This window comes from Pongo abelii, chromosome 10 (genome assembly GCF_028885655.2).
Source record: "Pongo abelii isolate AG06213 chromosome 10, NHGRI_mPonAbe1-v2.0_pri, whole genome shotgun sequence".
NCBI lineage: Eukaryota > Metazoa > Chordata > Mammalia > Primates > Hominidae > Pongo > Pongo abelii.
Window position 1 is genome coordinate 72,227,276 of NC_071995.2, and position 72,089 is coordinate 72,299,364.

Sequence of the window (72,089 nt, forward strand, 5' to 3'; positions counted from 1 at the left end):
TTTTGGTAACTTCTACTGATATTCACAATACACTTATTGACTACATATGGAAAAACCGCTAACTGAGAAAAATATCAGTAATTAATGGGCTAATTACATTCTTTCAATTAAATGTGTTCTCCTCCTTTAACATCATGATAAAGACAACCAACATACAGTTAGATACTCATACAGAATTGTGGGAGGTTTTCAGATTTGATCAAGTTTTTTTAATAATTTGGAGTGATAATTACAATGTTATTGGTAGGCTCATAGGATTCCCAGTAATACATGAATTACACCAATTAGCTCTAATAGGTATGGCAGAGGAAAAAGCATGGAGTAGCCCAGAAATAATTTATGTTGCATGAATAAACTGTTCTTTGGCTCATACTAACAAGTTTCTTGATTATATAAACAGTTACAAAATGAATTGAAAACAGGAATTATCACTTACAGAAACTTTCCTTTATGCAAAGTTTAAATATTAACAATTTTAACTTATGTTGCCTGACAAGCACCCTTATTGCTTAGATTTTGACTATGTATCAAAAGTTATCTAAAATAAATGTGGTACAGTAATTTACATTTTATATTTAAATAATTACTACTGATTATGTACATATGGAATAGATAAATTAATCTCATCGCTTGATGAATGTAAACATATTAAAACTTTTTGCTAATATTAAGGATCATCATTTCACAGTGCCTTATATTATGCTGAATGATCTAGTAGACAGAGAAACTTTCCAAATTTCCTAACATTTTGCATTTTTCTCTTGTTCGTCTTTTTTGTCAGAGTAGAATTATCTGAATTTAAGTAAAATGCTATGTCTTATTTTGCTCCTAGAGTGTCCTAGGCTATGTCTACATCAAGACTTGTTAGTGTCAAGAAAAAGATAAGCTCAGTTGGAAAGAAAATTCCCAATGTAAACCTCTTTTTCACTTTGCCATGATTCTAGCCAAGGTGCTTCTCACCTCAGCAGTGACTTCACCTGACATTATTATTTAACTTGCATTTTCCTATTCCTTACATAAGGGAAATCTTCTGGAAACATATTAGATCTCTACATTCCTTTATCTCTAATTCTAAAGGATTATGAGTTGGAAACACTACTTTATTTTCAGTAACTCTTTATGTTGATTTAGTTTTAATCTTTTTGGTACAGTTGTAAACTTCCAAAAAGTATAGGAATAATACAAGAAACTCCTATAGGCTCTTTACCTAGACTTATATTCTTTTTATTTTCCTCATTTGCTTTAATGTGAGATAAATTATTGTATACTTTTTCTTTTAACACTTTAAATATTCTATTCCACTAGTCTGATTCCTTACATGTCCACTGTAATTTTTATGTTATCCTTTATATTAAAAGTTCCTTCTTCTCTCTTCTGGTTTCATTTAAGATTTTATCTTTCTCTCTCTCTGTCTCTCTCTCTCTCTCTCTCTCTCTCTCTGTCTCTTGCTCTTTTGAACATGATAGGCTAACGTGTTTTTTTTGTGGGGGAGAAGTATTTTTTCTGGTTAGTGTTTTCTCAGCCTCCTTTTATGTATGGTCCGGTGTTTATCATTAACTTTGCAAAGTACTTAGTCATTATTTCTTCAAATATTTTTTCTGCTGTTTTCTTTTTTCTCTTCAGGTAATCCAATTACACATATGTTACGTAGCTTGGAACTGTCCCAATGTTCTTTGATACTCTGTTTTGTTTTTGTTTTTAATTCTGCTCATAAGCACATCATGAACATTTTTAATCTTGTTACATTGTTTTTTACTTCTAGTATTTTATTTTGATCTTACATTTTTTATCTCTCTGCTTACTTTACCTGTTTTTGTTTGTTGTTTAATTTTTTTATTAAAACTCAACATATTAATTATAGTTATTTTAAATTATCTAATAATTCCAAAATCTGTGTCATATCCAATTGTAATGATTGTTTTCTCTTCAGACGAGGGATTTTTGTTTCTTTGTTTTATGTGTGTCTCTGTTTTGGTTGGTATACCTTATAATTTTTGGTTGAAATGCAGGCATATGATCAGTTAATAAGAACTGAGATAAGTAGGCCTTTAGTGTTAGGATTTATGTTAACCTGCCTAGAAGTGGATTGTGTTAATATTTGCTATATCTATAGATTCCAGAGGCTTTAAATTACTCTATGGTCTGTTTTTATATTTCTCCTCTTGACTTTATCCTTAACTAAATACTGTTCATCGGAGAGAGTCCATGACATGCCACTTTTCTACCTGTAATCCACTGTTACTATCATGGGGCCCTGCTGGGGTGGAAAGGGGATTAAAAGGCATTTTATCATCTTCTGAATAAATATCCATCTTTTAGATATCTGTGTCTCTCAGATCTAACATTCACAATTGTTTGTATTTTTTCACGAGTATAAATTCTTTTTTCCTTGCCATCTACTTATTTCCCTGGCTGAAATATTTGTAGTCTATTTATGACAATCCTGACAGCTGTTTTTTGTTTTGTTTTTCTTTTTTTTCTAATTTCAATTTCTATTTTGGATTCAGGGGATACATATGCAAGTTTGTTACATGGGTATATTGTGTGATGCTGAGGTTTGGGATATGATTGATCCCATCACCCAGGTAGTGAGCATAGTACCAAAAGAGAGTTTTGCAACCCTTTCCACCCTCTCCCTCTCCCCTCTCTACTAGTCCCCAGTATCTCTTGTTCCCATCTTTATGTCCACACATACCTGAAATTTAGCTCCCACTTTTATAAGTGAGAACATGTGATATTTCACTTTCTGCTTCTTCATTAATTCACTTAGAATAATGGCTTCCAACTCCATCCATTTTTGCCACAAAGGCTATAATTTCATTCTTTTTTATCACTGTGTAGTATTTCATGGTATATATTTACTACATTTCTTAATGCAATCCACTATCGAAGGGCACTTAGGTTGATTCCATGGCCTTGCTATTTTGAATTGTGCTGTGATGAATATAGGAGTCCTGTGTTGTTTTAGTAGACTGATATATTTTCCTTTGGGTGGCTATGTACCCAGTAGTGGAATTACTGGGTTGAATGGTAGTAGTTCTGTTTTAAGTTATTTGAAAAATCTCCAAACTGCTTTCAACAGAGGCTGAACTAATTTACATGCCCACCGACAGTCTATGTGTTCCCTTTTGTTTGCAGCCTTGCCAGCATCTGTTGTTTTTTGGCTTTTTAATAAGAGCCATTCTGAGTGGTGTGAGAGGGTGTCTTATTATGGTTTTGATATGTATTTCTATGATGATTCATGATGTGGGAGCATTTTTACATATGTGGGAACATTTTTACATATGTCTGTTGGCTGTTTGTATGTTTTCTTTTGAGAAGTACCTGACAGTTGTTGACTGTTTTTTTTCTTCCTTAATGAAACATAAAGGCTGGTGGGAGAGACCTGGAGTGAAAGGAATTTCCATTCCTCAACTGGGATAATGCTCTGGCAAAAAAAAATTCTCTGCACATAGTAGTCCTTATTGTGAAGTCTCTGGCTTTATTTCAATGGTTACTCTTCTCTGCTTGCCACAACCAGAAGGGGAACTCTTCCTGGATCTCATTTGTAAGAAATTAGTGAAGTTTCTGTAGGAAAATCCCATGAAGGTGATGGGCTCCCCTCTAAAACTTTAGCCCTCAGGAATTTTACACTCTCATGTTTATTCACACTTAGCCTCCAGCAATTTATCAAAATTACCATTTCTACCAGTTTATGGCTTCTGAGTTCCTACTAGTTTATGGCTTCTACTGCAACTAAGCAGATCTCATCTGTATCTCTGTAGATTTAAATGTCCAGGTTTTGGAGTAGCAGTTTTTCCTTCTACAGCAGTTTTCTGATATTTCCTAGAAAAGTTTTTGACCAGTTCACCCAGCTTTGTCTTGATATAAAGATGAAAATGACAACTTTCAGGCTTTTTACATAGCAGAGATGAAACTGGAACTATCTTCAGCAAAATGTATCTAGTATTTTTATCATCTACCGATAATTTTCTAACACCTTCATTCCTTCCATATGACTTCACTTTGTCCTTGTTGTATAAGGAAGTGCTTTTCCATTGTTCGCATTTATTTATGTGTTTATTCATTTATTTATATCAGTGTAGGCTAAATGATTTCTTCTTCATTGAATAAGACATAATTTAGTAAATATTTTGATGCTCAAATTGTTCAGATTTGGCCAGTGTGAAGCCCAGAAAGCTGATCCCTGAGAACATCTGAGAAGTCTCCATGATTTTGATACTTTCTTTCTGACACATCACTATGTCTTTGGATCACTTTTTATTTTTCTTATAGGAATTAGTCATTTCTTCAAGGAACTTTAATTGCTTTTAGTGGAAATTGCCATTTAGAAACTGAGATTTGGACTCTTAATGCTTTCATTAAGCATTCTTTCCCTTTCTGTATTTATAATTCCCTTTCTCAATAGTAAAAATATCTGGCTCCTGTTGATCAGCCCTTATAATGTTTTCATATTCTAGCAAATATAAATAGAATTGCTATGAAAACCTTTTTCTGATTTTATAGTTTATTCATCTTAAATAAAGACTGTAGGTGGAATAGTAGGTCTTAGAATATATGTTTAAGTTCAGAAGAATGTGCCAAATAATGTGTCAGAGGTTCCATCGAAGAAGGTCCCACTAGTTAATATATGAGAGTTACTAATCCACATCCTTGCCAACATTTAATGTTGCCAGAATGTAAAGTTTTCCCATTTGAGTATGTCTCACATGATTTTCATTTGCATATGCCCAATGATTCATGATATTGAACACTTTTTATATGCACACTTGCCCTTTATTTTGCTTCCTTTGTGAATTGTTTGTTTAAATGTATTGCCAATCCTTTGTTATAAATTTATTCTTAGTTTTAATTTATATAGGATATTATATATTCTGAACACATGCTTTGTTCTAATATGTGTTTTATATTTTTTAACACTGTCATATAATAAAAATATGTTTCTAAATTTGATAAGGTCTAATTTATCATTGTTTCCTTCACTATTTATGTGTCCTCAGTAAGAAATATGCTTCTATTACAGATGTCAAAATAATCTGCTTTTGTCAGTTAAAAGCTTTTTATGCATCTTTTTCATGTAAGTCTATAATACATTTCTAATTATTTGTGTGTATGTGTGTGTATGTTGTGTGTGTATGTTGTTTCTGTTTCTGATGTGAGCCACAAAGATTCATTTTTGTCCCTATGCATATCTACTTTACCAGCCTCATATCAGAAAGTCATTCCTATCTCCACTGAATTCCTTTAGTGACTTCAAAAATAATCCATTTATCATAAAATGTGAATCAATTTTTGGACTTTCTATTATGTTTCACTGATCTATTTTTCTAAGTATTGTTTAGAGGATAACTTATAACTACAAATGCCTATGTTAAAAAAGAATGAAAGAATGATTTCAAATTAATAACCTAAACTTCCACCCCAACAAAATAGAAAGAATAAACTCTGAATGGCTAGGAAGAAGCAAACAAACAGACAAAATGTTAAGCGGAATAAATAAAATTTTGCATAGCAAAATAATAGAATGAATCAGAAAAATCCAGAGTTGGTTATTTGGAAAGATCACAAACAGTGACAAAACTTTATTTAGACTTGCAAAAGAATGTTCAAATTACTAAAATTAAAAATGAAGGAGAGGATATCATTTCAGAACTTAAAGAAATGAAAATAATTATAAGTAAAACTATGAGTAACTATATGCCAACATACTAGTTCACCTAGATAAGACTGACTCCTGTCTAGAAATTAAAATGCTATCAAAACCGAGTCAAAAGAAATAGGAAATATGGATAGAACTTTAAAATTAAAGAGATTAAGTTGGTGATTTTAAAACTTTTCACAAAGAAAATCCAAGGTCTAGTGGCTTCACTGGTGAATTTTAGAAATAAATTAAGGAATTAAATTCAATTCTATGTAAACTGTTTCAAAAAATAGAAAAGGAGACAACACCAACTCATTCTGAGATTAATATTAACTTGTTACCAATACCAGTCAAATGCATTACAAAAAAGACTACTGACCTATATATAATAGAAATGTAGGTTAAAAAAAAAAGGCAAAACAAAACAAATAAAAAATACTTCAAAAATATTAGTACACCTGCAGTCTTAGCTACTCAGGAGGCTGAGGTAAGAGAATTGCTTGGGCACAGAGGTCAAGGCTGCAGTGAACCATGATGGAACCACTGCACTCCAGCCTGGGTGACATTGTCAGACCATGTCTCAAAAGGAAAAGTATATATATTGTGTATCATATATATTAGGAAATCAAATATATATTTGATATTATATATATTGTATATGTAGTATATGATATGTAGTATATTTTTAATATATAAAATAATATATAATCTATATTAGTATATAGATTTACTAATATATATTTATATTATGTTAAATACAATGTATATATTTACTTATATATTGTATATATTTACTTATATATTATATATAAAAATCTATCATAGCATATATACTAACAATATATATTTATATAATTATATATTATATAATATATTAGTATATACACTATATTATTATATTATTAGTGTATATACTAATATATAAATACAGATAAAATACATTAGTATTATATTACAATATATATTAGTAAATCAAATTCAGCAAAATGTAAAAATTATTATGTATCATGACCAAGTGGGATCTATCCCAGGAATTTAAGATTAGGTTAATACCCAAAATCAAAAAATTCCAGTAGCTGGGATTACAGATATGTGCCATTGCTCCCGTATAATTATTTTATCTTTGTAGTGACAGGGTCTTGCCATGTTGCCCTGGGTGGTCTCCAGCTCTTGGGCTCAAGTGATCCACCATGGCTTCATGGCTTCCCAAAGTGCTGAGACTACAGACCTAAACAACCACACCCAGCCTTTATTTTATTATTAATATGGTTCAATTTAATTATTAATATGATTCAATTCAGGTCTTTTTTAAAAAAATGTATTTCTTTCTCATTTTTCTCTCATTTGCACCCTCTTTCTCTTAGATTTTTTTTTTAGTGTTACATCTGGAAATTATAATATGCATTTTAAGCTAATCATTGACTATTAGTGTTTATATTTTACCATATCACATAAAATGAAAAAAGACTGCAATCATATATTTTCATTTACCTCCATTCCTTTAACATTATGGATGTTAACCATGGGGAGGTTTGTCTAGTAGTATTTATACAATCATGGACAAAGTGGGGAAATTGCTTAAGCTATACTTGTTTTTCTCTTTGTATACAGAAATAAAAATATCTGGCTCAAAAAAGAGCTTTGCTCAGAGTAGAAGGAAAACCTGTTAAGATGGAAGATGGAGGTTGTAATGCAGATAATAAAAAAATTAGTGGTCCCTAAATTAATTTTGTTATTCCTTTATTATTTTATTTTTCATACATATATTTAATTTTAACAATTCAGTATTTTTAAAATTGCTTATTTCATTTAGAAACGCAGACTTCCTACTTCTGTTAAAAAATCTCCAGATCTTACATTAGTCCCTCATATGTACTGTTAACACTTAGTGGATCTTGAAATTCCAAGTTCTCTACAGTCATCTCCACTTTATCTTGCCTATTAATGAAATGCATTTTATATTGAGTAGGTCTCTGAAGCCATTGAGTTTGATACAACCATAATGAAAAATGATGCACAAAAATTAATCTTGATCTATATGGAAAAGTAGAAAGGATGACTGGACAGCTTTTTAGAAAATTATACGTACTTGTGTCCCCGTATTTACATCACTAGGAGGTTCCAGCTTGCAACTGCTCCTCAATCCATCACCTACTTGAACCAACACAATGTCTCTCACCACCTTCCACATCCTTCACACTCTTGCTTTCCTGAAATCTAAGTCCTCATTCATGGGCAATAAATTCAGCGGAGCTAAAATGTATATAATAAATCTTACATTTCTGGACACATTCTTACATAAAGCATGTTATATAAAGGCTGAGATTTTAGAGAAACATTAAGACAATATTTTATTTTTGGCATGTTATAGGCCAAGATAGTTTTGAGGCTGATTTTTAAAAAATAAAATGTAATTCTACTCTTATAAAGGTTAGTTTTAAATTAAAGAGAAAAACAATTTGCACATAGGCTTTTATAACATTTTAAAGTTTAGGGACACAATATATTCAATACATCAGTAGGAGGATAGGGATAGGTAGATGGTAGATGATAGCTAGCTAGATAAACTTGATTTATTCAAGTCATATTACCTTCTCTGGGAGAAAGTTAATAATTAATTTTCCTTACATTTTCTCTTATTCGACCACATGCTATCTCATATCTTTCTGACATCTTGATTTATATTATAATACTCTCAGTAACAATAAAAATGAAGCAGTGATATCTGAAATGGAGATTAAATATAATTATTTTCAGGAAACGTATAATTTATTTTCATTTTCTTATCTCTTCAACTTAATGTGATATGTTATTTATAAATAATTCTGCAAAATTTCAATAACCATTGAAATCCTATTTACTTTGACTGGAGGGTAGATTTTAGAGTCTACAAATTGGCCAGTATAATTATAAAATTTCATGAACTACCTTCCTTTATGGTGGTGTTTTGCAATTTATTTTCTGGTTAAATTCTTAGGTAATATGATTCACTTTTTTTAAGACAGAAATATTTCAACTGGTGATAATGTCACAACTAAAATTCAGTTGCTCATGGATTCAGAAAACAGGCTATCATTATAGTGTGACTGTCTGAATATTTCAAATAATAAAAAAATTTAGCATGGAACCCACCCACCAAAATATGTTTGAGTAGTACAATGTTTGACGTGTACAGAGATATTAATAAGATAAAATTTTATAGTATTAACTTAGGTATCTTGGCTCATTAGAAACCTACCTAAAATGAGAAAAAAACATTAAAATTCAACTGTAATTTAAAAAAATATATACAGCTTTACGGTTCTCACGCTGAATTTATCAATCCATTTTGACATTGGGTTGACACAGCCTTAGGCTGTTTTCCAATTTTTTTCTTATAAAATAAGCAATGCTGGAGTAGAAGAATATTGCTGGTCTTTTAGATCTATGTACAAAGATAAATTACTTCATACACTTGGATGCATTTTCTTCCTCCCCAACACATACACTTCTACAATCTACCCCATGATAACTGTATTGTGAGCTGAGAGGTTAAAATGTAATCGAGACCTGAGCCTTTATATAACATGCTCACAGCAACCTTCATGAAAATTTCATTTGTTAACAATGACTTACTTAGAGTAATAAAAGACAAAGATATTTTGAAACTATATCCTCTAACATCACCCCATCTTTCAGTGAACCCTTACTGCCAAAAAAAGACTGCAAGCTGTAAAATATAGAAAGTTATTTAATCTTAGAAATCTGGGGAGGCTGAGGCGGGCGGATCACGAGGTCAGGAGATAGAGACCATCCCGGCTAAGGTGAAACCCCATCTCTACTAAAAATACAAAAAAAATTAGCCGGGCATGGTGGCAGGTGCCTGTAGTCCCAGCTACGAGGGAGGCTGAGGCAGGAGAATGGCGTGCACCCGGGAGGTGGAGCTTGCAGTGAGCCGAGATCACGCTACTGCACTCTAGCCTGGGCAACAGAGTGAGACTCCGTCTCAAAAAAAAAAGAAATCTGGATTGTCTTCATTTGGTCTTTCAGAATCTTCATCTAAGCTCATTGCTAGAGTCATTTATTTCTCTAACAATAGCCTCACATGTATATGTCTGTAGTCCCGACCACAAACTTGCAACTTGCATATATAAAAGGCTTTGCCATTTCGAGGCTTGTCACCTCAAACTCGCTATTGCAAAATTCACCTCCTCCACATCATCCCCAAAGTGCATTTGCTTTCCAGCTAACCCAATTCTGTCAATGAATTTTTTTCCAGGTAACTTTCTAGATTCTCTATCTGGAAAACTTAGAATCATATATGATGCATCCTTCTTTAAAAAATACTTTATATTCTCTATATCACTGAATCCTGCTAATTATTTCTTTAAAATAAATTCCAGTTTGAACCTTCTTCATATTTACCAGAGGTTCCAGAAACATAATCACCATTGTTTCTACCCAGATAATTGCAACATCCTTACATTTACCTCCTTTCTTCTGTTTTAACTGTGTTTATAATTTATCCAATCTGCTACTATCACAGGCTATCAGAATTTTTTTAAAGTAGTTCACAAAGCTTTAAATAATTATTCCACTCCCCTGCACATTTTAGGAGGAAATCTAATATTTTTCCTGAAAACCTTAAATAATTGTAAATCATGTAATGCTTACCTCATTGTTATAGTCCTGTCTTAAAGCATGATTTAAATGTATCCAAAAATCAACATGCTATAACAATTTGATAATCATCAACTATTAAAATAACTTACAAATCTCATCATTAATTGTAGGAGATATTTCACCTGCTGTATTTCTAAAAAATTCATAGAAAATTTTTTTTCTGAGTGTTGTATGGTCTTAATAAATATCTCTGTCCAGTTTGACTAAATATAAAATATTAGCTTTTCTTTGCTTGAATATTCTAAATATATTATCTCATTGTCTTATGGTCTTAAGCATTGTCAAAAAGATTGATGACAAGCTGATTTTCCTTTCTTTGTACATTATGTAACCTGTCTGCCTAAATATCCAAAGATTATTTTTTTCTTTCCCTTTCTACTAAAACTTACTACTTTTCCTGTGATATGTCAATCTGTGCGTCACTTTGTGTTACTTTATGTATGAACTGTGACACTGCAAAATTTTGTTTACAGTAGATTTTTTTTCAGTTACATTTAAAAATTACATTTCTGTTGAATTGTTTTGCTTTGTGGGGGGAAAAATCCCATTTTAGTTTGTTCATTTATCATGTCTCATATGACATATCTAATACTTTAACTCAAATCCATTTGAATTTTTCATTTAAGAATATTAAAATTTCATATTGCCATATTTTATATATCTTATGAAATTATCTATGACTATTTAAAAAAAATTTTTAATTCTTTTTATATCTCTTTCTTTCAAATACTTTCTTGACCTCATTTCTTATTTTCTTTGACTTGTGATTTAAGTTGTTCTTTCAGAGCTTCAATTCTTTTAGCACTAATTTTTTTTTATTTTACTTTGAGTTCTGGGATACATGTGCAGGACTGCAGATTTGTTACATAGGTATACATGTGCCATGGTGGTTTGCAGTACCCATCAACCCGTCATCTAGGTTTTAAGCCCCACATGCATTAGGTATTTGTCCTAATGCTCTCCCTCCCCTTGCCCCACACCCTCCAACAAGCCCCGGTGTGTGATGTTCCCCTCCCTGTGTCCACGTGTTCTGTGTTCTCCTTGTTCAACTCCCACTTATGAGTGAGAACATGCAGTGTTTGGTTTTCTGTTCCTGTGTTAGTCTGCTGAGAATGAGGGCTTCTAGCTTCATCCATGTCCGTGCAAAGGACATGAACTCATTCTTTTTTTCTTTTTTTGGCACTAATTTTAGATTATTTTAAAATACCAGTATATATTTTTAAATTTGTGAGCAGGTCTTTCTATTATGCTTTTACTCTTTTATGAATGTTATCCTGCTTTTTATTCTCTTTTCTTTATAATTATTTTTTATGGAAGCATAATTATTTAAGTACTATTTATTTATTTATTTTTGAGACGAAGTCTCACTCTGTCGCCAGGCTGGAGTGCAGTGGGGCGATCTCGGCTCACTGCAACCTCTGACTCCTTGGTTCAAGCGATTCTCCTGCCTCAGCCTCCAGAGTAGCTGGGATTACAGGTGTGCACCACCATGCCGAGCTAATTTTGTATTTTCAGTAGAAACGGGGTTTAAACATGTTGGCCAGGCTGGTCTCGACCTCCTGACCTCATGATCCGCCCGCCTCGGCCTCCCAAAGTGCTGAGATTACAGGCAAGTATTCCCTTATTTATATATAACACATTTTAGATACTCATTTTTAAGTGAGATTAATGTTTTTATATTTTTCAAAATGTAATAATGAGCCAGCATAGTTTTGCTAACTCCACCATTCTAGAGCTTTTTTCTTCTGTTATTTTTTATAAAATTATCAAACATGTTCACATGCTTTCTGAGATATCATTCCCCTAAACTCTTCTCTTTTCCCCTGTGTCTCTGTCCTGCTCATTTCCATCATATTTCCAACACTTTCTTTGTAACGGAGGGTCTTATCCTGGATGAGAACTTCGGCTTTTTAGGTTCTAGATTTCAAAGGGCTCAGACTGTCCTTCAAACAGTCTCCTTAAAATCACCCATTTGTTTAGGCCTAAAATCCCCCTCTCAGTTTTGGATACTCTTCTCAGTTTAAACTGGGAAGATTATCTTGGGTGACTTGAGGGTTCATCAGATTCCAGGGCTGCAAGATCCTATTTACTTTTCTTCTGATTCTCCTCTTGCAGTTTCTTATTCCACATGGGTTTTGTAGGTTTGACTACACACACATATTTTAGAGTTTATGAAACCATTTTTTTCATGTGATTCTATGTAGATATTTCAATAGGACATTTTGTTTTGCTATATTAATTTATCCATCTTTTTTTAATTTAAGAGATTGGGGGAGATTCACAAGCTACCCTAACAATGCATCCATCTATCCAGAATCCCACCCTAGCTTATGTTTTACAATAAATTTTTAGAGATCATGAATTATATGTCTCTAGCCATTTTTTTGTTTTTGAAAGCAATAAACTCTTAAAATTTTATTTACAGTATAGGTTATACTAATTAACTTTGGCTGTTTTTCTCACTTTATAATGATACAGAATTTCAATATTCCTTATAAAAGTTGACAAAAATACTTGAAGGAGGATTCCTCTATATTGTGAATGTTAATCAATGTTTGACTTTCTGTCAACATTAATGTTTGACTTTCTGTAAATCTAACTTAACTGGTAAAGCCTAGAATGTGTATGTATACAAAAAACTGCTCAGTTTAACTCTGAAGCTAGCATAATAAAATTGTTATTAGGAATATATTATTCAGGATGCATTAACTAAGGACCAAGATAAATGTTACCACTCAGAAATACCATTAAGAGTCAAATGTGCAACCTCCTTCAAATGATGTTATCTCCAAAAATCTTTTCACACATATTTATCTCAGATTTGTGGTTACTTTCAATGACAATTAATATGCCTTCATTCATTAGATGTTTTTAAGTGTATACTCTGATTATCAACAGAACTGAAATATAATAATACATGAGATTTCCATAACTGGAAATTTACATTGAATATAATGTCAATCATCACTGTATATAATGCTCATTTTGGGAACTAGTTTTATTTTTATTTCTTATAATCAATTTACATGAAGCCACATAGTCCTCTTAATTTGAACTGGTCTTCTTAATATATGTTTATACTACCATATATACATTCATATTTACACATATAAGGTAGAGCTACTAGATTTACTGCAAAGACATCAGATTTCTTAAAAGTATTTTCATCCAACTCAATTATTAATTATTTATGCAACTTTTTCCTGCTTCTACCCTTGCCAATCTACATTTTAGTCTTAAAAGAGCAGCAGAAGAGGCCTTTTCAAAACTATAAGCAAAAACATGTCACTCTTTTGTTCAAAACCATTCAGTAGTTCCCCATTTCACTTAGAGTCAAAGCAGAAGTCCTCTCTATGGCTCATATTGTATTAACAAGATCTGGCCCCTCTTCATCTCTAATCTTACATCCCCAAGATGTAAGATTGTCACCAAGATTGTTTAGTCTACCACCAAGGCCAGCTTCATGGGCATGCAACCTATGTCCAGTGCTCAAGAGGACCCCAAATTTGTTTGATTCTTTCTTGTCACCATCTTTAAATATTTAACACTTTTAACATTTCAATTGTATGTAAATGACATAACCTGTTCTCTTGACCACTTTACTATGTCTTGACTATACCAGTCATTCCCCATTTTATCCTTTATAGCAGTTATTCCATTTCCTGGAATGCTGTATGCTCAGAAAATTGGATGACTACCTTTCTTACCTCTTTTCAATTTTTGTCCAAATGTCAGACCTAATCTGTACACCTGTAAAAAACTATAGTTATTCCACATCATAAGCCCCTTCAAATTTCAGATTTCCTCTTACCATGCTTCATATTTTATTTTTCTCTGTAATTCCTAATGCCTTACAATTTATGTCTATACTATGGGTTTCTTTTCCTTTGCTTCTTTTTTGTTTCCGTTCATTTGCTTGTCTGTGGACTATAAAAGATAGTGATCTTTGCTTTGTTCACTGACATATATCAATCACCTACACAAGTTCCTGTTATGAGCTCATAAATCTTAGTTGGATAATGATTCTATTCATTCCACTTAACTAGAATGTAGCAACTGTAGCTTCGCTCATATGTATCATGTATTCACAAATTCATAATTTACCATGGAAAAAAATTTGCTACCACTTGGTCACGGTTTCCTGATTGGCATTTTATTGATCAAAAGAATGATACCCATCTAGAAATTAAATCATTTCACTGGACTTGAGAAAAACACTGACCTAAGTTTTATTCAGAAATTTCAATATGCTCACTAGCACTAGGTTTTTTTTAATCTCTCATAAATTAAAATCAGAAGACAAGAACTCTAGAACAGACTCATTATAATAATGCTTATATAACAATGTAAAAAAATCACAATTTCATGATGCCCTACTCCTTATTTGTGATGTGAGAGGCAATAAATAAAGGTTATGATGAAATTCTATGAGGCCAGATTGCCTGGGTTGTATTCAGGCTCTACCACTCTAACTGTCGGATGTTGAAAAATTACTTACTTTCTATGACATGATTCTTTCATTACATGTAAATGGGGAAAATAATAGCGCTTCTTTTTTTGAGTTTTGTAAAACCTAAATAAGCTCATCAATATAGCACATTTGGAACAGGCAAATTCTCAACATTCACTAAACAGGACTATACTAAACACTTTGCAAATACTTGCTAACATTACATGTAAAATGGAAAAATTAATGTTTGTGTATTGTGTACCGCTTTGGTTCTCGTGACACTCAAATATAAAGTTAAAAAGTCAAATTGAGAATTATAAAGAACTATAAAAATATGTACTTCATGATTCAGCTTTCTGCCTATCATATAATAATATTTCTTTTTTTGTTTTTTAAGAAAGAGCTCAGTGACACAATTATAGCTCACTACAGCCTTGAACTCCTGGCCTCAAGCAAACCTCCCGCCTCAGCCTCCCGGGCAGCTGGGATTACAAGTGCCAGTCACCTCATTCGGCATGTTTTTTAAGAAGTGATTTTGACATATAAAAGAAAGTTTTTACTACATATTTTTTTTCCTTTCTCTACTCCACCATGTTTGTCTCTAAGATAATGAGTACATCTTGCATATTGCTATCCGGACATTAGAAAGATAAGAAATTATCAAGCCTGTAGGGTTCATGTGAACTACGTGGTAATGAATAAAGTCTTTCTGAGAAACATGAATGGAGGAAAAGAGACTATTGTTTCAGGACTGATATTTGAAAACCAACACAAACTTTACAGGTAAACAATGGTTCCAAGTTCACTGACAATTTCTATTTCCTAGAGTAAGCAGCAGTAAACAGGGCTAGCCTAAAGAAGGAACAGAGGAGTATTTGTTAGAATTGTTAATGAGAAGGGTCATTTAAATTATTGTTATGCAATGATTTTATTCATATAGACCATTTAATTTCAAGAAACTTTGCACTTTAATCTCTGAGTTCTTTCTGTGCACTTCCAATGTGCATCATCAAGCATTTAACTGCATTTCAGTCACATGCCTTCTGTGGATCTAGAGACTTTTTCTTTTAACCTGCTCAATCTTGTAATACATTGACTGATCATTGAGCATAGAATTTAAAAAAATATATTTTTTTCAACAAAGAACTCTTCTGTAACTCTGGAAGCCTGTGTAAACTGATAGCTTACAAGTAGCAGAGCAAAGACTCAAAATGAAATTTTATCAAGAGCTCATTCACATTTCCAAAATCAGGTTACTGACAGAAATATTCTCTCATTTCCTAGGGACCAAGAAATGTCTCAGTTTGCTAAACAACCATATGGTACGCATGAGGGTACTAAAGAAATCTGATTCCAACCCTAAGGCCGGCTTAATTCACAGCTGCTGAATAGTTGATATCGGATTGGCCCTAAGCAGAAAGCTACTTGAAAACTAAACTATGAAAATATTCTAATGTACCTGCATAGATCCAGATTTTACAATTGAAGAAGAAGTCAAGCAGAAATTCAAACTGTAAACAAAGCTAGAACAAATGGTTGTTTTTTTGGTGAAAAGAGGATTTGGCACCTCCCTAGAGAACAAGGGACATACATTTCCCTTCAGTATGTCTCCATTCAACTTCATGGCAAATATGCAAATTGGTTTTAATATAATTTGTTTTCACCATTAAGAAGGTATATATCAATGGGAAACATTTTATTTTTCCAGATTTAAATTATTTGATCTGTGAAAGAATGATGATGGATAATTTTTCTACTGTATGAAGTATACTAGAGATCTCATTCCAAATCTATCAAAAAGGAATCTTTATTGGAAAAAAAAATTCATTAAAAAAAAAAAGTTACAATTCTTCAGAAAAGTTATCAAGATTTATATTACTGGATTTTTAAAAAAATGTAATATATCCTTACAGGAAGAAAATGATGCAATTACCTGACAACAATAATCAATAAGTAAAGGAATAACATTACTAAATTTAAAAATGCTAAAAATTTTTGAGGGAAGCAAGGGGAAAAGTTAGAAGATACATATAGAGATAGGCAGAAAAACAGAGCATGGAGCAATTTTCATTATTGTTGAAGTCAAAGCTTTGGACCACAAGCATTAGAGGAATAACCCTGACTCAAAGGTCATTCTAACCAAGTCACAACTGTATGTTCCACATGGAAGTTTGAGGTCAAAGCTTTGTGCTAAATGCCTGCACTATACCATCTGTATATCTATTATGTGAACTTTGGCTAGGGAAAAAACTGGTAAAGGATTCAGGATTCTACTAGTTCTTCAAAGATGCATATAAAGTATAGCATAGTATGATTTCATCTGATTTACAGTCATAGAAAGGGAGAAAAAAGTCATTGTAGGGCTCTGTGCTTTAGTGTATGTAATCTACTTTTACGGGAAGTTGTTTCATTCCAGAACAATCTTGTTTATCATAAATACCGAATCTTGGAAATATCACCTATTAATTCTATAATTAATGAGTCACAAGGAATATCAGGCTGAATTTCAACAAATAATTTCAGAATTATATCCATTATAATTTACTCCTGAACGTTTTAGTATAAAAGGAAGCCATAATCATTGAATTAATAATCCAACAAAATAATCACTCAATAGGAAGGTTAGAATGGTATTGATGAAAAAGAATCAATGTACTATTAACTATAGTGAAGTTTCATAGCACTTTTAACCTCCTTTATCTTTTTTTTTTTTTTAGATTTTAGATTTTACTTAAACCCAAGTACCTAAATACTATTAACAGTATGTGGATTATGACAATTCAGAGGCTAATGAAATCGCTGAATAGCTTATATGGCTACTCAGAAGGGATTTGGAGGCAAGATGTACTTTAGGTTGACATTCTATGTAGTAATTTGCATTATAGTGAAATGAGTCTACAAAGTATCTCATTTCAAGGAAAAAACAGTGATTTTTTTTTTTTAAGAATAACATCCTTTTATCTCTTCTTATGCTCTTACCCTCTTAGGTTACTTAGCTTGTCACCACAATAAATAGCTTCTATCTCCTGCTAAGCCATGCTCAGTGGGGGCTTTGTAAGGTCAGAAAACTAAGCAAACAGGAAGAGAGGATGAAAGGAAAATAGTTTTATAAAAAGGCAGAAATGTTAGGAAAAGATAGAAAAATATATACGGTTAGTCTACAGTAGTATTTTGCAAAGCATGCTGTATGTAACATGAAATCCATAAGATATTTTTATCGTGAGACAATCCATTAAAAAGTGCCATATTCAAAAACTGTGGAAAATCTGCATATGCCAACAGATTCAAAGGTATGTTTGCACATCTAATGCTCTAACTCATGAAGAGAAGAAACTTATTTAACCTTGCTTAGCTATGTGATTCCAAATGTGTTTGATTGTTGAAGTCTTTCTACCACTTAATTCCTATCAAACAGCTGCTTAAATCAGGGTTCTGCAAATCACACTTTGGGAAAACGTGGTTTGGGTTAAATAGTCAAGTGTTGATTGTTCCCTTCCAAAATGAAAATTAAAAGAGCTAAATATATTCAAAAGATAAACATTTTATATTTGCTTTTCTCATGCATATATTCATTCATTTAAAATTTTAAAAATAAAACAACTATCTGTGAGATCATGTCAGTCAAACTGGAGTTCCTGCCACTCTGTTGATTAGATAGTGCTTTAATCCCTTGGATTGAAATTCTTTAAAAAATTAGAAGACACCATTTCTTTTTCTCTCCCAAATATACTGCCAAGGAGGGTACAGCTATAACAACCCATTGCTCTCACCTTCTTCAAGTATCCTACTGGTTTTGTAGCCAAGAGAAGGAAGCATGGCACACTTACAGAATGAGGCAGACAGACGGATTTTCCACTGTTAAAGCCAAATATCTGAATTCTACCCTTTAACTCTACCAACAGTGTGAGAAAGCGTTTTGACACCCTTATGATTTCTTCAGAGCAGAAATTTTGGACCTAGTGTGATCTCCAGCCATAAATGTCAGATCTCATTTGGAATAAAAAGAGAAGAATTTCCTTCAGTTCCTTTTATAGGAAAAAGAAAAGCAACCTAGCATGATCTAAGCAAATAAAAGCCTTAACTTTTGTAGATATATATTCTTCTCTTTTAATTCAGATATTCAGTCTGTTTTCAGAAAAGAGTCCATAAATATTGGTGTATAATACATAGGAGTAAATGTCTGTTTATATCATTGCCTTCATATGAGAAGGCTGCATGTGTGGGATAGTCTTAATGGCAAGGCACTAGATGCAGTTACCTTCCAATAGAAAATATAGCAATATTATATACAAGATTATAATATAATTAGATAACTAGAAATAGACATATGCACAGAATTAAAGATAGAGTATTAATTAGAGTCATTGAGCTATTTCTAAAGAAAAGGTTAAAATAGGAATAATAAGAGGGACAAAAAACAACAGCATGTTATGCATAGGATATTATATGCATATAATCAAAGATACAAAGAGACTGAAAGTGGTGAAGTATGACACAACGTTCTTCTCTGGGTGACTGGCCTGTGATACTGCAATATGATTTTGAGAATACATAAATAGATTGCAAGGAGGGGATGATGAGCTTATTATAGTGCATTTCATTGTGGAAGTATCCACTAAATATTTAGATAGCAAAGGGGATGGGAGAGGTGGAGGGAGGTCTGGCCTAAAGCTACAAAACTGGTAATTTTCAGCACATCGGAGATAACTGAAAGCCTGAGAGAGAATTAGAGAAGCCGGATAAGCGATAGGTTGGGAGAGATTTAGTGAGAATACCTTAATTTGAAGGGATCCATAGGGAATATTATATCCAATTACATATTATTTTAATATTATATATTATATTAATGTCTTATTTCTCTTTATGTGCTATTTACCTTTTTAAATACGTTTACACTTAAAAAGCAGTCTTGCAATATATCCAAATAATTTAAGTCTTTGTAGAAAAAGAAAACTCCTACCTTTCAAATAGTTTGTCAGTATTACTATTGAACCCACACACCATGAGTGTAACCAAAGTCCTACTCTTTTATTTGTCCTTTAATATAAATAGGGAAATTCCAATTTTAAACATAAATAAATCTTCACTTGAAGTGATATTTTATGCAGAATTGTTGATGAATTATGTTGAATTGTTCCTATATTAATATGATGTCATCAGTATTATTATTCAGGACACATTCTCTTCCATGTTTCAGGGTAACTGAACTTTAGAATTAGATATAGATTGTATTATTCATTTTAGGAGAGCAATATGGCATAACGGAGATCGCATGGACTTTGGAATTCGAAAAACTCAACCTCAAACTGTAATTTTTTTTTTTTTTGAAACAGGGTCTGGCTCTGTCACCCAGACTGGAGTGCAGTGGTGCAATCTTGGCTTTCTGTAGCCTCAACCCAGGTTCAAGCAACCCTCCCACTTCAGCTTCCCCAGTAACTGGGACTACTGGCACACACCACCATGCAGAGCTAATTTTTTGGATTTTTTTGGAAAGGACCTCAAATAATTTAGTGTTAGAAAACACACTTCAGCCAGTTGTAGTCCACCTGTCCACACACACACACAAATGTGTAGAGCTTGAAGATAGTTTTTGTACAACCCAAAATCAGATATACAAAATTTTTCAAGACTGCAGAAGATTCCCTCACTCATTTTTCTGTTCATTTCTCACCCTCAGTTTTCTAATTATTCTGGCTTTTTTAACCATCATTTAGTCAATTCTTGAAATTCACATAAATGGATTTATATAATATATCCTCTTTTGTGTCCCGCTTCTTTTGCTCAACATAATGTTGATAAAATTAATCTACATTATTCTGCATATTAAGATTTTATTATTTTATAGATAAGTAGTATTGATTTTTAATAGGTGGGTAGCATTTATTTTTTATAGGTAGGTAGTATTTATTTTTTATAAGTAAGTAGTTTTTTTTATAGGTTGGTAGTATTTCATTGTTTGAGTGTATTACCACTCATCAGTTTTCTTATAGGTAGATTTATGGGTTGTTTCCAGTTTGGAAATATGAATAAACCTGTTGTAAATATCATTTTGGATATGATTCTTGAGAATCTATGCACTCATGTCTTTCAGGTATGTAGTAGCAATGGATTTTCTGAGTCAGGATGTAGGCATATGTTTAGCTTTAGTAGATACAAGCAGTTTTCCAAAGTCTTTTAACCAATTTATACAATCACCAAAAGTGAATACAAGTTCCGGTTCCTCTACATCCTTGCCAATAATTAATACTGTAAATCTATTTAATTTTAGCTATTCCATAGGTGAAAAAGTGGTATATCATGGAGGAATCAATTTGTTTCTCCAATGGTAAATAATGTTAAATATTGTTCCATATACTTATTGGAGGTTTGAATATTCTCCTTTATAAAGTTCCAGTTAATGTTAATTTCTTTCATTGGAGAATATCTTGATTTCCTCTTTATTCCTAAAGGATATTTTCATTAGATATAGAATCTTGGTTGATAGTTCTCTTCTTTCTGGCCTTTATGGTTTCTGATGAGAAATCTGTTGCCTATTAGAATTCTTTTTGCCTTATTGGTAATGTGTCATTTCTCATTTATAGCTTTCAATGTGTTTTCTTTGTCTTTAGTTTTCAAAAGTTTGACTGTCATGTCTCTTGGTGTACTATTTTTTGTTTTATCCTATTGGGAGTTTGCTCAATGTATTATTCAGTGTTCTCTAGAGAATCATAACTAATAAGATAGATGATAGATAGACAGGTAAGAGGGGATTAGTAAGGGAATTGGCTTAATTGATTATGGAGGCCAAGGAGTCCTGTGAACAGTCATCTGCAAGCTGAAGACCCTGAAATGCTGGTATTATGTATGGCTCAGTCCAAGTCTGAAAGGCTCAGAACCAAGGAAGCTAATCATGTAACTCTCGAAGGCAAAAGCCCAAGAACCCGAGGGGCTACTGGTGTAAGTTTTGGAATCTAAAGCCTGGACAGCCTGGATGTACCAGGTTAGCAGAAGAAGGGTATTCCAGCTGCAGAATAGAAAGAGAAAGAATTTGCCTTTCCTTGGCCTTTCTATTCTATCAGGACCCTCAGATAATTGGATAGTGCTCATCCACATTGAGGGAAGACCTTTCCTAGCCAGTCCACCAACTCACATACCAACCTCTTCTGGAAATACCCTCTCAGACCTACCCAGAAATAAGGCTTTTCCAGCTCTCTAAGTATTTCTTAATCCAGTCAGGTTGACAGCTGACACTATCACACTTAGCTTCTTTAGACTAATGTGTTTCTGTTTTTGCCAGACTTGAGACATTTTTAGCCATTATTTTTTAAGTACTGTTACAGCCTCACCTTTTTTGTTTCCTTCCTGGACTCTAATTACACGAATGTTAGGTTTTTTGTTTTTTGTTTGTTTTTTTTTTTTTTCATTATAACCCCACTGTTCCTGCCTAGTTCTGTCCACTTTTTATTCAGTCTATTTTCTTTCTATTCTCATTAAGTAATTGTGTTGTTGTATCTTCAAGGTCTTTGTCTCCTTTGTTTCATCCATTATGCTGTTGAAACTATCCATTGAGTTACTAATTTCAATTATTTTATTTCTCAGTTCTATAATTTTTACTTAGTTCTTCTTTATATCTTTAATTTCTTTACCGAGACTTTCTACTTCCTTGCCATAGCTTCCTATTTTTATGTTTCAAGCTATTTTTTATGGCTTATTTAAGTATTTTATTATGGCTGCATTAAAACCTTTGCCAGATAATTCTAACATCTCTGTTATCTCAGTGTCAACATCTATTGATTATCTTTTTAATTCAGTTTGAGATCTTTTTGGTTCTTGGTATGATGTATAATTTTATACGAATACCTAGACATTTTGGGTATTATAATATGCTGCATCTTACTTAAGCCTGTTTTAGCTCTCTTTCTCTGACATCACTCTGGCAGGGGAAGAGTGGGGCACCCCCTTGTTACTGCCAGAAGGGGACAGAAATTCGGTTCTACACTTGGCCGACATCTATACTCAAGGAGGGAAGGTACTAACTATTGTGAGATAGTAGGAGTTCTGGCTCCTGCTAGATTTCTACTAATATCTCCCTATCTAGTAGGAGAAGGGGTGCCTTGTTTCTGTATCTCACATGGCCCGTACTTACACTAAGATAGCTGGGGGTGGGAAGCCTTATTGCTACTGTGATGGCGAAAGCCTTGACTCTCCGAGAGACATCTTTTAATACCTTCCCAGTGAGGAAAAGAAAGGGTAACAGTTCATTACTGCAAGGTAGAAGTGAAAATGGAGGCTTACCATTTGGTCTTCGTTAATACCATGTGAGGGTCCTTGTTACCACCTGGAGAGAATGAATGTCTTTGTACCCAACTTAGCCTTCTCTGACACCAGCCCTGTAGGGTAGAGAAGGGAGGTTTATAAACTTTACTACAACCTAGAGACAATGAAAATCTAGGCTCTGAACTCTGCATTTGCTGGCTGGATGAGGGTGGTACCATGGTCTTTCTTAAGGTGTTTTTCTTCAATAAAGAGTTTATTGTATAAAAGTTTCTGTCTTGCTAGATTGCCATTTTTCTGTTCTTTCAGTTAGGAACAGCAAGCATCTGTTAGGACTTTTTAAAAATATGTTTCTGTTGGCATTACCAGGTTACTATCTTAGCCAGCTCGCAGTTTGGAATATGTGAATCAAAAAGAAAATCCAGGAAACTCATCACTACACCATTTCTCCGGTACTGAGGGTCCCTAAACTGCCTGATTCTCTCTCTCCACCTTTCAGAATACTTTTTATATATGTCTCAGTTTTTAATTGTACATAGCCAGAGGAATAGGGAAAAATGTGTCTAATCCCAGGCAAAAGTATATATATATATATATATATATATATATATATATACTTTTTTGTGTGTATATATATATATATATAAAACTTTTCATTATTGGCTCTATAACCACACAACACAATCAAATTTTAAAATTCTAGTGAAATAAATTTCTAAATAAAATACTCACAAATACTTATTTGATACTAAATCAAATAAATATCTTCTTATCAGATATAACCACTCTCTTTTAAGGCTAAGAATGAGGAGCATCTCCTTGGTTATAGCTTAATAATTGCCTTGGCAAAATGTGCATACTTACAAGAGAAATGCAATATATATACATATATATAATATATAAATTATATATGTACATATATAGATTTATATATATACACATATATACACACATAGTTGTGTAATAAATTAAATAATAATTATCTTTGAAAAAAGTGGGACTTGGGATCAAACATAAGATTTGAAGAATACAATAAAAATATTAATAATTTCTGATATGAGATGGTGAGTATGTACCAAGGCATATGATGAAAGATCTATAGAGTTTAACGTATTTTTATCATTTCACAAAATAAAAATAATTTGCATATGTAGAACGACATATACAACACTGAACCATTACATCTGAAAATCCAAGTAAAACAGGTAATTTACAAATAAAATTTTATTTACTGAAGTTGGCTGAATAAGTAATAAAAATTTGAAGGAAAAAACAATTGGAAATTATGAAAACAGTAAATATATTTTGTCCTAAATTAGAATACACTGAGATTATTTTATTCTGAGTTCTGAAATGCCTTCAGAAAGTAGTTTCCATTATTTACACTATTTGAGAGCACATGAAAAGTTGTGAAACTTTTTAACTTTTCATTATTGGCTCTATAACCACATAACACAACCAAATTTTAAAATTCTAGTGAAATAAATTTCTAAATAAAATATTCACAAATATAATTCACCAGTGTTTTGAAAATAAAATATATCATGACAAAAGTAATATTCAACCCTGAGAAGACAACACATATTAAATTCCCTAAGAATTAAATTTTTGGTAGTCATTCTAAGTTGTCAAAATATTGTAATAAATTAAAGCATAAATGTATAAAAGAAAATATCAAACTCTTAATATGACAGGACTAATTTATCCACCATGGAAGATAACTGTTCTTAGTGGAGAGTTAAGAAATAATATATTAAGGACAGAAAAATGTGTGAATAGTTGCATCTAGGTGAACTGTAGCCTAAGTCCACAATATAGGGTAAACAATTTAGTAAAATGTGGTATACAACCCATATTCTAAGAAAATAAACATTTTATTGACAGGAGCACTGGGCAGAAAATTTGACTTGATGTCTTAAACTTGAGTTATTGTTCTTAATTTCTTAATTCAATGATATTAGAACCTAGACATTTTTAAATCAGCTACATCTCATTTTTATCCTCTATACATCCTATTGAATGTATTATCCTACTAAAAACAGTTGACCTGGAAACACAAAATTCATGAATACTGAAAGAAAATTGTGATTTTTTTCACTATTTTTAGTTTTGTTTTAAAGAATTTCTTATTGTTTATTGTGTTTGTAAACACATGTACTCATGCATATACACAGAGTGTTGCATTTCTCTTGTAAGAATGCACATTTTGCCACGGCAAGTATCAAGCTATAACCAAAGAGTTGCCCCTCGTTCTTAGCTTTAAAAGAGAATGGTTATATCTGATAAGATGATACTTATTTGATTTCTTACTTGATCTGTTGGCCGGAACACCTAAAATCAGCTCCTCAGTCCTTCTGTTGCATGGTCCTCTCTCTAGTTGAGGCAACCTCCAAGACTCTAGACACCAATCTCTGATTCTCCTATTTTCTTGAATTATTCAACTTTATGGTCATCTCCATCCTGACTTTCTAACTATTTGAGCCATATTCGTATCATATGTTAGGATCAATCAAGAACTGCCTAGCCAGAGGGCATTTTGAATAGCAGCATTCTATATCTGAAAGTTCTATAAAACAGAGACTCAGTATAAAACTGAAGGAAACCTAGACAAGGAAAAATCTTTAAGTTGGTTTACTCCAGCAGTTTCTGATGTCCTTCCTCGGTGACACTCCAGAGGATCAAAGCCAGGTCTAGGATTGTAATTCAGAGTTCAGAGGTGGCAGGAATAGGAGTGAAGTGGAGTCAACCTCTAAGCAGAGAGACTTGCCTCACATATAGGAAAATAACAACAAAACTTCTCTAAAAAGTATATTTTTGGTGAGCTGTCATGAATTTTCTTTTAGGAAAAAAAAAATACAGCTTATTTTGTTGAATTTTTTGGTGTTATTTAAAAAATTCTAGCCTCAAGTTCTCTGATTAAAACACCTCCCAACTTGACTCAGGTCAAAACCATTAATTAAGACAAGCATAATCTCTCCTACAATGTGAGCTGAAATTTCCCCAATTATCTTTTAGTAACTCAGCTTCTGGTGACAAATTATTCCATATTAATCAAAACACTTGTATGAACTCTGTAGGTAGAAGGCCACACTGCTTTGCCTCTAAGGAACTTAGATTCCACCTTCAAGACCTCATATCAGAGAATGATTCATGACTGACAAGAATCCATGCTGAAGGCTAACCTTAGGGCTTCTGAGACCTGCAGCCCCACCCTTTCTCTTAATGAACGGCGAACAGTCTTCCATCTCTAAGTCTTGTAGAGCCTAATTCTTCCATCAGTTGTTCTGCTCTTTGTTGTAGTATTAAAATAATGTCAATGACTTCCAGGATATATTTGCCATAGAAATTGCTTCTAATAAAGTTGCTCACCTGTTGCCAATGTTGAATTTGCCTGGTCAAGTCAAGTTGATCATTAGTCCCAGCAAGTGCTACACATGTAGTTCTTGGGACATAGTTAAATTGACCTAAATTCCCATGAAATCGTATACAGTTGATCTCTTATCTTTTACCCAAATTATTTTTAAAAGAAAATTCCACCTGTATCACTTCACTGATAGAATTACCATTTAAAGCTGGGTGGCTTATGCCTGTAATCCCAGCATTTTGGTAGTGCTGGGCGGATCATCTGGAGTCCAGAGTTTGAGACCAGCCTAGCCAACATGGCGAAATCCCATCTCTACTGAAATTTAAAAAAATTAAAGGGACATGGTGGCATGTGCCTGTAATCCCAGCTACTCGGGAAGCTGAGGCAGGAGAATCACTGGAACCAGGAGGCAGAGGTTGCAGTGAGCCAAGATCGTGGCACAGCACTCCATCCTGGGTGACAGAGCAAGACTCCATCTCAAAAAAATAAAAAGAAAGAAAAGAAATACAAAAAAAAAAAAAATTTAGGAACTGCCTATATTTAAATACTGTGATTTCTTATTTAAAACAAATTAACGAGGGCTTGGCCTGGTGGCTCACGCCTGTAATCCTAACACTTTGGTTGGCTGAGGCGGGTGGATCATTTGAGGTCAGGAGTTCAAGACCAGCTTGGTCAACATGGTGAGACCCCTGTCTCTACTAAAAATACAAAAATTAGCCAGGAGTGGTGGCACACGCCTGTAATCCCAGCTACTCAGGAGGCTGAGGTAGGAGAATCGCTTGAACCCAGGAGGCAGAGGTTGCAGTGACCCAAGATTGCACCAGCCTGGGTGACAAGTGAAATTCCGTCTCAAAAAAATAAATTAATTAATTAATTAATTAACGAGAATATAGCAGTAGTTTTTAGATAAAGGGTAAATGATATTTTTCTGTAGATGGTTAAGCTTTTCTTGGCAGATACTAAATGATCAAGGGTCACACTGAAGGTGTTCTGATTGAAAAATAACTGCACCTTATAATGTTTATATAGAGGAGACTTGCTTCTGGGTTTCTGAAAGTTCTACATCTCACCTTTCTCCTTTTTCAGGAATGTGTTACGGAGGGACAGGAAAATCTCCACAGTTTTGTTACTGATTATCTGAATATATATACACAGCAGAAGCTAGTTTTCAACTACCATTTCCCCCACCCGCCCCTTCTCCCCTGAGAAGTGTCTCTTGAAGTTGTTTAGTTGAAAGTTTAAATGGCAACGAGACTGGAAATGATATTTAGGATTCTGTACGGGGATAAGGAATTGAAAGAGGGCAGACTCTTGAGATTAGTCTATGGTGATATATGAACACAATTATGGCCTCAGGCTGACCATTGAGAATCCATGAACCAAGGAGTTAGCAATAAAAAGATTTGGTGCCCTTTTGCTGAGAGAATCTTTGTTCCTCTCCTAAATTTCACAGACAGCACAAATAGAACAAAGAAAGACAAACATGCACATGGAATGTGTAACCAGTTCAGGGGAAGAAAGGTTAATTAGTAGCAGAAATGGTTAAGGTTACACTGTAAAAGAAAGATCTTCTTAAGGACACCACTGAAAAGCAGGGCATCAAAGGATCATAAAAGAGCAAGGGGTGCACATAGTAGAAATATGGATTTTGTTATGTCAGAGCCTAGATTTTTAAAGAACTACTATGATGGGGCTACAAAAGTGTACACAGATACTTTGAACTCCAGAGTTCATATCTTCCCTACAGAGTTGTATTAGTCAGTTGGAAACTTTAAAACTTTGTTAAAACTTTAATTTTATCAACTCTTTTATATTCAGCTGTTTTGAATATATATGTTACCTAATATTTATGTTATCTAATGTTATCATAATTGTTCTCTTTCCTGTATTGTGAATTGTCAGTTCATAGTATATTTATCTATTATTATATTAGTATTTTCTTATCTATTTGTCTGAGGCATTTAAACTTTAATGATAGAAACAGTCTAATTTATTTTAATAATTTGATTCATAGTATTTGTCTTTTAATTGCAGTTTCCTCAAGGTTGTAGTATTTTATGCTGAGAATTTACTGACATTCTTATTTGGAAGTTCCTCCACTGCTTTTAAATTCAGATAACTTGCCCTGCTGAATTTTTTTTCCCACAATACTTTTATAATATACAACACAACTAGTATTATTTAGAGCCTCATTATGACATCATTAGGACATCATCTTTAATATGTTTATTTGTGTTTGTTTCTGCTTCTGTATTAATTTGAAAACAAATTTTATTTATAAAGTAGTTATTAGTTCCCTCATATTTTCTTATCAAACTAAAGCAAAGGGGTGGAGAAAAATAATATTGCATATTTTAGCAGGAATGTATGATAAGCAGCTGTTGAGGAACATACTAATAGTATAGTAAAATTCTGGAAGGTAATAATTTCTTAAAGCCATTACAAGCGCTGTGTCTTTTAAAATTATGCATGTGATAAAAACAATGAAAGAAATGATAGCATCTGCACTGCTAAGCAACAACCTGAGAAAAGCAAACTGTCAAAATATAATTTTTCCTTCCACATAGCATATGTAGTAACACGCTACAGGGACATAAAATGCCAAGGGAATCTATAAGATCTCTTTTAGAATTATTAGATACCTATTAATTAATTTTGTAATTGAAAACTATGCTTTGTTTGTAAATGTGTATGCAATGTGTACAAATATTCTGAAATATCTTTAATTTATAAACTATAAATATTATCTATGGAAACAATTTTAGGATAATAAGGCACTTCATTCCAATTTCCTCACAAAAAGAAAGTGGTAACCAGGAGGTTTGAATAGCTTGTAAATTATTAAAATTTGGGGAAGGTCATAAGATGATCAGCACAAGCATGTTTCACTTCATGTAGATACTGGAGTAGGATGTAGTGTGATTGAGAAGGATTAGATTCAGTTCTGTCACAGTCGTTCAGTGATTCTGCTTATTTTGACAGCCCAAGTATCATGAGGGTATTGACAAATGTTGATATAGAATTATATGCTTCAAATTATCTTCTTAACCCATTTATTCCTAAGATTGCAATTTCTTGAATTTTTGCAATCAGACTTTGGCGAAGATCTTGATCAGTAGGATATAAATAACCCCCACATGCTCAGTGTTCCAATAATAAAACACAAGGCATACATGGAATCATTGAAGAAAAAATTCATTAAAATGTTAATATGTGTAACCAAAAAAATTTTACTAAGAACTAAGACAAAGCTTTCAATTAAACTATGTTGATTCACTCATTACTAAATTATAATCAACAATTATACATACACAGTAACATATGATAATGATAATAATAGTAGTAATACTGCTACTAATACTAATACTAATGATTTTTTTAAAATCTAGGAAGCACCAGGCATTGCATTGTGCATTTTATATGCTGTATCTGTTTAATCTTCACAAAAACTCTACATAGAAGTTACATTCTATAACAACGGCTCTCACACTTTTTTATTTATTTTTTTAATTCAGACTGAAAATGTCCAAAGACAGGGATAACATGGCAAAATCAGAGTGTAAATCTAAGTGTTTAACTTAACTGTGTAATACTGGTAGTTGTCAATTCTAAAAAGCATTTTAACCTTTTTCATTTTATCTGGTAAAAATTATATGTTTAAAAGACAAAGGAGTAATTTCAACATTTAGGATGATGGTTAATTATGGAAGGGAGGAGGACAGGATAGGAAAGTAAGGAGCAAAGAGATAGAGTTAATATTTGCAATGTTCTGCTTTTTTATTTTTTATTTTTTTTGAAACGGAGTCTTGCTCTGTTGCCAGGCTGGAGTGCAGTGGCACGATCTTGGCTCACTGCAACCTCCACCTCCCAGGTTCAAGTGATCCTCCTGCCTCAGCCTCCCAAGTAGCTGGGATTACAGGTGTGTGCCACCATGCCCAGATAATTTTTGTGTTTTTAATAGGGACGGGGTTTCACCATGTTGGCCAAGATGGTCTCGATCTCTTGACCTCATGATCCACCTGCCTTGGCCTCCCAAAGTGCTGGAATTACAGGCATGAGCCACTGCGCCTGGCCTGTTCTGCTTCTTAATTGAGGTGGTAGATCCATAGGTGTTTGTTCTATATTTATTACCTATATGTGATATATATTTTATATATATATAAAAAATACATATATAATCAATTAAACAATTTTAAAGTTTCTCAAATTTCTGGTAATTTAATATCCATTCAGATAATATAAAGTACATTTTTGAACTGATTAGGCCCATCTAGAACTTTGCTTAAAAATGCTGTGCCAATCAGAAACGAAAAAGGTTACATTACAATCGATTCCACAGAAATATAAAATCCTCAGAGACTGTTACAAACATCTCTATGAATACAAAACTAGAAAATCTAGAGGAAATGGATAAATTCCTAGAAACACACAATCTCCCAAGATTGAATCAGGAAGTAATTGAAACATGGAAAAGACCAATATTGAGTTCTGAAATTGAATCAGAAACAAAAAACCTCCAACCAAAAGAAGCTCCAGACCAGATGGATTCACAGCTGCGTTCCACCACACATTCAAAGAAGAATGGATAGCAATTTTACTGAAACTATTCCAACAAATAAGGAGGAAGGGATCCTCTGTAACTCATTCTATGAAAGCAGCGTCACTCTGATATCAAATCCTGGCAAAGACACAACAAAGAAAACTACAGGCCAATATCCCTGATGAACATAGATGGAAAAACTCTCAACAAAATACAAGCAAACCAAATGCAGCAGCACATAAAAAGTAAATTCACCATAATCAAGTAGATGTCCTTGCTAGGATGCAAGGTTGGTTCAACATACACAAATAAATAATGTGATTCACCACATAAACAGAACTGAAAACCAAAACTATATGATCTCTGAAAAACACGGAAAAAGGCTTTGATAAAATCAAACATTCCTTCATCATAAAAACACTTAGGAAACTAGACATTGAAGAAACGTACCTCAAAATAATAGGAGACATCTATGATAAACCCACAGCCCACATTATGCTGAATGGGCAAAAGCTGGAAACATTTCCCTGGAGAACTGGAACAAGACAGGGATATCTACTCTCACTATTCCTTTCAACATAGTACTGAAAGCCCTAGCCAGGGCAATCAAGCAAGAGAAAGAAATAGGCATCCAAATAAGAAAAGAAGAAGTGAGATTTTCTCTCTTCACTGACAACATGATTCTACATCTATAAAAACCCTAAAGACATGAGCAAAAGGCTCCTGGAACTAATAAACAACTTCAGGAAAATTTCAGGATACAAAATTCATGTACAAAAATCAGTAGCATTGCTATACCCCAATAACGTTCAAGCTGAGAGTCCAATTAGGAATGAAATCCCATTTACAATAGCTACAATAGAAAAAAATATATATCTAGGAATACACCTAACGAAGAAGGTGAAAGACCTTACAAGGAGAACTACAAAATACTGATTAAATAAATCATATATAGGATGAACAAGTGGAAAAACATTTAATGCTCATGGACGGAAAGGAGCAATATAATTAAAATAATCATACTGCCCAAAGCAATCTACAATTCAGTATAATACCTATCAAATTGCCAATGTAATTTTTCAAAGAATTATAGAAAAACCATCCTAAAATTCATTTGGAACTAAAAAAGAGCCGGAATAGCCAAGGCAATCCTAAGCAAAAAGAACAAACCTGGAGGCATCAAATTACCCAACTTCAAGCTACACTAAAAAGCTACAGTAACCAAAACATCCTGGTCTTGGTCCAAAAACAGACACATAGACCAATGGAACAGAATACAGAGCAAAGAAATAAAGCTGCACACCTACAAACATCTGATCTTTGACAAAGTTGACAAAAACAAGCAATGGGGAAAGGACTCCTTATTCAATAAATGGTGCTGTGATAGCTGGCTAGCAATAAGTAGAAACTGGACCCATACCTTTCACTACATATAAAAATTAACTCAAGATGGATTAAAGACTTACATATAAGACCGCACACTCTAAAAATCCTGGAAGAAAATCTAGGAAACACCATTCTGGACATTGGCTTCAGGAAAGAATTTGTGGGTAAGTCCTAAAAAGCAAATGCAACAAAAACAAAACTTGACAAGTGGGTCCTAATTAAACTAAGGAGCTTCTGCACAGCAAGATAAAATATCAACAGAGTAAACAGACAGCCAACAGGATGGGATAAAATATTTGCAAACTATGCAGCTGGTAAAGATCTAATATCTAGAATCTTTAAGGAATTTAAACAAATCAACAAGCTAAAAACAAATAACCCACTTAAAAATGGGCAAATGACATAAAGAGACACTTCTCAAAGGGAGACATACAAGCAGCCAATAAATATATTTTAAAAATGCTACACATCACTAATTATCAGAGAAATGCAAATCCAAACCACAATGTGGAGACTCAGGGGAAAGGGTGAGAGGGAGGTTAGAGAGAAAAGACTACCCATTGGGTACAGCATACACTGCTCGGGTGTTGGGTTTACCAAAATCTCAGAAATCACCACTAAATAACTTAATCATGTAACAAAACACTATCTGTTCCCCAAAAGCCTACTGAAATTTTAAAAATTCATAAAAAAAAATAACTTGAAAAAAAAAATCTGAATGAGATACCATCTTACACCAGTCAAAATGGCTATTATTAAAAAGTCAAAAAAAAGAAAAACCAGATGATGTTAAGGCTGTAGTGAAAAAGAAATACTTACACACTGTTAGTGGAAATGTAAATTAGTTCAGACACTGTGAAAAACAGTGCGGACATTTTTCAAAGAACTTAGAACTACCATTTGACCCAGCAATCCCATTACTGGATATATCCAAAAGAAAATAAAATCTTTCTACCAAAGAAATACGTGCACATATATGTTTACTGCAACACTATTCACAATAGCGAAGACATCATCAGTGATAGGTGATCATCAATGGCGGATTGGATAAAGTAAGTGTAATATATGTATAACATGGAATACTACTCAGCCATAAGAAAGAATAAAATCATGTTCTTCTGTAGCAACATGGATACACCTGGAGGCCATTATCCTAAGCAAATTAATGCAGCAACAGAAAACCAAACCGGTTTTCCTCTAATTCTGCATTTTCCTAATTATAAATGAGAACCTAACACTGCGTACTCATGGACATAAAGACGGAAACAATAGACACTGGGGACTACTAGAGAGGGTAGGGCAGGAGGGGAGCAGGTATTGAAAAACTACCTATTGGGTACTATGCTCAGTACCTGGGTGAGATCCACTGTACATCAAACTTCAGCATCACACAATATACCCAGGTAACAACCCTGCACATGTACTCTCTGAATCTAAGCTAAGAGTTGAAATAAAAAAAACATAAAATAAAAATAAAAGGAAAAGTAAAAATGCTGTACCTATGGAGGGCAAATGAGACAAGCAGTATTCTTTTAAGAATTCTTTTTAGCCTAGTCAGGCTTATTTCTGACCTTATTGGGATATATTATATCATGGTCAGTCAACTTAATAGAGAGGATATGATTTAACACAGGATTTAATTTTTATTCTTATGATACATAATGAAAAAAGACATTACCTGCAACGTCTTGAATTGCTTTCTCTGTAAATGCTTAGTTTTGAAATTTTCATTGAATTAGCACAACAGAAAAGTCAACTACTATTGTCTTCACTAGTCTCCCATATGGATTTGTTTTCCTGCAAGCACATACACAGACATACATAGACACACACACACACACACACACACACACGGCAGCACTGTCCAAACACAAGATGAAAGGAGATACTGGTACACCAAGAAAAGTAATTGGTACATTATGTCATAGTGAGCTTACTCCATAACTCTTGCTAACTAGTGGGAGACAAATACAGTCTGCAGTGAAATACTCAAAATTTATCTAAAGAAAAATCCCTTCCAAAATGGAATACTTACATCAATATTAAAGTATGATAAAATATTTTGCATTTACTCTGAATATTTTTAGTAAACCTTCAAAGAATATAACTAGAGAATTTATTGACATATTTAATGTAAATGTACAGTGGTAGAGGATAATTTCTAGAAGAGATAAAAATCTTAGATTTTACTATTAGCTAAATTCATCTCAGATATTTATATCCATAATGCTTAATGTGAAATACCCTGATTTTTTTAGAAATCTTAAAGCAAACTCATGTGTAATTGCATGTGAAATAAAGCTAAATTAAATTATAAATGTATTATTATATTAAAAAGGTTAAACTCCTCTGCAAATTACATAGGAATTTTTCAAGTTGTTTTCTATAGATATATAAGTATAATTTAGAAATTTTGTATCAGCTTAATTTTTCAGAAAGTTTTCAAGAAAACAGGGTAATTCAACAGCTATATCATGATTTTATTACCTAAAAATTTTGCTAAATGTATGATGCTGAAGAAAAGCAAAAATGCAATCTCAAAAAAAGTATTGAGCCCTAAATATTAATCTCAGATTTATGTGCTAACTGAAAAACTCTATTCCCCTTTCCATGACTTGCACTTTTCTGTCCAACTTGTATAGTAATTGGGAAAATATTGAAAGAAAATAAAATCTTTCTACCAAAAAGACACATACACTTGTATGTTCACTGAAGCATGTAGATGATTAGTGATTGAACAATATAAGTATTTTTAGAGATGCTGTAAAACATTATGAAATAAAATAAAGACCTTATTTATATTCCTTGTTTCAGGAAACTTTGTATCCCACTGTTACTAAGTAATCAATGTATGTTTTTAGCATTTCTAAATAACCAATGTATGTTTTTAGTATTTAATTTTGGGCTTACCCACTGCCATCTTCCCAATTCTTATTTGTTCTTATTAAGTTATAATCCAAAGCATGGGTTTCTACATCTCTTTAACTGCCTTGAAAATATGTTTTTATAATTTTTTTTACAGTAACATTTTATAAAATAAAATGAATTTCTTCCCATAGAACTGCACTGTAGTGGCCGGGAGCAGTGGCTCACGCCTGTAATCCCAGCACTTTGGGAAGCCAAGGCAGGAGGATCGCCTGAGGTCGGGAGTTCGAGATCCACCTGGCCAGAACTGTGAAACCCCGTCTCTACTAAAAATACAAAAAAAAAAAAAAAAAAAAAAAAATTGGCCGGGCGTGGTGGTGGGCGCCTGTAATCCCAGCTCAAAGTTTCACCCTCAGAGGGAACCGAGACTCCGAAAGTAATAGAGAAATTGGCCTGCTTTGTGGCAGAAGAAGGCCCCGAGATAGAAAAAGTGGCTATGGAGAACTAGAAGGAAAACCCGGCATTTGCATTTTTGCAGGATAAGAATAGCAGGGAATTTCTCTACTACAGAAAGAAGGTGGCTGAGATAAGAAAGGAAGCGCAGAAGTCGCAGGCAGCCTCTCAGAAAGTTTCACTCCCAGAGGATGAAGAGGTCAAGAACCTTGCAGAAAAGTTGGCCAGGTCCGTAGTGGACTGGCATCCGGAGGTGGAAACCATCGCCCTCCAGAACAACCGTGAGAACCAGGCATTCAGCTTTCTGTACGAGACTAACAGCCAAGGATACAAGTACGACCGAAAGAAGCGGGAGGAGTTCCGGAAAGCCAAGGCCGGCTCCACAGGAGCCTCAGGGCACCCGACCCCGGCCTGAAGCCCAAGTCCCCTCCTAAGGCCCTGTCAGGGTCCTCGCCTCCGGCCACCACCTGCCCCCGTCTCGTCCCCTCCTGCGCCTCCCGCCCCCGCCCCGTTCCGCGTCATCCCTGCTCCAGCCGCCCCAGGGAAGCCAGCCTCCGCAGCCACCGTGAAGGAAGCGGAAGAGCCGGTGGACGCCAGAAGAGGATAAGGTAGAACTCCCACCTGCTGAGCCGGTGCAGAGGGACGTGGACGCCTCTCCCTCGCCTCTGTCAGTTCAGGACCTCAAGGGGCTCGGCCATGAGAAGGGGAAGCCCGTGGGTCTAGTGAGCGTCACGGAGCTGTCGGACGCCCAGAAGAAGCAGCTGAAGGAGCAGCAGGAGATGCAGCAGATGTACGACATGATCATGCAGCGCAAGCGGGCCATGCAGGACATGCATCACCAGCACGCCTACCACAGCGACGAGGAGGTGGACAGCGAGCTGGGCACCTGGAAGCACCAGCTGCGCGCATGGAGATGGACAAGACCAGGAAATGGGCCAAGCAGCTGACCAAGGTGGGCCAGGGCAAGCATTTCATCGGAGACTTCCTGCCTCCGGACGAGCTGGAGAAGTTCTGGAAATCTTCAAGGCCCTGAAGGAGAGCCGTGAGCCTGACTACTCGGAGTACAAGGAGTTCAGGCTGACTGTGGAGAACACTGGCTATCAGATGCTGATGAAGATGGGCTGGAAGGAAGGCGAGGGGCTGGGATCGGAGGGCCAGGGCATCAAGAACCCGGTCAACAAGGCCACCACCACAGTGGAAGGTGCCGGCTTCAGCATTGACCGGCTGGCCGAGTTCTCCAAGGAGGACGACGAGTACGAGGCCTTCCGCGAGAAGATGATGCTGGCCTACCGCTTCCGGCCCAACCCCCTGAACAATCCCAAACGGCCTTACTACTGAGCGTTCTGGAAACAGGTACGAGGACCGTGCCGTGTAATAAAGTCCCCGTGCTCATTGAAAAAAAAAAAAATTGGAATGTGTGGAGGAAGACATTAAGGATTTAACTTTTTTAATACTTATTATTTGCATATTCTGCATGACAACTTCTCCATTGCTCACAAACTCCCAAAAATCTCTCTTCTCCCTCCTTACCCAGGAAATAAAAGAATCCCAGAACTCAAGGACACAAACTCAATGCTACCCTGACGCAAATGGAGAGTGAAAGAAAATAATACTCTATCCATTTTCTGGTGCTATGGCAAAATAAAAACTAGACAGTTATTAAATTTCTCAATACGTTATTCTGCCACATTTAATTCATAGTAAATCAGCCTGCCACATCATGCACAGAAATAGATTTTGCTTTAACTCTCTATTGAATGCATGGAAGGTTTGTGCTTGGTGGAAGGCAGGGAAAATGGAAAGCAAAGAGTGTCTTGTTCAGTAAAATATATATTAATAGACATTCCCTTGTGTACTATAGAATAAGTGAGTGAAGTACTTATAAAGGCTGTTTCTGATACCTCTAGAGCAGTGAGTTTTTATTCTGAGCTAATATAATGACCATCAAAGCCTAGCATTTATCTGCACACTCACACAAAATTGATCCCCAATTTTATATTTATTTTAACACATGACTCTGGATTACACCTTCATAGAACAGAATGTTTTTATACATGAGAGGAATGGTCTCTTTTCTGCAATTTTGTAATGTTTGCTCTCCGCAACTCCCACCCCCTCCCTTTTATATATTATAGAGAAATTTCGGTTATATGAATGAAATATCTGGGCTGATTACACAAAATGGGTCTTTCCCATGGTGTTTGTTTTTTTTTTTTGAAAATTTGAGAACAATAGACAACGAGACTTTTCACATTATAAAACAAATATGTAACTTCCAGAGTCCTCCCACCCCAGACTCCACCTCATTTTTTAGAGGGAAGATAAGCCAAACTAGTGTTTCAATCTTCACTCCTACCAATCCAGCCATATAAGCAGAAAATGGAGAGCTCTGGAGGAAGAAACTGAGTCTCTGTTCATGCTCAGCTCACTAGGATAATTGAAAGGAGCTCCATCTCAGAGAGATTAGAGATGTTTACTAAAGAGAAATTGACATTAATCACTTCTGGTTGGATGTTTCAAAAGCTGTAGAAACCCTTAGGCCCATCCCAGAACTGCCACTGGATGGGAATATGGTAAAAATATTTTTGAGAAACTGACATTGGTCTTTAGTTGTTTGAATATATATATGAATATATATATATACACTCATATATATGAGTGTATATATGAGTATATATATATACTCATATATATGAGTGTATATATATACTCATATATATGAGTGTATATATATACTCATATATATGAGTGTATATATATACTCATATATATGAGTGTATATATATACTCATATATATGAGTGTATATATATACTCATATATATGAGTGTATATATATACTCATATATATGAGTGTATATATATACTCATATATATGAGTGTATATATATACTCATATATATAAATATATACTCTTATATATGAATATATATTCATTCATATATATGAATATATATACACACTATATATATGTGTGTATATATATGTATACTCAGTGTTTAGAGCCTGTTTTCCTTCTGAGGAATTTTGAGGACTGTTAGTCTCCTGGGTGAGCCATGATTGGGAAGCAGAGACAAAGGCCCAGCTGCATTAATTTATAGGTTAAGAAATGCCATAAAAGTAGCTCTGCCAAGTCAGGATACACACTGTACAGTATGTATACCCTGAGGAAGGCAGCTTCAAAAGAGTCCACCAGTACACCCCATGAAAAGACAACATTCTGATGCCAGCCAATAGAATGGGAATGCCAGTGGACACATACTAGTATTCTCTGTTTGCCAAGACCAAAAGGATCTCATCAGAGTGGCTACGCCTGCCATGGAATAGTTGGAGAATACAGTGTGAATTCTAAGAAACAATCAAACAATAGCAAGAATCTAGAATATTCCAAACACTTTTGAAAAACTAAGCAGATTTTTTAAAATCAATGTATTTGGTGTAGAACAGCTAGAACACTGGTTTTTAAAAAATATTTGTTTCTATTAAAATAATGTTGATAGCATTTTTTGTAAAAGCATGTAAAGTGGTAAATTAGTGATTTTTGAAGACTATTATTTTACATATTTACTGGAAAAATCATGCATTTGTTCCAATGGTCAGCCAAAAATATTTATCATTTAAAACGCTTAGAAACTGCAAAATAAGAATGAAGGTTTGTTGTTTGACCTTTTGTTTCAGTTGCCTAGATTATTGGCTATGTTTTCAAATTATCCTTTTAATGTTTAAAGTATAGCTCTAGTTTTAAGTGTATTAAATTTTGTATTTTTCTGATTAGAAATTCTAATAAATGTGTAAATTGTATCTTTTTAACATTTATATTAGTATTTTTGTAGTTTTGTATTTTAGTGAATTTTTATTACCATCAAACTGAACACTTTATTTTACAATATAATTAATTTTTAGTAAATACTTAAGATCCATGCTTAAACACCTTGAAACATGTGAAAACATTTTTTTAAGTTGTTCAATACCTACACATTTCAGTGACCTGTTTTCATGTGCAGTAAATAAACTTGAATTAACACAATTTACAGTGGTTATTTAAGATTATTACAAATAGGTGGAAGGAGAAAACAGAATATTAGCTTGTTAGAAGATAAAGTTTTTCAAAAGCAGAAATGGCAATTCAACTCAAAATATTTTTACAAGTGTAGATTTTGCATAGCATGGAGTCTGTGACAGTTCAGTATATTTCCAGATTCAGTAGGGCTTCCTGGTGTAACCAATAATACCATGGCTATGATGGGTCTCTGACATCTGTAGAGAATCACTCCTCCATTCAGATTTATGTGAAGTCTGTTGAATTCTAAAATATTATTTAGGAGTGGCTTAATCTCTATCTACTATTTCTTAAGTTTTTGTAGAGCTTATAAAGTATAGAAGGGTAATGGATGATATTTCCTAGTAGAAAATCTTAAATTGGGCACCAATGTTAAATGGTTCAAAGTAAACGGTGTTCTACTGGCGGAACTCACTCCCAATATTTCAACATAGTTTCTTTCTATTTTCCATAAGTGTCGGCCAGCTGAGAAATAAAGAGAGACAGTACAAAGAGAGGAATTTCACAGCTGGGCCACCAGGGGTGACATCACATATTGGTAGGACCATGATGCCCGCCTGAGTCTCAAACCAGCAAGTTTTTATTAAGGGTTTCAAAAGGGGAGGGGGTGTAAGAACAGAGAGTAGGTACAAAGATCACATGCTTCAAAGAGCAAAAAGCAGAACCACTGATAAGGGTCTAACAAAGATCACATGCTTCTGAGGGAACAAGGCAAAGGGCAAAAGCAGAACTACTGATAAGGGTCCAACAAAGATCACAGGGCAAAGGGCAAAAGCAGAACCACTGATATGGGTCCAACAAAGATCACAGGGCAAAGGGCAAAAGCAGAATCACTGATAAGGGTCTATGTTCAGCAGTGCAGGTATTGTCTTGATAAACATCTTAAACAACAGAAAACAGGGTTCAAGAGCAGAGAACTGGTCTGACCACAAATTTACCAGGGTTGAGTTTTCCCAACCCTAGTAAGCCTGAGGGTTCTGCAGGAGACCAGGGCTTATTGCAGTCCTTATCTCAACTGCACAAGACAGACATTCCCAGAGCGGCCGTTTATAGACCTCCCTGCAGGAACGCATTATTTTCCCAGGATATTAATATTAATATTCCTTGCTAGGAAAAGAATTTTGCGATATATTTCCTACTTGCACATCCGTTTATAGGCTCTCTGCAAGAAGAAAAATATGGCTCTTTTTGCCCAACCCCGCAGGCAGTCAGATCTTGTGGTTGTTTTCCCTTGTTCCATAAAAATTGCTATTATTCTGTTCTTTTTCAAGGTGCCTTGATTTCATATTGTTCCAACACACATGTTTTACAATCAATTTGTACAGTTAACACAATTATCATAGTAGTCCTGAGGTGATGTACATCCTCAGCTTAGGAAGATAACAGGATTAAGAGATTACAGACAGGCATAAGAAATTATAAAAGTGTTATTTAAGAACTGATAAATGTCCATATCAAGATGAAATCTTCACAATTTATGTTCCTCTGCCATGGCTCCAGCTGGTCCCTCTGTTCGGGGTCCCTGACTTCCCTTAACAGTGTTCTTGAAAAGCAAATAGATCAAAGTATTATTTAATCCAAACAAGTAAAAATTCTTATCCTAGACTGGGCTTTTAGCTGTAAGTATTTAGGAAAACCATATTAAGTATATATACCTCGGGGGTAAACATCTTTTCCTGATACATGGCATGAAAAAAATATTTGGTGACAAAATTTAAGCAAGTTGGACATATGTAGAATTTTTATTGAAGAAACTTTAAAAATCTGACTTACTGATATGTCGCCCAAACAAGATGGGTGTTATACAATTTATTTTGAAGATATTGCCCTTAAACTGCCCTCAATTAAAATAAAAGTGAAAATCTATTATCTTTGAATTATTTTCTATAAAAATTGACCAAATCAAATCACTTTCTTATTTCATGCCTAAGCTTTTTTCTATTCAGTTTCCATAGTTAATTTAGGTCTTTTATTGTTTTGGTTACTTCTGTCCTTTTTTTCCTTCATGCTTTATTCCATTTTGTTGATTGGGAAAATACCACTTTTATAAGCCACTATTTCTGTGTGCCTAGTACATGCTGGCAGATAATACTAATTTTATAAGTAGATGCTAAACCCTAGGACTAACTTAGTTTCAAAATCTGTAACATTTTACTTGGAATCCTTTGAAACATTTTTTACTAATTAATTAAGATACATTTAAGCATATTAAAAAAGGAAAGGAAAATTGTTTCTAGAATAAATGAATAGCTCATGACAATCTGCTGGAAATTTATTAGGTATTGTCTGAAAACATGGTTGAGCTTAAAAGAGAGTGTATTCATAAGCATTTTAAGAACAATTTCATATGGACTGTAAGTGTTACATTTGAACAAGTATAACACTTATAATCTATATCTAAAAATTCATGACCTAGATTGAAAAGTAGGTATCTGTTATGAACTGAAAGTTTGTGTCACCTCCTCCATTCACATCAACAAATTCATGGGTTGAAGCCCTAGCCCCACTCCCTGCACTGTGAGGCTGTATTTGGAGATGACAACTCTAAGAAAGTAATTAAGATTAAATGAGGCCATAGGTTGGGGAGTAATGGTAATATGTGACAAGAGTAATGCCCTTATAAAAAGGAATCCCAGAGCTCACTCACTTCTGTTCTCTCTCTCTCTGTTTTTATTTTCTCTCTCTCTCTACCACTCCTTCTCATGCATATACCAAGGAAAGCCCATGTGTGGACATAGGAAGAAAGTATCAATCTTCAAGTGAAGAGGAGAGCTCTCACAAGAAACTAAATCAGCTGGAACCTTGATCTTGGACTTCCAGCCATCAGAACTGAGAGAAAATTAATTCTGTTGTTTAAGCAGTCTATATTTTTTATGGTACCCCAAGCAGGCTAACACAATATTCAAAGAAGGCATTCAATTCTGTTCAATGCAATTCAATTCAAATATTTATTTTGAGGCTGCTATATGCCAGATACTGTTCTACTTTTCTAGTTATTAGGAAAGTTTAATCAGGGTGGGGACAGACAGAAGTCAGTGGCTTCACAGTGGTTATATTCTAATTAGATAAAGCAGAGTAAAACTAAAATAAAGTATGTGTGTTATGGCGAAAACTAAAGCAGGAAAGGGAAATAAGGAGTGCTGCAAGTTAAAATAACATAGTCATGATGGGGCATCCATATTTAGAAACTTATATTTGAGCAAAGACTTTAAGTGGATGGAGATGCTAGCTTGTACATATGTGGAAGAGAAGCACCATAGGCAGAGAGAAGAGCAAGTGCAAGGGCCATGGGGTAGGAATCTAACTGGCAAGCTCAAAATTTAGGCAAGGAAGCCAGTATGGCAAACATGCTATGTAAGAGAAGTTAACAGGAGTAAACATCAAAGAAGTAAGGAACATATATGTGAGAATTTTCCAAATTTCATAAATAAATTAAAGGGAATGATATGAGATGGCATTGTAAATTTTTTTAGAAAAGAAGAAACATAGTCCAAATATGTTTTACAAGTGATCATTCTGGCTACAGTATTAAGCATATATTCCAGAGGAAGAGATAAAAACTTGAGGTGCTGTTTTAAAGGCTTTTGCTATTAGAAACCTTGGACCAGAGAGGAAGTAGTGGATGGGTAAGTAAATGTCTGATTTTCTGTATATATATTTGAAGGGCAGCCAGCATGTGAATTTAATGTGGTATATGAGACAGAGACGGTAAAAAGAGACACCTGGGCCTGTGCAACTAGAGGAGTTGTGGAAGATTGTATTAGACAAAATGGGGTGGGAAAATTGAGTGGAGGAGATCAAGTTTGAGATGTCTGTTAACTATCCAAATGGATTTGGTAGGTACGTGTATTAGTCCATTCTCACGCTGCTATAGGACATACCCAGGACTGGGTATTTATAAAGGAAAGAGGATTAACTGATGCAGAGTTCTGCAGGGCTGGGAAGGCCTCAGGAAACTTACAGTCACGGCAGAAGGAGAAGCAAATATGTCCTTTTTTACATGGTGGCAGGAAAAAGAAGGATTAGTGCCCAGTGAAGGGGGATGCCCCTTGTAAAACCATCAGATCTTGTGAGAACTAACTCACTATAATGAGAACACGATGGGGGAAATTACTCCATGATTCAATTATCTCCACCTGGTCCCTCCCACAACATGTGGGGATTATGGGAACTACAATTCAAAATGAGATTTGGGTGGGGATACAGTCAAACCATATCATTCTACCCCTGTCCCCTTCCAAATCTCAGGTCCTCACACTTCAAAACACAATTATGCCCTTCCAACAGTTCCCAAAGTCTTAACTCATTCCAGCATTAACTCAAAAGTCTAAGTCCAAAGTCTCACCTGAGACAAGGAAAGTCTCTTCTGCTTATGAGCCTGTATAATTAAAAGCAAGTTAACTACTTGCTAAATACAATGAGGGTACAGGCACTGGGTAAATACACCCATTCCAAATGGGAGAAATTGGCCAAAACAAAGGGGCTACAGGCCCTATGCAAGTCCAAAATCCAATAGGGCAGTCATTAAAATTTAAAGTTCCAAAATGATCTCCTTTGACTCCGTGTCTTACATCCAAGGCATGCTGATGCAAGAGGTGGGCTCCCACAGCCTTGGGGAGCTCCACCCCTGTGGCTTTGCAAGTTATAGCTCCCCTCTAGGCTGCTTTCACGGCTGTGTCTGTGGCTTTTCCAGGTGCATGTTGCAAGCTGTTGGTGAATCTACCATTCTGGTGTATGGAGGATGATGGGCCTCTTCTCCAGCTCCACTAGGCAATGCCCTAGTGGAGACTCTGTGCAGAGGCTCCAACCCCACATTTCCCTTCTGCACTGCCCTAGCAGAGGTTCTCTATGAGGGCTCTGCTCCTTCACTCCTGCTTTGACATCCAGGCATTTCCATATAACCTCTGAAATCTAGGCAGAAGTCCCCAAACCTCAATTCTTGTCTTCTGTCCACCTGCAGGCCCAACACCACGTGGAATCTGCCAAGGCTTAGGGCTTGCACCCTGTGAAGCAATGTCCTGGGCTGTACTTAGTCCTTTTAGCCATGGCTGGAGCTGAAGCAGCTGGGGTGCAGGGCACCAAGTCCTGAGGTTGCACACAACAGGGGCACCCTGGGCCTGACCCATAGAGCCATTTTTCCTTTGTAGGCCTCCAGGCTTGTGATGGGAGGGGCTGCAGTGAAGGTCTCTGACATACCCTTGAGATATTTTCCCCATTGTCTTGGTTATTAACATTTGATGCCTCATTACATATGCAAATTTCAGCAGCAGACTTGAATTTCTCCCCCAGAAAATGGGGTTTTCTCTTCTATTGCTTCATCAGGCTGCAAATTTTCCAAACTTTTATGATCTGCTTCCTCTTCAACACTTTGCTGCTTAAAAATTTCTTCCACCAGGTACCCTAAATCACCTCTCTCAAATTCAAAGTTCCACATGTCTCTAGGGCAGGGGCAAAATGCCTCCAATCTACTTTACTCCAGTTCCCAAGAAGTTCCTCATCTCCATCTGAGACGACATCAGCCTGAACTTCATTGCCCATATCACTGTAAGCATTTTGGTCAAAGCCATTCAACAAGTCTCTAGGAAGTTCCAAACTTTCCCACATTTTCCTGTCTTCTTCTGAGCCCTCCAAATTGTTCCAGCCTCGGTCTACTACTCAATTCCAAAGTCACTTCTACATTTTTGGGTATCTTTACAGCAGCACCCCATCACCCGGCACCAATTTACTGTATTAGTCTGTTCTCACGCTTCTATAAGGGTATACCTGAGACTGGGTAATTTATAAAGGAAAGAGGTTTAATTGACTCACAGTTCGGCAGGGCTGGGAAGGCCTTAGGAAACTTACAGTCATGGCAGAAGGGAAAGCAAACACATCCTTCTTCACATGGTGGCAGAGAGGAGAATGGGTGCCCAGCAAAGGGGGAAGCCCCTTATGAAACCATCAGATCTCATGAGAACTAGCTCAATATCATAAGAGCAGGATAGGGGAAACTGCCCCTGTGATTCAATTATCTCCACCTGGAGGTGTCTTCCACGATGTGGAGATTATGGCAACTACAATTCAAGATGATGTTTGGGCTGAGACACAGCCAAACCATATCAGTAGGCAATTGGATCTACAAGTATTGTATTCATAGTAGATGTAAATGTGGGAGTCTTCTGCATGAAGCCTTCATGAGATTATCACAGAGTAAGTATAGACAAAGGAGAAAGGCCAGTGGTCCTCGACACTCTCCATATTAAAGAGTTGAAGATATAAGGAGAAACCAGCAAGTGTGGATGAAGAGGTGTGGTCAGTAATTGAAGAAGGAAAACATCAGTGGTGGTGTGTGGCCTTGAAAGCTAGACAGTAAAAAGTTCTTGTAGGGAGGGAGTAATCAATTGTGTCAAACAGAGCTGCAATTTGATGAGAACTGATAAATAACATTGAATTTAGCCATAGTGGTAGTTGATGGCCTTGTCAAGAAGATTTTCAGTGTTTGGGGGAAAATCTGACTGGAGTAGATTTAAGGGAAAAAATCGGAGGATAAAGATTGAAGAGTTAAAGGATTTATAGAACAACATGGGAATATGATACTAGAATAGGTAATAATTCTTAGCTCTTTATGCATTATATCGCAGTTCATTAAAGTCTTATGGAAATTCCTAAGGCAGAGACACTTACTTCTCTTAAAATAGAATAGTGACTTGATAGGTGAAATATCATGCCACAGTGAAAAGTTAGAACTGCAAGGATTACACACAAATGACATTTGTCTGATACCTGACTCTCACATTCCAGGAGAACAGAAAATAAAAATATTACTTACAAAATGCCATTTGAGTTCATTTTCAAAGAATGAAAAGTGGGGAGAGAATATGCTAAGTATAGATAGTGATGAGATAGGAAAAAGTGATGAAAATGGTTCTGAATATGTCTTGGGTTTTTTCCAGATTAACTTTCTTTTTTGCTTGATTTTCTTTAGATCTGTTTTAATTTCCTGTAGATTTCTGACTATGAGCTTACAATAATTTACATAGTCTATGCAATTATTCTAAGAAAAAAAAAAGCTCAGAAAAGAGAATTTGATTACACTGGGAGATAAAAGACTTGTAGGAACAAGCTAAAAATAAAATTTAAAATTTAATATCAATTGAAACAGATAATTTTAACTCTTCTCCATTAAATACTTATTGAATTATGTTCTTGTTTTGTGTATTTAGCAATTTAATATTAACATTGGTATAAGCATGAACCTGAAATAATGTAACAGGTTTATAAATTTATATATATGCTAAGATATGTTCATATGTAGCATACATCATTCTGCAAATACGTGGAACAAATTTGTTTATTAATTACTAATAAAAATTTATTTTGAGAAATAATGCTTTTTAAAGTTTATATGTTCATTAAAACTACACTCTATTGACCAAACTGGAGCACCTTAAATATTTTTTTATATCTTCTGAGTATGTGTACATTTTAAGAATTTCTCTCAATTACATACAGTTTCTTTACAGTTAATTGGAGTTGATTTGCAATCGCTCTTATAATCATATTTTTAAATGACCATTCTCATTATTTGAAGCAAAGTACATTTTAAAGTATTTGGTTTACTTAATGACTTGTTAATTTTCCTACCTGTCTGAATCTTTTCTTACAGGATAGTGCATAATCATCAGATCTAGTACTTAAGAAATTCTACTTGAAAATTAACAATTTATTTTGTATAACAGACAACTACTATTAATTCTTAAAGATAAGTTTTAAAGCAACATATTATGTATTTTTGTTACAATAAAATAAAATTATTGGGTTGGATTTGTAAAGAACAATTGTTCATTTAGTGGAGGATGGTGAAAGCAACTATAAATTTGAAGGCCCACCCAGTCTAGACTAATCTAACTGTCCTGCTGAGTAACCCAATGCTTCCCTGCGAAAACCTGCTGCTCTCACAGGGACCTGTGAAAGGTGCAAACATCTCACCTTATCCAGCCTATGTATTTGCCCCTGCTCATCTTTTTTGAACTATCTACTCACATGCTTTCCATGTTCAAATTCACCTTACCCAATAAGTCCCAGTTCCATTGTCACCTTCTTTCTCATGTATCCCTGGCCTTTTGCAATGAAGGAATATCCATTGCCTAAACTGAATTGAATTTTGCATACAATCTCTCAAGGGACATTTACTAGTTTCTACATTTTTAGTTATTTATGTATATACCTCATTGCTCTTAACTTCATGTCTTAGTGGTTTCATTAACAATTTTATTATACCATCGTTGTCAAATCTGGATTAATTTCAACTGACTTCCTGGTGACTTAGAATAAATTTTGATTAAATTTTAAGTGAAAGAATTTGTGTGTTATTTTGTCAAAGCCCTTGAATATCTGAAAACATCTTTTTGTTGACATCACAGATGACCATATAAAAGGCGGACCATAATAAATCTAATGGTATCTAGTCCCTAACATGTTTTATTTAGTGAAAAATTTGTAACTAATTAATCACTTTATCCTAAACAGTAATCATGGCTATTACCTCGTACCCACTGTCAACTTTTAAAACGACAATTTTGTAAATGCATGGCATAATTTATTTATCCCCTTGGCACATATTTCTAAGCTCCAAACTTTATCTAAAGGCCTATTTGACAGCTTCCCATGTGACACCTCTCACAGAAACTTCACCAATGCTACTCCTTCCATAGTCATCTTGCCTTAGGAGAGACTGCACCATCTCTGTGTAGTCTCTCTGGACATAAGCATGGAAGCTATTTGGAAAAAGCTGAGTAAGTTAACATTTTAGTCCAAAGATGATAGAAAATTTTTGTAAAAGGGGTATTTTCAAATGTTAACAAAATATGTTAATCTATGTATCAGTACATGTTTACATAAAAAAAGAACACTTGAAAATAATACATTTTCTTATTACAAAATGAGGTCCAAATCTTCAAAATCAGAGATATTCATGATTAACATTGCTAGTCTTTTTCGAAAAAAGAGGTAAACAATCATATAGAGATATACATAGCACAATATACAGAAATAAATGTTTGCATAAAACATATTTTTGAATTTTTTTGCCTTTTTTTGTCATGTCATTTTCATATTTCTGTTTACATTATTTATATGTGCATAGAGACATTATAATTTAACAGTTTCACACTTGATAGGCATTTAGGCATTTTCCAATTATTTCACTATCAGAAGAAATGATAAATAAAATGACATACAGATTATAATAAAATATTTCAATACTTAAATAATTTATTCCATCAAAAAATACTTATTTAGCCTCAACTTTTCTAATACAAAGTTGATGAAAACCTCTATAGAATGTTGAAAAATACATTTAGGCTACCATATCACTATTGTTAAATGAACAACATTCTTAACATGTATTCATAAGCAACTTTGAACGAAGAACTGAAGAAAGGGAGTGAGTCATGTAAAGAGCTGTGCAGGGGGAGGTGTTGGACAGGGAAAGAAGTATTCTGTTTTGTACAGTGTATTTTAGGATTTTTTTTTTCAGGTGAATATGTTACTTGGAAGAGTGATATATGATCCTGAACAATAGAGGAAAATGTGAAGTCATCAACTTGTAAATGTAATTTTTAAAATGTCATTTTAAATGAGATTAGAGAAAAGTAAGTGTGAGTATTGAGCTCTAAGAAATGTGAAAACATAAAATTCTAGATGAGGAGCACCTAGCTAATAAGATAAAGAAGGAAGTGTGACACAAAAAGAGATGGCTTTTTCCCTTTCTCAATTATCAAAAGAAATATGAGACTATCTCTTTCATAACTGTATGTTGCAGCTTAATATTTATGAATTTGTGGTTAATTTTATTATTTATAAAATTTTATTAAACTTTATTTTTATATTATTGCCAAAATTCAGTATATTTTTTTAATTAAAAAAAATACAGAGGTAGCAATGTCACCAAGATGGTAGAGTAGGAGATACCAGTCTGCACCACCCCCAACAAAAAATTAAAAATAGACAGCTATCCACAAACCAAAATAGCCACAAACGAAAACCTCAGAGGACTCAACAGTCTATTAAAGACCCTGCAGCAACATAATGGTGAAAACAAACAAACAAGCAAAAACAAAATGGAGGATATTCACACAAAAAAGGCTCTCTGGTGAGATCAGCATACCCAGAAGGAGACTGCTAGGCACAAAAAATCAAGATGGAGGCAATGAGTATCAGCCCCGTGGTGCAAACCCATGTGGTTCCCCATGGCCTGCTCTGCAGAAGACACAAGCATCTTTTGCCATTGAGGTAACAAACAGCCTTAACTTCTGGGGAACCCCATAGAGGGACAGCACACTCCTGCCACCCAAGATGTGGCAACTGTTGAGCCACTATGAGAAAAGAGCTTCCACCTCTCCCAACACCACATGTACCCTGACCCCAAAGCCATGGCCATTCTTCAAGTGCCCACACACCAGACCTGGGCTCTGTGGCTTCACTGTGCCTTTCCCCTGGAGCCATCACTATAATGAGCTAGTTCACACTCTGGGCCAAGGTCTCACTCACCATGCCCCTGCTCCAGGAACTGGCTTAGCTGCCTTAAGAGAGCTAGGCCTCACCCTCACCCTAGAGCTGCTCTTAACTCTGTGCAAGCCTATGCTCCCATTCTCAGATCCCCAGCTACTTCACAAGCATTACAGCCTTGCATACTGTTACCAACTTGGCAGTGGGAGTTCCTGAGCCTGAGGCATCATTGCTATTACTGCCCTAGATTGCAGAGCCACAGTCCCTCCATGTGTGCTCATGTTTCAGGTCTTAGCTTTATGGCTGCTCTGCAGACACCATTCATCAGGCACTGGTGCTACTACTACCACCATAAATGGGCCTGCAAGCCAGAGCCAGTGACAAGGGGGATTCCCTCAGCCACAACTTGCCTGATAGGAAAAAAAAAAAAAGTGGGAGGACCTTAGCAGTCATCACCGCTGAAGACCCCAACAACTGTTGCCACCACTACAGATATGCATATTATTGGCAACTGAGGATCCCTGAAATTTTTGTTAAGACTGACCTTAGCTAAAAGAGCTGCACAGAGACTTCACAGCACAGCTGCACCCTCACAGGTACCAGAACCATTGCATTCCAACCAATAAGCACCCTTGCAACACAACCCCTATCCATGGAAGAAAGCCTTTCCTAGAGAAACTAGCCCATAAAGTCTAAAGAAGATGACTGTTTTATCAAATGTGCAGACATCAATTTCAGGCAACAAGAAACATTTACAAGAAAAGATGATGTAACACCACCAAAAGAACACAATAATTTCTCCCAAAGAAACTAGAGATAAATAAAGAAAGAATTAAAAATAATTATTTCAAAGAATCTTAGCAAACTTTAATAAAATACAGAGAAACAATTCAGTCAAATAAGGAAAACAGTAAGTGACCAAACTAAGAAATTTAGCATTAATAGAAATTATTTAAAAACAAATTAGACAGAAATTCTACAGCTAAAATGTACTATAAAATAAAACATGTAATAGAGAGTCAACAGCAGAATTGGTCAAGCAGAAGGAAGAACTTATGAATTTGAAGACGGGTTATTTGAAATTAAACAGAAGAGAAAACAACAATAAAAACAAGAAAAGTAATGAAGAAAACTTACAGGATTTATAACACAGCATCGAAACAGCAAATTTTTTTTATTATAAGAGTTTGCAAAAAAAAGAGAGAGACAAATGGGAAGAAAACTTATTTAAAGAAATAGAGGCAAAAACTTTCAAAATCTGGGGAAAGGTGTAAATATTCAGGTACAGAAAGGTTTTCAAAGGTCTCCAATCAGACAACCCAAATAAGACTACCTTGAGACATACTATAATTAAACTGTCAAAAATCAAAGACAGAGAGAGGACCCTGAAAGCACCACAAAAATCAAATCACATATGAGGAAATTCCAATAAGACTAGCAGCAGATTTTTCAACAGAAACATTACAGGCCAGGAGAAAGTTGGGTGATATATTCAAAGTGCTTAAGGAAAAAAGAAAAAGAAAAAACTGTCAACTAAAATACTTTACCTCGCAAAGCTGTCATACAGAAAAGACGGAGACATCAAGACTCTCCAAAACAAAGAAAAGTTGAGGGAGGTCCTTACCACCACAACTGTCTTATAAGAAATGCTGAACGGAATTCTTCAATCTGATAGAACAGGATGCTTCTTTCATGTTACATATGAAACATATGAAACATGAAAACATATGAAGGTACAAAATTCATTGGTAAAAGTATGTACATAATCAGATTCCGAATATTCTAATACTGTAATGATGATATGTAAATTACTTATATATAATTTAGTACGAAGATTAAAAGACAAATTACTAAAAATAATAGCTGAAATAATTTGCTAAGAGATATACAACATAAAAGGGATGGAAATTGTGACATCAAGAAGTATATAAGGGGAGTGAGGTGCAGAGGAGTTGTTTTATGTGATCAAAGTTAAGTTGTTATCAGTTTAAAATAACTTATTATAACTATGATGTTTTATGTAAGCCTCATGATAACTATAAAGCAAAAACCTTTGGTAGACAAACAAAAGATTAAAAATAAGAATTAAAAGCATGCTACCGGAGGAAAAAAAAATCTAATCACAAAGGTAGTCAATAAAAGGAAGAAAGGAACAAAGATCTATGAAACAGCCGAAAGGCAATTAACAAAATGTCAAGTTAAGTCCCTACCTATTGATAATTACCTTGAATGTAAACTGACAAAATCCTTCAATCAAAAAGCAAAGAATGACCAAATGGATTAAAAAAAAACACAACACTCATTTAAAAAAAATACAACACATTATCTATAAGAGACTTATGTCACCTTTAAAGATACAGATACATTGAAAGTAAAAGGATGGAAAATATATTTCATCCAAATAGAAACAAAAAGAGAGCTAGGATAGCTATATTTGTCTGAGATAAAAATAGATTTTAAGCCAAAAACTGTAAACAATAAAGAAAGTCATTGTAATTATAAAGTGAACAACTCCTCAAGAAGATATAACATTTTTTTTTTTTTGAGACAGTCTCCCTCTGTCACCCAGGCTGGAGTGCAGTGGAGCAATCTCCGCTCACTGCAACCTCCGCCTCTCAGGCTCAAGCGATTCTCCAATCTCAGCCTCCCAAGTGGCTGGGATTACAGGTATCTGCTACCATGACTGGCTAATTTTTGTATTCTTAGTAGAGTTGGGGTTTTGCCATGTTGGCCAGGCTGGTCTCGAACTCCTGACCTCAAGCGATCCTCCCACCTTGGCCTCCTGGAGTGCTGGAATTACAGGCATCAGCCACCGTGCCCAGCCAATATAGCAATTATTAATATATGCACCCAATATTGGAGCACCTAAATATATAAAGCAAATATTAGTAGATCTAAAGACGAACACAGACTGTAGTTAAATAATAATAGGAGACTTCAGTGCCAATTTTCAATCATGGACAGATCATCCAGACAGAAAATCAGTATGAAAACACTGGATTTGAACTATACTTCAGAATTAAAATGGACCTAACAGATATATATATAGTACATTCCATCTAATAGTAGCCAAATACACATTCTTCTGAAATACACACTGAACATTCTCATGGATGGATAATATGTCAGACCACAAAACAAGTCTTAACAAATTTAAAAGGATTGAAATCATATCAAGTATCTTTTCTGACCACAATGGTTTAAAACTAGAAATACATAAGAGAAATTTCAGAAAAATACCCAAATATGTGAAAATTAAACGATATGATTCTAATCAAACCAATGGATCAAGGAAGAAATTATACAAGAAATTTAAAAATATCTTGAGAGAAAAAAATGGAATATAAGAAAATTTATAAAATTCAGGAACGCATTTCTCAGATGAAAGTCTGTGGCTATAAATGCTGACATCAAAAGAGAAGAAAGATTCATGATAAACAACCTATACTCTTACACTTCAACAAACTTGAAAAAGAAGAACAAACCCAGAGTTAGTAGAAGAAAGGAAACAATAAAGATCAGAGCAGAAATAAATTAAATAGAAAATTAAAAGATGGTAGAAAAGATCAAAGAAACTAAGAACTGGGTTTTTTAACGAAAAAAATTAACAAACTTTGAGCTTCTGAGCTTCACCAAGAAAAAAAAAAGACTCAAGTAAATAAATTCCATTAAAAAACTGTTAGAACCAATAAATAAATTTAGTAAAGTTGCAGGATACAAAATTAACATACGAAAATCAGTAATTTTTTACATACTAATAACAAACTATCCAAAAAATTCCATTGTATAGGAGGAATAAGTTCAACAGATATACTCTACCTCATGGTGACTATAGTTAATATCAGTATATTATATACTTGAAAATTGCCAAGAGAGTAGATTTTAAATGTTCTCACCACAAAAAAAGTGATAAGTATGTGAGGCGTTTAATATGTTAATTAGCTTGATTTAGCCATTGCACAATGTATACATATATAAAAATGTACGACATATTTATACTTTTACTTTTTTACTTTTATGTTACAGTTTTTATGTTGATTAATAAAATAATAAAATGTCTGCTTCATTGGTCTTCTCAGACTCATTTAATGTTATATTACTACATATATAAACATTATATATAATATATGGTTTCTTGAGTTGGTTTCTTCACATTTTTACTTTTTTTCATTACAAACATGTTTGTATATATTTAACATAATAAAGTAACTTCTACTTGTCGTCTTAGCTGCGTCTTAAATGATTTGTTATGTGGTATTTCATTTCAGTTGAGTTCCTAATTTATTTTATTTTTTTCTCTTGAATCATGAAGTATGTGAAACTATAGAATTTTCGTTTTTTCTTTTTTTTTGAGACAGAGTCTCATTCTGTCAACCCGGCTGGAGTACAGTGGTGTGACCTCAGCTCACACTGCAACCTCTGCCTCCCAGATTCAAGCGATTCTTGCACCAGCCTCCTAAGGGACTGGGATCACAGGCATGCACCACCATGTCCAGCTAATTTTTGTATTTTTAATAGAGACGGGTTTTTGCCGTTTTGCCCAGATTGGCCTTAAACTTCTGGTGTGAAGTCGTCGGCCTGACTCAGCATCCCAAAGTACTGGGATTACAGGCATGAGCCAACACACCTGGCTGTGTTTCTTCTTTTTATAATTAATTTATAATTAAATACCCTTAAAACCAAACAATGAATGAATGAAACATATATATACATATATATAAACACATATGTATATATATATACACACACACACACACCTGTGTGTGGGAGTGTGATAAATCACACACACATAAATATACCATATATAATATGAATTAATATAAATTTGTAAAGACTGGCTTTATTACTTAGTTTAAAGGGTAATTTTTCATACATAATCTATAGTTACTTGGAAAGAGTATGCTTTCTACAGTGGTAGAGTATAGTGTGCCCCTCTCTTTCTCTTCTGTCTCCTCTTTTTGTCTTTTTCTGAAATCCATTAGGATATTTGCTTTATCATATTACTTGCTCTTTTTTTTTTGGGTGTGTTGGCTCAAGCCTGTAACCCCAGCACTTTGGGAGGCTGAGGCAGGCTGATCACTTGAGGTCAGGAGTTCGAGACCAACTGATCAACGTGGTGAAACCCCATCTCTACTAAAAATACAAACGCTAGCCAGCCGTGGTGGCACATGCCCCAAATCCCAGCTACTTGGGAGGCTGAGGCAGGAGAATCACTTGAACCTGGGAGGCAGAGGTTGCAATGACCCAAGATCAAACCATTGCACTCCAGCCTGGGCAACAAGAGCAAAACTCTGTCTCAAAAAAAAAAAAAAAACAGTGCTCTTTTCCCAAAATTTCTGTATCTATATTAATTTCATATATTCAACTTCTTTACAACATATTAGAATTCTCTACTATGACTTTAGTTTAATTACTTTTCTTCATATTTTCTCCAGCTTTCGCATCATGTATTTTTTCTATATAGTAAGGCATATATAATGCCTTAATTTCATATCTTCCTTCATTCAAAGTTATTTCTTTCATCATCATACCTCCAAAATAAATTATTTCCAACATTATCCTTGCCATATTCATGTTCTTAAAATGTATTTTCATTGTTGATTTTGTTTCTTATTTTTTCATTTTTTGTAAAATATTTAATTTAAGCCTGTTTTCTTTTTTGCAAACACATATAGATGAATTTGATTGTATTTTTAAGATTCCAATCCACACTGAGTTTAACCCAAAGGAAAATAAATTGTTCTACTGAAAATGTCCTGCACTTATATGTTTGTCACAGCACTATTCAGAAGAGCAAAGACATGGAATGGAATCAACCCAGGTGCCCATCAGTGGTGGTATATATACACCATGGAATACTATACAGTCATAAAAAAGAATGAAATTATGTCCTTTGCAACAATGTGGATGCAGCTGGAGGCCATTATCCTGAGAAAACTAACTCAGAAACAGAAAACCAAATATCATATGTTCTCATTTTTAAGTGGGAGCTAAACATTGGGTACACATGGACACAAAGATGGGAACAATAGACACTGGGGATTCCAAAACTGGAGAGGGAGGAACAGAGGCAAGGGTTGAAAAATTGCCTATCAGGTACTAAGTTCTCTGCTTGAATGATGTGATCATTACAAGTCTAACTTCAGCATTACACAGTATGCCTCTAAACAAACCTACACATGTATCTCCTGCATCTAAAACAAAATTTTAAAATAATAATAATAAATGAAATAAAATTCCAATTCAAAAACTATAACTTAATTTATATATTGTAATGCCTGATACTTTTGGGATCAACCTTGCCCTCTTTTAAAAAAAACATGATTTTAACGTATGTTAATTAAATAATATATAATTATATAATAATATTAATAATACATTTCTTAACATAGCTACTTCATAATTCTCAAAAAGTTTCGTATATCAAAAAGTGAGGTTTTTTAAATTCGTATTTTAGTTATTACAGGTACTTAATAGTTGTATTATCCTCTTATTTTGTGTTTATTTCCATCTATTTTTCTTCATCCTTCCTTCTTTCTGTGGATAAATTAGAGCTGCATTTAAATCAAACCTAAAGTTAAGTAAAAGAAGAGAAACATTTCTGACTATACACTAGGCAGAGTAAATATTGATTTGCATTCATTATCTTGCTCCATTCTCATAAAAATCCTCTTAATTTACCATTATCATTATTTCTATTTTTTCAAAGGAAGAAGCGGAGGCATCAACTGAATAAATAATTATTCAAGGCCATGAACATTGCAAAGGTAGAACTAAGTCTTAGGTCTTCCAGCCCCAAAGCCTGTGTTTTGTCATGTACAGTACATTATCTTAATTCCATCATGTTCAAATAATTATAACCAATAGACAATAATGCATTTTTAGGCATGGATAAAAATAATAAAACTCTTGGTTATTCTAAACAGAATTTCCTAGAAAGCTTAACGAATTCCCCCAAAGAAACAGTTTTTTACTCCACAAGTTTTTTAAATTGGCTTAAAAGTTGAAATTTTCAAACTAAAGGATTAAGAAAACAGTTTTTTCCAGTTATTTACAAATGAGCTAACTTCTAGAACATCTGTTCCATCTAATTTTTGCCATAAAATTGTAGTTTCTACAAATCTCTATATGATTTAGTCTTATGCAATAGCCAGTACTAAATAAATATGACTATACCATATAATATTTTTATAAACATTAAATAAATTCATGCAAAGTATACCACATGTTTATATTTCTAAAGCCAAAGCTTTCTGATACCAGCAGTGACTTCAAAGGAGGTAGAAGATAGGGCACAATTTCAGACTGATTTCTCAGCTAACATTCAGTGATTTTTTTAATAATTTATACAAAACTGCATTAAACAAAAATGACTTGACTGTTTTAACTACTTTTCTTGCATAAGAGAAATCACAAGCTTTAGCTCTTTAGGTGAAGTTGAACTGACTGGTACTGAATATCTGTCAGTTTGGTTTATTGCAGTTTGTCTACAGTGCAGATTTTTGTGGTAAGAGCCAATGGATACTTGCTTGGTATTAAAATATCTGCTATACTGTTTCTGGCTCTGGTTTTGCTTTTCCTTGCATTTTATAGGTTGGCATAGATTCTGCCAAAATGTGTTCTACTTTATATACAAGATGCTGTTGTAGTACTTCTAATAGCTTGAAATAGGAACACTGGAGAAGAAGGTTGTTTTTATTTAGTAAAACAAACTTCCATCATAAAAAACATTGGCTTCAATATAAAAACAGGGGATTCTAGGAAAATGATGGCAGTAACATTATATTTAATCTCAAATATCTTTATAAAAATAGGGCAATGAAATAGTAAAATGAAATCCATGAACGAAATTTATAATATAATTAGGTTGCAAGTTATCCCCACAAACCCGAAATGCAAGTGAGTGGGGAGAAAACATGGCAGCTACAAGCCCTGTGTTATCTCAGCCTTTGTACACATGAAAGCCTAGAGAAACAACCAGACATCTTAAGATCTGAGAACATAAGGTTCCCCAGGGGCCAACCTGAAAACAGCAGCAAAAACTGGGAGGAGTTTTGCCTACTTCATGGTCAGGCAATACAATTGTCTGTTAGGAAGGTGTGAAGGGGTCAGAGAAATTTACTCTCTATGAATTACTGAAACTGAGGAAAGAGTTCCACACTGAGTGGGGGGGAAACAAAATCAACTACTGAGAATTGAATTAAAACTTAACAAGGGCAATGAAAATGAGGACAAAAATGTCTACATAAAAGTGAGGGAGGGGCCTGCTGGGGCAGGAGGAGTGGCAGTTAAGTGGGCTATGCCATATGATCTCAGGCATCTCTGCTGCCACCGGTGAGCAAGCTTTGTCTCTAGCTCTATCATCATGTTATGATGCCATCCCATCTTGTTATTGGCACTCTAGTGTTCCTGCCGGGATTTTACCACCTGTGCATTACCTACCATGCATCCAAAGGCTGCTGGGATTACTTTTATGCTGTCATTTCAGATTTTGATGACAAGCACCCATCTCAGACTTGAAGAGAAGTCACAGTGGGACTATGCCCAGCTTTAAGATATTGAGCAGAAACTGCGGCTAAGGGCTAAGGGCTAAGGAATTGTGCAGTTTGCAGATGTTTAACAAAACAATTGCCAGATTTTATGGGTCCATTCCAAAGATGTTAACTGAGTTTATAATTAGCTAATTAGGACAAGCTCTGCTTTTCATCTCCTGGTTCTGGCAAAAGCTCCTGACAAATTTTTCCACGTGAATATGTATCATGGAAGAATAGCAATGTTAATTGCCTGAGAAAATGGGAGTTTATTCTTTAGTGGAAAGTGTTGCCACCACCACCCTCTTTAGAGTTCAGCATTTCTTTTAAATAGTCTTCACTGTGAATTTGTTCTTGCAGCAAGTGGAAGAATGCAGTGTGTCTAATTTCTTATTACTAAGTAATTTATTTTTAAAATATCTAAGTAACTAATCCCCTACACTTAACTTTACCTCCATGCTGTAGTGAAAAATCATGGTAAAATCAAGTATCAGTGTGAGTCCATCTGTAATATTTTTTAGTCGCTTTCTCATTGACAACAACTGGGACTTTATTTTCTTAAAATATTTTTTAAAGTTCCAGGGTACAAGTGCAGGATGCGCAGTCTTGTCACCTAGGTAAACTTGTGTCATAGTGATTTACTGCACTTATCAAACCATAACCTAGATATTAAGCCCAGCATGCATTAGCCATTTTTCCTAATGCTCTCCCTCCCCGCATCACACCCCCCAACAGTGTGCATTGTTCCCCTCACTGTGTCCAAGTGTCTTTCATTGTTCAGCTCCTACTTACAAGTGAGAACATGCAGTGTTTGGCTTTCTGTTCCTGTGTTAGTTTGCTGAGGATAATGGCTTCCAGCTCCATCCATGTACCTGCAAAAAACATAATCTCATTCCTTTTAATGGCTGCATAGTATTCCATGGTGTATATGTGCCATATTTTCTTTATTCAGTCTATCATGGATGGGCATTTGGGTTGATTCCATGTCTTTGCTATTGTGAATAATGCTGTAATGAACATATGTGTGCATGTATCTTTGTAACAGAATGATTTATATTTGGGGAGGGTATACACCCAGTAATGGGATTGTTGGGTCAAATGGTATTTCTAATTCTAGATTTTTGAGGAATCCCCACACCATCTTCTCCCGCCCATCAGAATGGCATTTATTAAAAAGTCAAGAAACAACAGATGCTGGCAAGTTTGCAGAGAAATAGGAACATTTTCACACTATTGGTGGGAATGTAAATTAGTTCAATCAGGACTTTTTAAAATCACAGAGCAATGTTTCAAAATGTAAACATTCACTATTTACCAATCCTTGGCCAGCTTTGATCTGTCTGGTTCACCCAAAGGTTGGACAACATACAATTTGAGTTATTCTGTCCTTTGTAGATCAAGATGTTCTCTATATCATGCCTTTAAGGACTAGACTTTTGGCCATTTCCTAATGAAAAATACAGATAAGTTGTTATTATTTAGAGTCTATAACCCTATTGCTAGCATCTTCTATTATGATGTCATTCTGCTAACGATTGCAAGACTCAGCCTGGATCCTTACACGACTAGATTGCCTTAGGTTGATTATGTTTCCTAGCTTGGAAAACGTGACTTATATTCAAAGAAATTAAAGTGTTGAAATCCAAATCCTAAAAAAAAAAAAAATGTGAGGCAGGGAAATTAAGCCAGAATAATCTTATATTTTTAAATACAAAGTGGAAAAAAATATGAGACCTCTGTAAAGTTAGACAAGCTATTCTGGTACAAACTGGCTTTTCAAAGTCAAGAAATCTAATTTTATATAAAAATCAGCATATGAAAATAAGCCTTGGGTATATCATTAACTATATAGAAATAAGACTAAATGAGAAGAGAATATAGAGTATAAAGGCTATATGCTAGGACAAAGTAGGTATAGTAAAATTAGATAAAGCTAAGAACAAAAAAGAACACATGCAAAACAATTAAGTATACCCAATCATTATTTTAGTTTTGGAAATATTTGCATTGTTATTCCAAAACTATTGTGAATATGGTTTAGAATAAGGCAAATGAGAAATTATTGAATACTGAAATCTTATCACCAAACCAGTATTCTAATGGCAAAAGGAAGAAAGTAAAGATATAAAGTAGAAAATATTGAGTAGTCCTGAAGTCCTGAATTTGAATTGGAAGTCAAGATGAACTCATTAGTCATTTTATCCGTCTATTGATGAATTAATTATTCTCTTTTTCTTTCAAGCTCCATAAACAACACAGTAAAGAAAAAAAAGTGGATAAAAATGAGCATTCCTAGCACCCAGAAGGTAGTCTTTCAATACATTTTTCCACTAAAGAAAGTGAGGGCCTCTTGAAAAAATGGCTGATTCCAGGTCTGAAGCTAAAAATAACCAAAACAAGCCTGGGGTATCTTGTCTGTTACTATCACACCAAAAGGAGACGGGATCCAACTTGAATACGTGCTACTAGTCAAAGATAGACAACTTAATAGAGAAAAGATAGGACAATCTGAACTCCAAGCTGGGTTGAATTTATATTCACAAATGAAAACCCATCAAATATGTTTAAATGCATGAGTTCCTAATCATACTTTAAATTCTAATTAGTTACTTTCAGGAGATGAGATGGAACAAATTTTCTAGAAATATGTAAAATAAAGGGAAGGACCAAGAACTTATTCTCTTTTCTCCCCAAATGTTAATTTTATTAATATTTTATTGTTACTTAATAGTGAAATAAAATGAGTATTAACACTTACATATAATAAATAGTACATATGCTGATATCCAATTAACAGGTGAGAAAAAGTGAAAACTTTACAATGTATCCCAGCTAATAATTGTAACAGAAATGATCGGATTCAATTCTCAATAAATTAATGGATATAGGCATTAAGCATGACTAACAACTAACACATAAAAAGAGACAAGGTGGAAAAATAAAAATCATGTGTCATCTTGCCAAAAACATCTCACCTAAGTCTAATTTCTTCCAAGTTGGAGAAAATATAGGGGACAGTGGAAACAATAACTAGAATAAAATTAGCAAAATCCAGATGGGGGAAATTCGCAATTTAAACGGATTGTGTTTTTCAATTTGAAACATGGCAAGAAAAAGATGGCATTTGAACCTCTAAATTAACAGGCTTAAGATATATACCAAATTTTAAGAAAATATGTAATACTAAACATGTCTAAAGATGCATATGTAGATTAAAAAATAGATATACAAGGAAACCATTACATAAAAGACAGGATTATATTTATTTATTGAGTGTCGTGATCAAGATTGGGCAAATGAAAAGGTTTCAGAGCTTTCAATCTATAGAATTCTCCCCATAGATATAATTTTTTAAAATAAAATAACCTTTTATATTTAGTTACATAGCATGATTTTTTTTGGGTCAGGTACAGTGTCTTTATTATTATTATTATTATTATTATCATTATTATACTTTAGGTTTTAGGGTACATGTGCACAACATGCAGGTTAGTTACATATGTATACATGTGCCATGCTGGTGTGCTGCACCCATTAACTCATCATTTAGCATTAGGTATATCTCCTAATGCTATCCCTCCCCTCTCCCCCCACCCCACAACAGTCCCCAGAGTGTGATGTTCCCTTTCCTGTGTCCATGTGTTCTCATTGTTCAATTCCCATCTATGAGTGAGAACATGCGGTGTTTGGTTTATTGTCTTTGTGATAGTTTACTGAGAATGATGATTTCCAATTTCATCCATGTCCCTACAAAGGACATGAACTCATCATTTTTTATGGCTGCATAGTATTCCATGGTGTATATGTGCCACATTTTCTTAATCCAGTCTATTGTTGTTGGACATTTGGGTTGGTTCCAAGTCTTTGCTATTGTGAATAGTGCTGCAATAAACATACGTGTGCATGTGTCTTCATAGCAGCATGTTTTACAGTCCTTTGGGTATATACCCAGTAATGGGATGGCTGGGTCAAATGGAATTTCTAGTTCTAGATCCCTGAGGAATCGCCACACTGACTTCCACAAGGGTTGAACTAGTTTACAGTCCCACCAACAGTGTAAAAGTGTTCCTATTTCTCCACATCCTCTCCAGCACCTGTTGTTTCCTGACTTTTTAATGATTGCCATTCTAACTGGTGTGAGATGGTATCTCATTGTGGTTTTGATTTGCATTTCTCTGATGGCCAGTAATGATGAACCTTTTTTCATGTGTTTTTTGGCTGCATAAATGTCTTCTTTTGAGAAGTGTCTGTTCATATCCTTTGCCCACTTTTTGATGGGGTTGTTTGTTTGTTTCTTGTAAATTTGTTGGAGTTCATTGTAGATTCTGGATATTAGCCCTTTGTCAGATGAGTAGGTTGTGAAAATTTTCTCCCATTTTGTAGGTTGCCTGTTCACTCTGATGGTAGTTTCTTTTGCTGTGCAGAAGCTCTTTAGTTTAATTAGATCCCATTTGTCAATTTTGGCTTTTGTTGCCATTGCTTTTGGTGTTTTAGACATGAAGTCCTTGCCCATGCCTATGTCCTGAATGGTAATGGCTAGGTTTTCTTCTAGGGTTTTTATGGTTTTAGGTCTAACGTTTAAGTCTTTAATCCATCTTGAATGAATTTTTGTATAAGGTGTAAGGAAGGGATCCAGTTTCAGCTTTCTACATATGGCTAGCCAGTTTTCCCAGCACCATTTATTAAATAGGGAATCCTTTCCCCATTGCTTGTTTTTCTCAGGTTTGTCAAAGATCAGATAGTTGTAGATAAGTGGCATTATTTCTGAGGGCTCTGGTCTGTTCCATTGATCTATATCTCTGTTTTGGTACCAGTACCATGCTGTTTTGGTTACTGTAGCCCTATCTCAAAATAATAAGAGCTATCTATGACAAACCCACAGCCAATATCATACTGAATGGGCAAAAACTGGAAGCATTCCCTTTGAAAACTGGCACAAGACAGGGATGCCCTCTCTCACCACTCCTATTCAACATAGTGTTGGAAGTTCTGGCCAGGGCAATTAGGCAGGAGAAGGAAATAAAGGGTATTCAATTAGGAAAAGAGGAAGTCAAATTGTCCCTGTTTGCAGACGACATGATTGTATATCTAGAAAACCCCATTGTCTCAGCCCAAAATCTCCTTAAGCTGATAAGCAACTTCAGCAAAGTCTCAGGATATAAAATCAATGTACAAAAATCACAAGCATTTTTATACACCAATAACAGACAAACAGAGAGCCAAATCATGAGCTAACTCCCATTCACAATTGCTTCAAAGAGAATCAAATACTTAGGAATCCAACTTACAAGGGACGTGAAGGACCTCTTCAAGGAGAACTACAAACCACTGCTCAATGAAATAAAAGAGGATACAAACAAATGGAAGAACATTCCATGCTCATGGGTAGGAAGAATCAATATCGTGAAAATGGCCATACTGCCCAAGGTAATTTATAGATTCAATGCCATCCCCATCAAGCTACCAATGACTTTCTTCACAGAATTGGAAAAAACTACTTTAAAGTTCATATGGAACCGAAAAAGAGCCCGCATCGCCAAGTCAATCCTAAGCCAAAAGAACAAAGCTGGAGGCATCACGCTACCTGACTTCAAACTATATAGCATGCTTTTTATTTAAACATCATATCAAAAATTTTTTACATCAATAACTATGCATGTATAAGATATACAATATATATGTAGTAATCTATTACATGGATATAAAAGAATTCATTAATTGTAATTAAATTCATTAGCTATTTTTGATAGATTATTCAATTTTTAAAAATTATAAACTATGCTATATTGCAAATAGCTAAAATTTGCAAAACACTTCTATATATGTGATTGTCAGGCTAAAAGATATTTAAAAAATTATTAAGGATTTGGTATGTATTGATAAGTCATTCGCACAAAAATTTTGTGCCTGTTTGCATATTATGGTCTCTCCTATTTGTGGTTATAATCCTTAACATATTCATAAATGTAATAATTCTTTTTTATTTACACATTTAATATTTTCTCATTGCTTAAAAATTAAAAACAAATAAAAAGTCAAAATTGAATTTTAGAAAACAGATATTCAGGATGGGTCAGTGAACCATTTCCTTGAATCCTGATCATAATATAATTGTATGACTCATGCCAATCTCTGGTCACCTGATGTGTCAAATGGTATCTTTCTGTTATTTGATTATTAGAGTAAAGATTGATTTTTAGCTATATTTCATTTTGTTAAATTTATTTTCATATTTACCTATTTTTCTATTAAGCACTTCATTTTTATCCTATTCATTTCTAAGAATTCCTTATACATTTAGCATAAATTTCCTATATCACTTCTGTAGAATTTCCAAATTGTTGGCCTTTTATTTTTACTTTCTATCCCCCATGTCATCAGTGTTTTTTTTCCCAATATAGTCCTATATTGCTTTCATTATGTATTCTGCTTTTCTCTTGTATTTGACACTGGTAATTTAATTGTTCTTAATTTTTATATTTAAATATTTTATATTTAAATATTAACACCCTTTGTAAAACTTTCAAATTCTCCCAAATTCAAGTTGTTTCAAAAATAAAGTTTACATTAAGATTGATATTTATTTGAAATTAATAGTGAAATTAAAAAGCACTCATCATAGATAGAAGTGTATTGATTGTAGGATAAACCAAAACTTCTGTGAGAAAATTTTTGGGATCAGAGAGTGTTTTTTACACTGTGACATTAATAACTTGGTGTCTTCCCAATTAATTCATCTGATCTTCCACCTATTCCCTTGTTGACTATGCTCTAGCAACACTGGTCTTGCTACTAATTCTTGAACATGCTATTTAGGCTCTGACATATGCATTTCTTATTTATTCAGCCTGGAGGTATCTTTCCTCAGACACACGAATGGCTTGCTTTTTTTCCATGTTTAGTTCTACATTAAAATGTCTACATTTTAGTGACATTTTCTTAAACTAGTCTCTTGGAAACGGCAGCATCACTCTTTTGACCTTCCATCTCACATAGCATTACCACCATCTGATGGACTGCCTTTACTTATTTATTTGTGTTTGGCCTATTTTCACAACAAGAATCTAAGCTCCAGAAAGAGCAGTTATTTCCCCATTTTATTCAATTCCGTAGCAGCCCAAACCTAGATTGGTGTCTATGACATATCATATTCTCTATAGGTATTTATGGAATTTATGAAAGGCTGTAAATTTATTATTACAGTTTATTTATTCTGCAGCCATTATTGACTAATGATTATAAGGCTTTCCTGACATTAATGTCGTGTGATCTAGACATCCCACTTTCTTAGCATATTAGGACTCTTGGCTATTGGCAGCAACTTACTTGCATCCAAGAGATTTGCTGCCTGCTTACCTGGTGACTGAACCACCTATGGCCCAGGAAAACTAGCAAACTTCTCTCTTTTCTAGTGGGTTGCAAGTATACTTATTCTTTAGTTTGAACCCCAATCTTGGTAAGAAAGGTTTCCTACCAAGTTTATGTTTTCCTGGGGAATCTCTTTCAGTCCTACTCTACCCTTATATCTGAGTTACCCTTTCAATAGATTTCAGTGATCTTTACATTAAACTTCTGTTTAAATTACTGTGTGCTTTATTTCTATTGACTGGGCCCAGCATAACGCAAATACCATTTATAAAACCAAAAATATGAAATGATATAGATGATTAAAATATATAAATATGTAAAAGATCAGTACACCAAAAATGAAAAAATATTGATGAGAAAAAGTAAGAAATACCTAAGTAATTAGAAAGATATAGCATGCTCCTGAATTTAAAAAAAAACTTAATTTTATTAAAATACACATTTCCCCCAAAATGATTCCTAGATTTAATACTATTCTAAACAAAATTCTATTATGCTTTCTAGTAGAAATGTAAATTTCATCTAAGTTGTCAATTTGCTAGTGTAACATTGTTTAAAATTTTTCTTGTCATCTTTGTAATGTAGGTAGAATAGGTAGTAAAATTTCCTCCTTTGTCCCAGATATTGGTGATTTCAATATTTTCTGTTTCTATTTGTTTCACTATGTTGTACTTATTTATCAGTTTAGCTAGGAGATTATGTGTTACCTTTATTTCTGAAGAATCATCTTTTGGCTTTATTAATTTTGTTTATTGTTTGTGTGTTTTTGATTGTTAAAATTTGTTTTCAACCATTCTGCTTTTATCATCAATTCCTTCCTTCTACTCCAGCACTCTCTATTCTGTTTTATAGACTTATTTGTTTATCTTGATGCCAATACTGTACCATCTTGATGTCTTTAGCTTCACAATAAGTCTTAAAAACAGGTAATTTTATCCCTTCAACTTTATTTTTATTTTGAATGCTGTTTTAGCTACTTTGGATTCTTTGCATTTCCATATGAATTTTAGAAAGAATTCATCAGTTTTCCTAAATATTCATTTAAGATTTTTATAGAAATGACATTTAATTTGTAGATCAATTTGGAGGTGTATTAGACCTTTTTCACATTACTGATAGAGACACACCCGAGACTAGTAAATTTACAAAAGAAAGAGGTTTAATTGGACTCACAGTTCCACACAATCATGGCTAGGGAGGCCTCACAATCATGGCAGAAGGCAAGGAGAAGCAAGTCACATCCTTTGTGAAAGGCAGCAGGCAGAGAGCTTGTGCAGAGAAACTCCCATTTTTAACACCATTAGATCTTGTGAGACCCATTCATGATCATGAGAACAGCATGAGAAAGACCCGCCCTCATGATTCAATCATCTCCCACTGGGTCCCTCCCACAACATGGGAAGATTATGGGAGCTACAAGATGAGATTTGGGTGGGGACACAGAGCCAAACCATATCATTCCACCCCTGGCCCCCTCCCAAATCTCATATATTCATATTTAAAACCAATCATGCCTTCCCAACAGTCCCCCAAAGCCTCAACTCATTTCAGCGTTAACTCGAAAGTCCACAGTCCAAAGTCTCATCTGAGACAAGGCAAGGCTCTTCCACCTATGAGCCTGTAAAAACAAAAGCAAGTTAGTTACTTCCTAGATAAAATGTGGGTACAGGCATTGGGTAAATACAGTTATTTGAAATAGGAGAAACTGGCCAAAACAAAGGGTCTACAGGGCCCATGCAAGTCCAAAATCCAGCAGGGCAGTCAACTTTTAAAGCTCCAAAATGATCTCCTATGACTCCATGTCTCATATACAGGTCATGCTGATGCAAGAGGTAGGTTCTCATGGTCTTGGGCAGTTCTGCCCCTGTGGCTTTGCAGGTACAGCCTCCCTCTTGGCTGCTTTCATGGGCTGGCATTGAGCGTCTGTGACTTTTCAGGGCACATGGTGCAAGCTGTTGGTGGATCTACCATTCTGAGGTCTGGAGGATAATGGCCCTCTTCTCACAGCTCCACTAGATGGTGCCCCAGTGGGGACTCTACTGGGGGGGCTCCAACCCCACATTTCACTTCTTTGCTGCCCTAGCAGAGGTTCTCCATGAGAGCCCACCACTGCAGCAAACTTCTATCTGGACATCCAGTCATTTTTATACATCCTCTGAAATCTAGGCTGAGGTTCCCCAACCTCAATTCTTGACTTCTGTGAACCTGTAGGCTCAACACCATAGGAAAGCTTGGACCCTCTGAAGCCATGGTACAAGCTCTACCTTGGCCCCTTTTAGGCATGACTGGAGGAGCTGGGATGCAGGGCACACAGTCCCTAGACTGCACACAGCCCAGGGACCCTGGACCTGGCCCAGGAAACCATTTTTACTTCCTAGGCCTCCGGGCCTGTTATGGGAGGGGAAGCCATGAAGACCTCTGACATGCCCTGGAGACATTTTCTCCATTGTCTTGGGGATTAACATTTGGCTCCTTGTTACTTAGGCAAATTTCTGCAGCCAGCTTGAATGGGATTTTCTTTTCTATTGCATTGTCAGGCTGCAAATTTTTCAAACTTTTATGCTCAGTTTCTTTTTTAAACAATGTGTTTAACAGCACCCAAGTCACCTCTCGAATGCTTTTCTGCTTAGAAGTTTCTTCTGCCAGATACCCTGAATCATCTCTCTCAAGGTCAAAGTTTCACAAATCTCTAGGGAAAGGGCAAAATGCTGCCATTCTTTTTATAAAATGTAACAAGAGTCACCTTTGCTCCAGCTCCCAACAAGTTCCTCATTTCCATCTAAGGCCACCTCAGCCTGGACTTTATTGTTCATATCACTAGCAGCATTTTGGGCAAAGCCATTCAACAAGTCTCTAGGAAGCTCCAAATTTTCCCACATTTTCCTGTCTTCTTCTGAAACCTCCAAACTGTTCCAACCTCCACCTGTTACCCAGTTCCAAAGTCACTTCCACATTTTTGGGTATCTTTTCAGCAGCACCCCACTCTTCCAGTTCCAATTTCCTATATTAGTCTGTTTTCATGCTGCTGATAAAGACATACCCGAGACTAATCAATTTACAAAAGAAAGAGGTTTAATTGGACTCAAAATCATGGTGGCAGGCAAGGAGGAGCAAGTCACATCCTTCAGGCATGGTGGCAGGAAAAGAGAGAGCTTGTACAGAGAAACTCCCATTTTTAACACCATCAGATTCCATGAAACCCATTCACTATCACAAGAACAGCATGGGAAAGACTCACCTCCATGATTCAGTCATCTACCACTGGGTCCCTCCCACCACACAGGGGAATTATGGGAGCTAGAAGATGACCATATGAGGAGGCTAATTTATATCTTAACAATATATCTTTTGACCTATGAAAAAGTGTGTGTCTTTATTTGGGAGGTTTTCCTTAATTTCCCTCATCAATGTTTTGTAGTTGTTAGTGAAGATTTCTTTCCTTGCCATGTCAGATTTGTCTCTAAGTATTTAATATTTTTATCTAATGTGAATGTGCGTATATATATATACATACATACATATATATTTGTAAATGTAAATATAACAAAATTATATTTTTCAATTTAAATTTTCTATTATTTGTGGCCTATATATAGAAATGCAATTGATTTTTATAATAATCTTGTACTTATTTGTGTTCTGTAAACTTACTTTTCTTTGTAGACTATATCAGATATATAGACAATCATGTCATCTGAAAATTAGACAATTTTACTATTTTCTTCCCAATCTAAAGAACTTTGTTTATTTTCTTACCCTTATTTCACTGACTAGAGTATCTGGTACAATGTTGAATGAAAGTGATAAAAGTGGAAATTCCTATTGTTTCTAATCTTCCGGGAAAAGCATTCAGTCGTTCACTATTAAGTATGATGCTAGCTATAAGTAGTTCATAAATGCCCTATCAGGTTGAGAAAGTATCTTTATTTCTACTTTGAAAGTTTTTATCATGAATGTATCTTGAATTTTGTCATTATATTTTTCTGTCTATTAAGATGATAATTTTTAAAGAAATTTAGCTTATGAATATGATGAATTACATTGATTGACTCCTGAATATAAAACCAAACTTGCAGTCTTAGGGCAAAATCTACTTGGTAATAATTTATTATCTTTCATATTGTTGGATTCTGTTAGCTAAACTTTTGTATATAATTTTAGCCTCTATGGTTGTAAAAGATATTGGTCTGTGGTTTTCTTTTCTTCTAATTTATTTGGCTGCTTTTGATAAAATAATAGCTTTGATTTGATAACAAGAATTGACAAGTATTCCCTCCTCTTCAATATTCTGGAAGAATTTGTGTAGAATTGTTCTTAATTCTTTCTTAAATATTTGGTAAAATTCTAAAGTTCAGCAAGGTAGGTCAGCATTTTGGGGGCTTATTTTAACTACAAATTCAATCATACATATATATATATATAGTGCAAATTCAGATTTTTCTATAATGTCTATAGTGCATTGTGTCTTTAATTTGTACATTTTATCCAAGTTGTCAAATTTACTGGCCAGAATTTTTCATAATATCCCCTTAATGTCATTTTCAAACCTGTAGAATCTAGAGTGATGTAACTGCTGTCATTTCAGATGCTGTTAATTTGTATCTTGTTTATTTTGTTGATCATCCTGGCCAGGATTTTATCAACTTTATTCATCTTCTCAAAGAACTATATTTTGATTTAATTGATTGTCTCTGTTGTTTTTATTTTACATTTAATTTATTTTCAGTCTGGCCTTTATTATTTAATTTGTTCTAAAAACCATGACTTTGATCATTTTCTTAAAGTGGAAGTTGAAGTCATTTATTTTGAGATCTTTTTCTAAAATAGGTATTTCTGTTTTCTAAAATAGGTATTTCTTTTTCTAAAATAGGTATTTAGTGTCATAAAATACCAAGTACTGCTTTAGCGGCATTTGCTGTTTTTAATATGTGTTTTTAATTTTCTCTCAGTTCAAAATATTTTATAGTGTCATTTTTGATTTCTCCTTTGACATGTGGGCTATTAACACCTGTCTGATTTTGACTTTAAGTGTTTGAATAATATCCAGATATCCCATGTATTTGAATATATTTTTATTTTCATTCAGTTTTAAATATCTTTAAGTTCCCTTGGGATTTTTCTTTTTTTACATATATATTTTTCAGAAGTGCTTCAATCCTTTGAAATGTGTTGGGACTTTTTATGGACTAGCATATGGTCTATCTTGGTTAATGTCCTCTGTTTTCATGCTGCTGTTGTGGTATCTAGTCTTTTATATATATCAGTTAAGTCAATGCCTTGATAGTGTTTTTCAGATAATTTATCAACTTTGAAAATATATTTGTTTTATTAATTCCTTAGAGATGGGTTTAGATACTTACAACTATGATTATGGAATTGATTATTTCTTACCTTAATTCTCTCAAATTTTGGTTCATGTAAATGTGTCTACACAAACATTTACAGTTGCTATGTCTTCCTGGTTAATTTACCCTTTAATCATTACTATTGAGGGAAAAGAGAGAAAGGAACCAGTTAGGCAGATAGCTAGGACGAGTCCTTGGTAGAATTCCTTTTTTGTTTTTTTCTTCTAACAAAGGAACAGCCTGAAAGATCAGGAGGCAAGGATAGATAAGGAGGCAAGGTCCACCATAAAGATGCCTTCTGTGTAACTAACAAGGGTCATGTATACATGGTAGGATTCAGTAAGCACATTCCTTTCCATTTTTTGGGACATACACAGGTAAGGGAGTTTGCACAGGGAAGGGAGGTGGGGGACTTGCTTGAAACATGCCTAAGAGGAGTAACACAGAACCTAGCACGTTTGCAATGAAGAATTCCACCCCCTCACACATGTGCAGAAAGGGAAATTAAACAACATAAAGTAACTTAGGCTAAGAGTTCGCGTGCATGCTAAAAGGACATGGAATTTGCACCTTATGCAAATGAACACCTAGTCCTAACCAGTTTTTTGCGCCTTATGTAAATGAAATATCTCACCCTACTAGCCTGTTTATAAAAGCCCATGTATTCAATTGTAGAAAAACAAC

General features: G+C 34.5%; 1 pseudogene; it reads left to right on the top strand.

Moving 5' to 3' along the window:
• The first annotated feature begins 22,918 nt into the window (after window positions 1-22,918).
• LOC100435927 (SURP and G-patch domain-containing protein 1-like) lies at window positions 22,919-37,168 on the top strand (annotated as a pseudogene).
• The last annotated feature ends 34,921 nt before the right edge of the window (window positions 37,169-72,089 follow it).